Here is a 71,881-nt window from a genome sequence, read left to right on the forward strand (position 1 = left end):
TTTACTCTATGACGTGACGCGACCTCGAAATTTTACTCTCAACGAGCCCAAATCGAATGAGTGATCGATTTTTTTATATTTTAAAAATATTTAAATATCATTAAGATCATTTATAATCCTGTATTAAGTGTGCAATAAAGTATTTTTCATTTCATTCATTTCTTCATTCAAAGGAATCTTGCCAAAGAAGTTCCACTTCTGACACGTGTGCTCGGCACACACGTTTCATTTTATACACGTTTCGTTTTCATTTTATCAATATTTAAAGCATATATAAAGCTTATATGAGCTATAAAACTAAATTAAATCACATTTTCAAATTATAATACATAGGTTTGTCAATAATAGAGTTTATTTCTGATAATTTCGGATCACACGGCGCCCATATTGCTTGACTTGGGTCCATTTCGCTTGGCATTGCTTGATTCTGTAGTGGACCCTGAAATTGGAATAATTTTATTTATTTATTTATGATTAAATTCAAACTCAAACTTAATTTTATTAAACTCAAACTCAAACATTTATTTATTAAATTAGACTTCTTCGCCCGTGGTACATATTTCGCAATAAAAGGTAGCCTATGTTCTTTCTCAGGGTCTAAAGATTGTCTGTGCCAAATTTCATCAAAAACGGTTGGGAAAGCGTAACAGACAGACAGAGTTACTTTTACATTATAATATTAGTAGGGACAGCATTTATAATATTAGTAGGGATATGAATTAAATTAGAATTACAATATACATGTCGGAGACGGTCAATAGCGCGGATGTAAAACGACTCGAAGCACGAGTTCAGGGAGGTGGCAGCACAGTGAAGTTGGCGGCTTACTTCATGCTTGTACCGGGTCGAGCCGGTGAAGGCTCGCCCTCGGGACGGCACTTCACATTCGAACATCGAAGAGTTCGGACCTTCCACTACTAGGAACTGTTAACCTTTTCTTTGCTAGTGTTTAATTTAAATGTGTAACGTAACGGTTATTAAAAGTGATTGTATTTAAAGTGATTGTATTAAAAATGACTGTATTGTAAAACTGACATGATTAAAAAGAGCAACTATGGAGTTTCTTGCCGGTTCTTCTCTGTAGATACTGCTTTCCGAATCGGTGGTAAATAAAGAAATGATTGAGTTTGAGGTGTTTCTTTGCTCGATTACCCAACGCAACGCCCACAGCTTGAAAATAGATTCACAATCTACACCTTTCTACGACATACATATATCATTTAACAACCATGAACACATTTTCAAACCATATACAGAAATATTTATTAACTACTCATGTAAAAAATATGTTATGACATATTCAAAAGTGTATAAGAAGTCTAATTGAATAAATATTTGAGTTTGAGTTTTCCAAAGAAGTTTCACTTCTGAAACGTGTGTTTGAGTTTTTTTATCGTAAGTCGTTCGTGTTTTTTTATCTCTAAACGTTAAAATTAATTTAATTAACATATTGTATAAATCATTCCTTACTAAATACTGTTTCAAATCTTAAATTCAATAAACATATAAATATTCGTATGCCAATTTGTTGTCTAATTGTGCTGTCGTCACATCCTACTATTATTATAAATGCGAAAGTTTGTGAGGATGTGTGTGTGTGTTTGTTACTCTTTCACGCAAACACTACTGAACCGATTACAATGAAATTTAGCACACATATAGAGGGTAACTTGGATTAACACATATGTTAGGTTTTATCCCGGAAATCCCACAACTATGCGGGTTTTTCTTTGAAAACGCGGGCGAAGTCGCGGGTGGAAAGCTAGTAAATTATATATAGTATAAAAACTTTGTAACCACAATTCTGACAAATAAATTTTCATTAAAAATCCTCACCTTATCCCTCCTTTTCCCCCTACTCCGTTTCGGCCACGGTTTCTTGAGATGCACATAAGTAATATGCGCTCGTTTCTCGCTCGCATGTTTGAAGGATTTTCCGCACATTTCGCATTTGTACGGGCGAAGGCCTGTGTGTATCTGTTGTATAGAAATAGTCTATATTATTAACAAAACCTTTGTAACCTTTTTCATAATATTATTATACTAATCACTGCATAGTATAAAACAAAGTCGCTTTCTATGTCCCTATGTCCCTATGTATGCTTAAATCTTTATAACTACGCAACGGATTTTGATGCGGTTTTATTAATAGATAGAGTGATTCAAGAGGAAGGTTTTAGTATATAATTTATTAGGTTTTAGACAAAGCGGGCGAAGCCGCGGGCGGTAAGCGGTTTATATCTATAACTAACTGCACTTCGCGGTTTCACCCGCGTGGCTCCGCTCCTGTTGGTCTTAGCGTGATGATATATAGCCTATAGCCTTCCTAGATAAATGGGCTATCTTACACCGAAATAATTTTTCAAATCAGACCAGTAGTTCCCGAGATTGACTACAGGCCCATGTTGAAAAAATTATGGGTCATTTGACCCACCACCTGACCTATCTAGTATGATATAAGAGCATAAAATAATAAGATTCAGCACTATGACGTCACTTGTAAGCTGTCCACCTGAGTGCAGATGAGAATTCGAAGGTTCAGGTAGAGATTTTCTCCCCTTGTCTCCATGATTTTTGTACGGCGTTGCGGAATAATTGATTAAAAGTAGTATAGAAATCTCGGAGCAATTAACAAGCCTGGAGAAGTAACAATTAATTGAACGTTTCTTATATAGTGGCTCTCTTTTATTCAATACCCTAATTAATGCGATAGAAAGAGACAACACACTGTTATCGGCTTGGCATTCAAATCCACATGTAGCCACTTTTTGTTCTAAAAAGGTAGTGCTTGCCACTTTATCGAATACTAAAATATCGATAATTAAAAAAATTAAGTTATAAAATTGCTTGAAGATAATTTAAGATTCTTTTAATTTTGAATTATGGATAGGTAATTCCAAATTTTCAGATTCGTTTAATTTGGAATTATTCATTTACGATGCGTATTGCATTGTATGGTAGTGGTATTTATAAAAAAATATTATTAGGTATTTCGGTTTAGGTTGTTTTTTATGGTTTCGTAAAAAGGTACGTATTTTTTCCTGTTTTCATAGATTCATTCATAGAATTATACGGAACCCTTCGTGCGCGAATCTGACTTCCACCTGGTTGATCTTTTTACAAATCAATAATCGTATCCTACTAATATTATAAAAGCAAAAATATATAAGAATGGACATTTGATATTCTTTCACGTAAAAACTACTGAATGAGTTTTTATGGAACTTTACAATCATACATATTATATATTATAGATTAAACATCAGAATAACATATAGGCTACAATTTACCGCGGGAAAATAACTCATTCCCACAGGAAAAAATTGGTAAAAGTTTAAAATAAATTGTTTCAAATAAAACAAATAAAATTTAAAAATTTTTTTACAACATTTTATTTCGATACTTAATTAACAAATTACAATATTTATTATTTAAAATAGATGCCACCTTAAACTTGTGGCACAGCATCTCTGCAAAGCACTTTACGTTTCTTCCCGTCTGATTCGAAATGATTTGAACAAGGCCGAGAATGTTTTGAAGGCTTCCAATTTTCCCTGTGCTATAGCTTTAACCCAAACATCTTTTAATTTTTCTCAAGCCAGAAACCTGCAAATAACAATAAAATCCATACTTAAATACCTTTTTTTTCTCGTAACCTAAAGCAGTCATTATCAATGAAGTAGTTCGTACCTACTCAAGTATCGATAATTGCACAACACTATGGAAGTTATATTTTGCATTTTTTCTAAATACTAAGCTGATTATGATTTCATTTCAATGATTACGGTTAGATAAAACATAGATGATTATGAAAATAATGTAAATTAACTTATTTATAATACAATTAACAAAAAAATTGATCAAAACACTAACCTGTGAAAAGACAAATTCCAATCTTCATCCGATTTCCCAGTACTACGGCTTTTACAGCCGTGAACAACACAAGCCATGACGTAATCTTTAGTAAATTATCTTTTCAGAAAATAACATAAGAAACTAGAAAACATGTTTTTCACTTCAAAAACATTAATTAAAATCACCATGCGTTAGTGACCAGACTGGTCACTGAAACAAATTTCAATGGCTACATGTCATTTCAAACTGTCGAACTGACATATATCTGTCCTCTTTTTTCGCATGACATTTTGCCATAAGCCAAAAAGGCCAAACTAGTGCTTTATTGTTCAATTAATTGTTACTTCTCCAGGCTTGATAATTGCTCCGAGATAGAAATAGTTTGACACAGATGCCGTACAAAATCAAATGACCAAATTTACCCCGGCAACTGTCGAAAAATAAAAATAAATTCCGACTTTGTGGACCACCATTTTTGTACGGCATCTGTGTCATACTATTTCTATACTGCTTTTAATCAATTATTCCGCAACGCCGTACAAAAATCATGGAGACAAGGGGAGAAAATCTCTACCTGAACCTTCGAATTCTCATCTGCACTCAGGTGGACAGCTTACAAGTGACGTCATAGTGCTGAATCTTATTATTTTATGCTCTTATATCATTCTAGATAGGTCAGGTGGTGGGTCAAATGACCCATAATTTTTTCAACATGGGCCTGTAGTCTACATTTTGTATGAAAGAATTTTGGACAGGCGTCGAGACGGCACGCCACGGTTGTGCCAAGGTTGCGTCGCCTTTCCAAAATTATTTCATACGAAATGCCAATAGCGCACCCGATGCCCGCCGGCAGCGCGCCGCTTGTATATGTCCCGCGCCTAAGGCCGGCTAAGGCCGGTTGCAGAGCTTCACCGACCATCAGTGCGTACGTCAGTCGCGCTTGTCATATGTATGGAAATTCGCGTGCGTATGGTCGATCTAGCTATGAACGGTTTTATGAATTTCCATACATATGACAAGCGCGACTGACGTACGCACTGATGGTCAGTTGCAACCGGCCTATATATCATCACGCCAAGACCAACAGGAGCGGAGCAATGCGGGTGAAACCGCGTGGCACAGCCAGTATAATAAATAAATAAATAAATAAATATTATAGGACATTATTACACAAATCGACCTAGTCCCACAGTAAGCTCAATTAAGGCTTGTGTTGTGGGTACTAGGCGACGATAAATATAATATTTAATAAATACATATATAGATAATAACACCCAGACCCAAGAACAAATAATTGAGTTCATCACACAAATATTTGCCCTGACCGGGGATCGAACCCGGGACCGTCGGCTCAGTAGGCAGTTACTTGACCACTGCGCCAACCGCGTCGTCAATAATGAATAATGAATAAATGTAGCCGTGTATAGTGTATATACTCACAAACATATGCCGCTGACAGTTGCTATGCGTGCTGAAGCTCTTGCCGCACAGTGCGCAAGTGTACGCAGATCTCTCCGCACTATGCACACGGCCATGTGCGACCAAACGTTGTCGCATACGGAACGATTTGCCGCACAGTGTGCAGGAAAACGGACGTTCGCCGGTGTGCACCCAGCGGTGGTCTTTGAGGAGGGCGTGGCTCTGGTAACGAAAAAAAACTCAAACTCAAACATTTATTTATTCAATTGGACTTCTTCTAGAAGCACTTTTGAAACGTCATTACATATTTTTAACATTTACCACCGATTCGGCAAGCAGTATCTACGGAGAAGAATTGGCAAGAAACTCCATAGTTGCTCTTTTTAATCATATCAGTTTTACAATTTTACAAATTACATATGTAACATCATAATATATTATCATAATATGCCAAAGAACCCTGCCCCCCTAGTCAAGTGGCTTTCTGTTAGCGTAGCGTTCAATAGAATAGACTACGAATGTATGAGATTGACGTAACCTGTAGATACGTTTATCTACAGCCTACGTCAATCTCATACATTCGTAGTCTATTCTATTGAACGCTACGCTAACAGAAAGCCACTTGACTAGGAGGGCTGTGGTTTTTATGCGACAACCCTCCATAGGTTTTTATCGTCCATATATTCCTTAATACTGTAAAATACGCTAATGTTGTTATCCACTCAAAACACCTACCTAAACTAGGTACCTAGGGTATCTAGATACTAGGGCTAAACAAAACTGTGTAACTTTAAAAAATTATTCTTTAATTTTGTAATTGTTAACATAGTTATGAATGTAATTTTAAGGTTTACATGTGGATGATATAATAGGATTAAAATCGATACTAATATTATAAAGAGGAAAAGTTTGTAATTATGTATGTAGGTATGTATTGTTTTCACGCATAAACCTCTTAACCGATTTTGATGAAATTTGGCACAGACAATCTTTAGACCCTGAGAAAGAACATAGGCTACCTTTTATTGCGAAACATGTACCACGGGCGAAGCCGGGGCGGACCGCTAGTAAATAATAAAAACATAACGTGGCGCAAAACTTACTTTCTCAATTTAAAAACTTGTACTTGTGTTAACTAAAACTCTAAAGGATATATAGTACATATAAAATATAACCATTTATTTAATACTAGCTGTGCTCTGCGGTTTTACCCGCATTGCTCCGCTCCTGTTGGTCTTAGCGTGATGATATTATAGCCTTCCTCTATCCAAAACCGAAAGAATTTTTCAAATCGGATCAGTAGTTCCTGAGATTAGCGCGTTCGAACAAACAAACTCTTCAGCTTTATAATATTAGTTTCTATTTGAGTTTGTGTATACCTGAAACATCCGGCCACAAACTTCGCACATACAAGGCGACTTCATGGACGGGTAGTTGGTTCGATTCTTGTCCGGGTGCATTCGTCTGAAGTGACTGTGGTATGCTCTTGAGTCTTCAAGTTGGAGGCCACACTGGGAATAAATTAATAAATGCATAATTTATAAAGCTGAATGAATGAACGAAGGAATGAATGAATGACTTATGTCACATTGGAAATAAATAAATATGAAAAAATATTAACAAAGTAAAAAATATTCAATGAGAGAGAACATAACTGATTGAATAAGTATTTATTTATTTTATTTATTTAACACTTTATAACACATAATATTATTTTTGTAAAATTTAAAATTAAATAATCTCATAGTTACAGCTTTAATAGATGCAACGTGGCGGCCTTATCACTTCAGAGTGATCTCTACCAGGCGACCCCTTAGGCAAAGGACAAGTGTTTGCTGTATAAAGAGAGGCATCAAAATCTTATTTAAATTATAAAATAAAATGAAATAAATAATTACTAAACAATATTTTATAAACATACTTATCACTATCACTACATAGTATAAAACAAAGTCGCTTTCTCTGTCCCTATGTCCCTTTGTATGCTTAAATCTTTAGAACTACGCAACGGATTTTGATGCAGATTTTTTAACAGATAGAGTGATTCAAGAGGAAGGTTTAAGTATATAATTTATTAGGTTTTAGACAAAGCGGGCGAAGCCGCGGGCGGTAAGCTAGTTACTTAATAATAATCAATATATACTACTAGTGTCTTGTTATTTAGATTTCTATGGTATTCACCTATAGACAAAATTATTATCCCTCATTATACTTACTTAAAAAACTAAAGGAAACAAAATTTAACAGAAAATGATTAAAAATAAATATTTTATAAGTACCTGTTCGCACGGTATAGGACCCTCAGCCTTCCTAAGCTGGCTCGGATAGGATTTTTTCTTTTCATCACCGTCGCTACCGTCGTCTTTCTTGTCTTTTATATTATTCGTTCTTCTGCCTTTCCTGCGTCTGTCGTCTTTCGAAATGCTGTTTGAATGAAGGAATGAATGAATGATTTGGGAATGATTTTTAGATTCTGCCCGGTAGAAATGTGTTTTTGAAAAATAAATTATACTATATGTAATCGATTTGATCTGTTTGGTAGCAGTGTATTTGTTTTATAGTGTTGTTTAAGAAATAAAAAATGTGTGCGTGTACTAGTGTACACACGTAAGAAGTGAAACTTCTTTATGACCTTATATTTCAAAAAAATAATTTACTTTATGCTACTTTACAGAAATACGTCGAATCACGCGTGGTAGGGATAAGAAAAAGATGGCGCGTAACGGAAAAATGTCACGCGTAACGAAAAAATGTTACACTCAATTTTTTTCCAACCCCGATAAAGAAGTTTCACTTCAATAATACCTTCGATTTTAACTATATGGATGTGTATGTAAGGCTCGAAGATAAACAACTGGGCAAAAATGACTTGCAATGCTTTTTATTCACAGCAAACAACACCCATACTTATAGATAGCTAATTTTAAACGTATAAAAAAGGTAAAACGACCATCCTTTATACATATAAAAAAGTTTTCATTTGTAAATAGCATTTTATTTCCAATGTTATATAATACAAACAAGACACGAACACGAAGCAACTACCAAATCACAACCAATTTCATTTCTTTTCTTTACAATTTATATTTATTTCCACATTATTGAAGTGAAACTTTTGAAGTGGAACTTCTTTATCGGGGTTGGAAAAAAAGTTTGTGTAACATTTTTTCGTTACGCGCCATCTTTTTCTTATCCCTACCACGCGTGATTCGACGTATTTCTGTAAAGTTGCATATAGTAATTTTTTTTTGAAAAATAAGGTCATAGAGAAGTTTCACTTCTTACGTGTGTACTCTAGTACACGCATACATTTTTTTATACTCACTCATTCTTATGCCTCGCTGACATACTCAAATGCTTCTTATAGGCGGCTTGATCCAAGAAACGAACATTACATAATTCACAGTGGGGACCGTCGTCCGGTATCTGTAAATTTTGAAGAAATTATAAAGAAAATCAACTTAAATTAAAATATGTACAAATAATAATAAAAAAAGACGGGTTGCACTGGGGGAGTGCCGGCAGAAGTGAAAACTTGATGATTATTAACGTTGAGCATGTTTGATATTTTGGAATGGTATCCGTCTTACGCTTTTTCGATCCATGATATCGATAAATGGGCTATCTAACACCGAAAGAATTTTTTTAAATCAGGCCAGTAGTTTTTGAGATTAGCACATTCAAACAAACAAACTCTTCAGCAATACAATTTGGGTCTATTTTATATAATACTAGCCTTCCCACCGCGGCTTCGCCCGCTTTGTCTTAAACCTAATAAATTATATACTAAAACCTTCCTCTTGAATCACTCTATCTATTAAAAAAAACCGCATCAAAATCCGTTGCGTAGTTTTAAAGATTTAAGCATACATAGGGACAGAGAAAGCGGCTTTGTTTTATACTATGTGTATTTACTACATTTTTTGATAGTACAATAAATAATTTAAACAAATAAATAAGTATCTAAATCTCACCTTGCCATCTTCCAACCGATGTTTCAACTTCTTATGCAATTCTATTCCTTTTTCGCTTACAAAAGAATACCCGCAGAGAGCACACACAAAATCCGATGGATGCTTTATACGTATGTGGCCCATGTATGTTGTGAATTTACTGAAAAATATAACATTTTTATATTAATAATCCATACTAATATTATCAATGCGAAAGTAACTCTGTCTGTCTGTCTGTTACTCAATCACGCCTATACTACTGAACCAATTTGCATGAAATTTGGTATGGAGATATTTTGATACCCGAGAAAGGACATAGGCTACTTTTTATCCCGGGAAAATGTCGCAATCCCGGAAATCCCACGGGAACGGGAACTATGCGGGTTTTTCTTTGACTGCGCGGGCGAAGCCGCGGGCGGAAACCTAGTTATAAATATATTAAAGAAAGTCATGCACATGGTGTGCGAATTTTATTATAATCGGTTAAGTGGTTTAGGAGTCCATTGAGGACAAACATTGTGACACGAGATTTATATATATTAGATAGAGCGTGTGTGCCGAGCACACGCATCAGAAGTGAAACTTCTTTGGCATAAGATACCAAAATCGTCACCTTACTCCATTACAGTATTGCCATGACCTTGAAATTTTACTCTCAACGCGCCTAAACATGTTTCACTTCAAAAACGTCACGTTGAAACAAGTTAAAATCCTAATTTAAATATTTTTTTTTCAAATGCGGATACTCACACAAATTCGTCTTGACAATGCGGACATTTGTATTTCGTCCCTTTGTGCCATCTCTCGTGTAGCCTAGCTGTTTGTCTGTAATATAATTGTTTTTTTTATCTATATTTGATTGCTTTGGAGTGATGAATTGCGAGTCAATGAATGAACATGAAAATGTATTTGTAATTTTCCAAAAACTTTACGCGATAAATCGTAAAATCTAACGAAATAATGAATGAATGAAATAAAGGTAGCGAGCAAACTAATGAATAATTAAAAAAAAATCACCTATGTTGTAGTAACATACGGACATAACATGCAACTATATCGTGTTTGGTTTGGCGTTATGTGTGTTTCAATTAATATTTCAATAAATGAATGAGTGAATGAATGAACGAACAAATGAAAGAACGAATGAATGAATGAACGAACCAACGAATTAATGAATGAATAATCACCTATGCGTAGTGACGTACGGACACCGGTTGCAGCTGTACCGCTGTGTGTGGTGCGCGGTTATGTGTTTGCGCAACGCGTGCGGGTGTTTGAAGTATGTTTTACATATACTGCATTGATGGTCGCCGCATTGCTGTGAAACAGTATTAAAATGTTAATATTTTTTAATTATCATGAAAAATTCCTATTTATCCCTACTAGTACTACATATGAATATATGAATACTGAAAAAGTACTCTGTCTGTCCGTATCTTCTACACGCCTAAGCCGCTGAACAGATTTAGAATGAAATTTGGTACAAACATAGTTTGAGCTGGGAAAGAAATCCGCGGGCAAAAATCTAGTTTGTTATTTTTAGTTGATCAAAATTTGAGACAAAGTTGCAGCTAGTATATATTTACTGTAATTGTTACTACCGTCAAATAGTCAGAACTATACCAGAATAAAATGGGACCACACAGAAGGCAACAACATTCAAATAAAAAATAAATCATCAAAATCAGTTCGTCCTGTCCAAAGTTAGGAGGTAACAAAACCAAAAAACACAATCTAATTGAGGACCTTCTTTTTTTAATGTCGGTTAATTTAAATATACTCACATTAGTATGCCTCAAAACGTGACAATTATACGCATCTTCGTCCAGAAACCCTTTGAAACACGCCGTACACTTGTACACTGAATTTTTATAATTACTCGACTCTTGTCTCTTTTGTATTTCTGCTACTTGTTCTTCAACCGTCAAATCCGTTATCGTAAATAGTGTTTCATTCAAATCATTGTTTAGGAACGGCTTCCTGCGCCTATCTATCTTTGGCTCTTCTTTCTTCCTTACTTTCTTCACTGACTTCACTTTATCTTTCTTTCTTTTCTTTCTTTGTAACTCGAGAGGTAAGCTGTCATCTGATGAATATCCATCATTTATTATATTATCACCAGATCCATCATCTATGATATTATCATCACCAGCCAGATTAATCTCATCATTATTTAAATGATTTTCATTAAAATCGTCCACTAAGAATATATTTGTTTCGTCAATTGAATCATCTTCAGTTTTTAATATATTCTCATTTTCGGTATATTCTATGCATATAATATTATCTGGATTTAGTATTTTTGTGGACAAATTTGATGTAAGTTGATTCGCTTGACGATCTATACTTTTTACATTGTCTAATGTTACCTGTAACAATAACAACAGTTATTTGAGGCAGCTCAATAGTATAATAATTAATGTCTCACAAATTTTTAAACACGCATCACTAACACATTTTTGTAATGGTTGTAATATAGAAATATTCAACAAATTCAAAAAGGTTTTTACCAAGATTTTTTTTTCACAATTTTCACACACGGCACAATGTGATCCCATACTAAGCTTTCGCTTGTGTTATGGAAACCAGATGGCTGATAAACATACATTTATAATTTTAAATAAATACTTATAGATAATTAACACCCACACACAGAGCAAACATCTACATATGTTCATCACACAAATATTTGCCCCGGGTGGGAATCGAACCCACAACCACTGGCTTGGAAGGGGCCACTACCAACCAAGCCAACCAGTCTATAATACAATCACACAACAGAAGCGGAACGCGGCGTGTAAAACCGCGGAGCACAGCTAGTTATAAAATACTTAATACATATACTCACATTAATATTATTCCTAAAAAGATCATCCAAAAGGCTTCTAGCACGCAGGCACTTATTTTTAAAACTCCAACAGTTTTTCAAACGGCACGCGCACTCCATACAAATGTATTGAGGTAGATTGTTCTCTAGAAACTGTAATAAAAAAAATATATTACTTTACAAAAAAAAATTGGTTGTAAAGTCGGTTTACTGACGATAGTTGAACGTGACAACGTCCGATTGTGCTTCTTTGTCGCTCGTTCCGCGCTCTCGCTTGCACTTCAAGCCTTACATGGAACGCCTCAGAGCGAGGTAACGCCGCATGAGTCATGTTTATTCGTGCGTGCAGCCGGCTCTATCGAATTATAAGACGTTGTCACGTTAAAATAAGATTGTTTGTGCAAAGTAAGCTCGAAAATTTGTGCAAATTTACATGCAGTGGAAAGCGTCATATTCTGTGGCATTATAAAATAATTTTTTTCATTTTAAAACAATATCAAAAGTATTGTATTTAGAATATATTTAAAATAGAGTAAAGTTCACTTATCATGCAGGTACTAAATTTAAATTAAATATACCCGCCGAATTGAGAACCTCCTTCTCAAACTCAAACTCAAACTCAAACTCAAACATTTATTCATTCAATTAGACTTCTTATAGAAGCACTTTTGAAACGTCATTACATATTTTAAAATTTACCACTTTCTTTTTTTCACTTTCTTTCTTTTTTTGAAATCGGTTAAAAATACTAAAAAAAAGCATTACATTCACGCTATAACAGTAATAAAGAACAAATATACTCACATCACATCCCGTTACACTATCATACGCCTGGTTCAAGCTGTACCGTGCTATAGGTATCAACTGTAAATCCATGCCAAGACATACCCTACATACCTGCAAATATAAAAAAATTGGTCAAAAATTGGTAAAAAAAAGCGCGAGTCGGACGCGCGACAGTCAGGCTCTGTAGAATTAGAGCAAGTGCGAAAACAGTCTCAGTTTAATACATTCTTCTCCATTGTGTGAGACAATAAAAAGTCCCATGTCCTCTAGTGGGGTAAGGGGCAGATGCATTATACATCTGTATCACTGATCGATTTTCTTTAGGGACAAGTAGGTGATCAGCGCGAATCGAACCCAGGACCTCTCGGTTCTACGCTCACGCGTCAACCACGGTACCAAGGAGGCAGTCTTGAAGTACGAGGATTGTTCTTATGTAGAGAAAACTTAAACATGTGCCATGGGCGAAGCGAGGGCGCACCACTAGTTAATTATATTTGTTTCTAGGTATGTCGCATGTGCCTTGACATTGACTTAAAGATGTGTGTGAGACATTGGATAAGTACATCAAAATTAAAAAATTGGCACCAACCATTATTTAATAGTCAAATTTGCAGTCAGGTTTTGGCCTTTATAATAAAAAAAAAACTCTAAAGCATCTGTCTGTTTGTGTCAAAAACTACACATCTATTCTAATATAATAAAGCTGAAGAATTTGTTTGTTTGTTTGCACGCACTAATCTCAGGATCCACTGGTCCGATTTGAAAAATTCTTTCGGTTTTAGATAGCCTATTTTCGTCAAAGGCCATGGGCTATATATCATCACGCTAAGAACAACAGGGGCGGAGCAATACTGGTAAAGGTATGGGGAACACCTTGTTTTTATATAAGAAGATAATACGTACCATCAGTTTCACATCTTCACTAAACTCATTGTTATCAATCTGAAAAGTGCAACAAAATATTTAGTAACATATATTAAGGGCTGATTTTCAATCCTTGCTTAAAACTTATTCGTCAAATAATGTATAAAACTACCATTTTAAAAAACATATTCTAATTAGAGATAAACTACGATAACATGGCGCGCCCCTCCAAATTACTGTTCCAATGTGTGTAGTGACATCCTTACGAAGGAGTTTGTATGTAGTTGTACGTATTCGTCTTTAGTACTTTACGTCCAGATTTGTTGGTCAACTAATCATAAGTTGCCGAGCGCCCAAGACAACGCACGTGTCGTTTTCATAGAATACGTCAGTGCAGCGCCATTACTAATAATAATGAGCGATTAGAGCGTGACTAGTCGAGCAACAAATCCGTGGATTTGTTTTTGTTTGACGGCCGTCTCATTACGCACACATGCGTTGTGAATCTTGGTGGTGCATTGTAAATACTTTCACAAATACTTTCAAACGTTTAGAATTTTGGAGGGGCGCGCCATGTTATCGTAGTTTATCTCTACCCGTATTTGACAGTTTACATGACATTTTAATATTATCGTGTAATACTTTATTGGACGGATAAGTTTTATCCAAGCATTGAAAAATCAGCCCAAAGTAACATAATAATGGTTTTATTCCACAAAATATTTACAGATTAAAGCTTAAAGTTTCATCATATTCTGTAAAATCATTTTTCTATGAATGATCCATGCAAAAGTGATTGCATTTGCAATGCAAAAATATTCTTGTCGTTGGATTTTTAATTCCATTACAGTTTGTTTTATGTTTACTTCCATACCTATTATTTTAGTGTACAATAAATTATTTTTGCTTGTTTGTTCTATCTTTTAAATCTTATATATAAAAATGAATCGCAAAATGTGTTGGTAAGCGCATAACTCGAGAACGGCTGAACCGATTTAGATAATTCTTTTTTTATTATATTCCTTGAAGTACGAGGATGGTTTTTATGTAGAGAAAACGTAAATATGTACCACGGGCGAAGCCGGGGCGGACCGCTAGTTAATCATAAACTTACATTCAATGGTATGGCTCCACTTCTCAACCGCCTTAAACCACTTGAAGTTACATACACATCCTCCATTTTAAAATGTTCTGAACATATGAAATTACGATCTTTTGGTGAACTGTTCTCTATATTTAAGGCCTTCAACCAGGCGTCTCGTAATATGGGTTCTGTAGGAAACCTGTAATGTTAAAAATACTATAGAAAATACTAATCACTACATAGTATAAAACAAAGTCGCTTTCTCTGTCCCTATTTCCCTTTGTATGCTTAAATCTTTAAAAGTACGCAATGGATTTTGATGGGGTTTTTGTAATAGAAAGAGTGATTCAAGAGGAAGGTTTTAGTATATAATTTATTAGGTTTTAGACAAAGGGGGCGAAGCCGCGGGCGGTAAGCTAGTACATAATATAATAGGTCATTTCAAAGCTCTCTTAAAACGGACAGTTATCCTATTCTATCCTATCCTTCCTACTAATATTAGAAAGTTTGTGAGGATGTGTATTTTTGTTTTTTACTATATCAGCAAATACTACGGAACAATTACAATGAAATTTAGCCCACATATAGAGGGTAACTTGGATTAACACATAGGATGGGTTTTATCCCGTAAATCGCACGGGAACGGGAACTATGCGGGTTTTTCTTTGAAAACACAGGCGAATAAAGCATACATAAAAAAATTTGGACTATAAAATTGGTGTAAATATATTCTAATATGAAAATTTTTATCTAGTATAATATCTAGTACTAGGGTACATATATTCACGTTTTCTGGAATAAAATATAGCCTATACGGATTCGGGAGAATCCCTCTAAGCAATGGTAAAAGAAATTTTGAAATCGGTCCAGTAGTTTTTGACCCTATTCAATACAAACATACAAAGGTTTCAAATTACAAATATTAGATATGCTGTATATTTTTTCGTGGGTACGTTCTTTTTTTAAACTTAATAAATACATATTTATCTTTACTACATAGATTTTTAAAATAATAAAGTACCTATACACGTTACATTTCATTGCGTTACAGAATAGCTGAAATAAATTACAAATGATGAAACAAACTTCATGTTTTGTGATGTAAACAAAAAAATATATTTTGTTTTTTAGGTATTTCTTTAGAAATTTGCGGCACGAATTAAGGGGGGGGAGGGGAGGGAAAGGGAGGGGGGAGGTAAGAGGAGACCCCCTATAAAGTGGGGGGGTGAGGAAACCCCCCCTTCTATTTTTTTTTTAATTTTTTTTGAGATTATATTTATACTAGCTTACCGCCCGCGGCTTCGCCCGCTTTGACTTAAACCTAATAAATTATATACTAAAACCTTCCTCTTGAATCACTCTATTTATTAAAAAAAACCGCATCAAAATCCGTTGCGTAGTTTGAAAGATTTAAGCATACAAAGGGACATAGGGATAGAGAAAGTGACTTTGTTTTATACTATGTAGTGATGTAGTTAGAAATATAACGAAGATTATGGGCTTTCTTGACTGCTCCGGCGCTGCAGAACGTGGCGCTTGCCCCCGTGTACCTCGTTGCAGGCAGGAGTCTTCACTCGCCTTCGTAGCTTCGGCTTTTTGGTCGCCTTTGGCGACCAGCCTCAGCCACTCCGGCTCGCTTGACTCTGCCTGCTTCTCAGCACACGCGGGCGCCACGTTCCTCCGCGCCTCCGACTTTTTAAATACACTCTAGTGTATGACAGACAAGTACCACGTGGAATCGGGGTGGACAGATTCGGTTCTGTGATTAACAATTTGTGTGCAATATACTTACATACAATAAAAACATTTTTTTTTAAATAATTATTTTTCAAATCTTGTATACATGTTTGATACAATTTACAATGGCAATGAATGGATCCATTTTATTTATTTCCACCCATCGTCTCCACATATTCTATAATATTATCACCGAAGTTTGCTGGGTGGTTATAGTTATCTTTTTTAAAAAATCTTTTTACAACATGCCACTGGGACTCAAATGGGTCAGAGGCAACAAATGGGTTGTCTGGGTCTGAGTGATTAACTTTTTTATGAACATACCCATATTGCCCCAAACAATCATATGCTATGCTCGCCAATAACCCGTATGAATTGTTGAGTCCCCTCAGCAACATGCTTTTGAATGAACCACAGATTAAGTATTAGTTACTACGTAACAGATGCGACAGTGATATTTTCCATAGTTTCAGTTGGCCAGTTGTGGCGCTGCTGTAGCCTTATCAATTTTGACAGTAAAAAGTAGTGTTGCCTACCAGTTCGATATCTATATCTGACTATCGATACTTTAGTGAGGTGCCCATTGTATCGATAAAAATACTACGTACTAGCACAGACTAAGTACTAGATATTAAGTAAGCTCCAAGCGTTATTATTGCGAATAGGTATTAAAAATAAAACAGATTTCGTTTTCAATGTTTATTTATTTAATGCTCTTTTTCTTAATTTATTTGTTTTATATTTCATTAAAGCAATTTTATGGATTCCTGCCATTTTTTGCACATATCTCTCCTCTATAGCTCCCTTTAAAATTTTATTTATAATATTGCTCCAGTTATGGACATGAAGCCTAACAATATATGTTAAAAACATTTTTTTTAAACACATATTGTGTGTTTTCTGACACCCTAACCAGGAAAACTCCAAATCTTGAATTTTTTCTCTTGTATTTGCCCCAATTTTGTTTTGGATACAGTTATCGTTTAAATAATTATGTAAGTATTATACAACTTGCTTCCCTGTACAACACTAGAAGTTTGGAACTTGGATAAACTAAATTACTATTTTTTAAAATAGTAATTTAGTTACAATACTTCATTATTTCCATAGGCAGCAGCCTGTTTAAGATTTTGTGTGGTTGTTTTACCCAAACTATCAGCAGTTATTTTGGTTATTTGCTTCATAAATTTTCTTTTCTTTGGGCAATTTTTTTTCATAAAATCTGAAAACAAAATTTATGTTACAATTTTGATGATTCATTGTGGTGGTGTGGTTAATAATAATAATTTTATCACTGAAAGAGATGTGAAAAGCACTTGTAATGTACATTATATTACTAATAATAAATTACCTTTACGCTTTTGTATGATACTCTTATTTTCATGAGTAGTTTTTTCTTCTACTGTGGGTTCAGTTATATTTCCTGAAAATAAAAGTTATTTTAGTATTTGTAGTGAGCCCATCCATACAAAGACAATTCCACAGTTCCTATTCAAATGTTGTAAGCCCCAGATTTAAACAATGGCAGTTTAACTGTGAGATTGATAAGTCACATACAATAAACATATCTAAGTAACCACAAACTTAAAGATAGTGCAAGTGCACACTATACATATTGTGTGATCCTACATGTGTTAGTATATAATTTATGAACACCACATTTTTTAGCATCTGTCAACCTTAAAAAAAACCTTTTTCTAAATCCCATGTCTCTTGCAATCTGCACTAATAAAATCAAAGTTAACCAGTAAATAAAACCAAATACTAACCTGCATCTTCACAAAGAGTATGAAATTCTATTTCTTTGCTTAAGGAACATGAAGTTTGGTCTGCCATATCTGTAAATCGGTAACAAAACAATTACTTTTAAATATAAAGTACCTACAAACATTACATACATATGAAACTTTGAATCTAATAACAGCTAATGGAATTCTCTTAAAAGCAGCTCTAAAGTTAAATCTGAGAACATGAATAAAAACCTTACTAAAATTTACAAACATGGATTTATCAACCTATAAACTATCATAAATCACATACCTGTAGGTCTTTTCATAACAACTGGAATAGCTGGAATGCATGATGGATGTTCATGATAATCATCACCTAAAACCAAAGAACTTATATAAATCTATACTATATATTATACTAATATTATAAAGCTAAAGAGTTTGTTTGTTTGTTTGAACACGCTAATCTCAGGAACTACTGGTCTAATTTGAAAAATTCTTTCGGTGTTAGATAGCCCATTCATCGAGGAAGATATAGGCTATATATCACCACGCTAAGACCAAAAGGAGTGGAGCCACGCGGGTGAAACCGTGGAGCACAGCTCGTAACTTATAAAATCCTATCCTGATTACTATATTATAATTTATGTTAAATATAATACCATATTATAGGATAGCTTAAATAAAAATTTGAGTGCATAATACATACCTGCCCTTCCAATGACCAACATATGATCTGTAATATTTTCATTCTCATCTGATTCCACTTTGTGATAATTGTGATCACTCAGAGCATTTTGTACTGTAACAAGTAAATACATATATGTAACATTTAAAAATATAATTCAAACACAAATAGAAGGTATGTAAAGTATGTCAAAGTATTTGTTTGGAGCCATGAAACCTGTCTTACCAAATATCAGCTATTTACATAATTTTTAATCATGTTATTTATAGCTCCAGGTAGAACTCACCAGTTTCACTGGAAGACAGGGGCACGCCGTGCGCTATTTCGTCATCCGTAAATAGGCATGGGTATGAATGCCTAAGCCTCTTGCCTTCTTCATCGAACTGATATCTATCGAAGTGTTTCTCACAAACGCGTCTGTGTCGAAGTTGATCTTTCGACAATCCGATGAGGGAGGAATTAGTGGGCACCAGAAAGGACATCCACAGGTTCCTCAAATAATCATTCTGCGGAAAACAAAAAAGCCGATTCGTCGCATTGGTTGCGGTGCAACCACCGACACAGCACTTTAATAGTCCCATGGCAAATTTAGCACTTCTTTACAGTAGAACACTATAAAGACTAGTAGAAGGTATCGTATCAAAAAACTAAGGAGTAATTGGATATTTTGGATCTCATCTCAAGCAAAAAGCGAGGAAATAAGTACACAAAACACCAGTACACTCAACTCAGTTATTCGACTGATAATAAACCTGTCCACTTATTAGTTTTATTTCGCGCGTTATTAATAAAACGTAATACATAAGCAGCTGCGCGTTTAAGTCTATTATATTGTGAAAATCGAGAAAAAATAATTAAATTATAGACACAATGGTCGTTTCATTCAAATAAATGTCAATTGTCATAACATGGCTTCTCAAAATGGCGCCGTAGCCGGAAACAAGTAGAAAAAAAAAGTACAGGAAGTAATGCAGCGCCACAACTAGCCATTTTGAAACTAGGCTGTCAGGGCCCTGGAATGAACTATGGTTTTTAATATGTACATTAAGACATTTGTTATCTCTTTCAAACACAATTACCATTATATTAATTTTTTCCACTTTGTCATTGTTATAATTAATGTAAAACTACTGTCACATTAATTGTCTTATTATTGGTATTCCTTTTTATTGGCGTATTGTTTAGTTAAAGTTAATTATAAATATTGTAATACAAATAGCTGTAAGGAATCTATGTATGTAAAAAATAAAAAAATAAAATAAAATAACAATTCTTGTAGTTTTGTCAATGTAACTCAAACAATTTTGAACATAATCTCAAAAATTAAAAAAAAGATTTCTCTGTAATTACACGTTTCCGCACGAAAAGCCGCTAATGTATGTTTCGGGGCATCATTATCGATCGATAAAAATTAAAATCGCGCCGAAATTCGTGCCGCACGTTTCTAAAGTCAACCCGTTTTTTACGTTCCAAGATATTTAATATTACTTACATGTGAAATGTTATCCCTTGGGATTTGGAAAGCTTATGCCTGGAGTCATTATAACACGACGGAACGAAACACCGCATTTTATTTATTAAAATATTATCGTTTTTCTCAAAAACATGTTTAAAAACAACTCGGTCGCTAGCTTTTCACAACCATATTTGTAATTTTATGTATTATTTTAGATTCTAGATACTACTGAATATTAGACATGGGTAGGTAATGCGTGTAATAGTACAAAAGTAATATCACTTTGACACGTAATGCAACATCACGCATTACGCATCAGTTACAAACATCACTCGCATCACTCATCACTTCGGCAATTATTAACAAACAACATAAAGTACGTGGCCAAGTATGAGGGAAAATCAACTACATTTTTTAAATATTTACTTAAATTGTAATTTTACGATATGTAATAAGTATTGCAGTTATTATTGCTATTTTTCAATATGATCTGTAATACTTCACATATCACCTTAAACATTACTCGGTCATCATTTCAGTAAAAAAATAAAAATCGATCGGGTAATGTGTGATGTTACGGAGTAATATCACTTCCGTGGAAGTGATGCCTGATGTTGCATTACTATTTGACGTACTGTTTTGCGCATGTCTACTGAATATATTGAAATGGTAAACTTAATAGATATTACATCCTATTACATAAATTAAAACTATTTATTTAAAAAGAGAACTATTTCCACAATTTTAATATCCATTTTTAATATTTTAGCATTGACCCATTTGATTGGGACAGGGGACTGCTAAAAAACCACAGAATAAAACAATTTTCTGTCTCTTTTTAGCAGACTGAAAAGCCTACGAGAAAAGCTATTGCCGAGAGCTCAGAGGCCGAGAGCTATTGGTTGAAAAATGATTTTTTTCCTTTCGCTGTCATTGTCAAATATAAGCGTTTACACTTATGCTAGGCGTCCATTAGAGGCGGATCGGGCCGGGCCGCATCGCAACGGGCCGTCTCTAATGGACGCGCTGTTTGCTCCTGCGTCCACCTGTACGGGGCGCGGCGGACCGCCTAGGCGGATTTTATCTAACAGACGCTCGCCGCTCACATCCGCCTGCCTGCGTCCACTAGACGGGTCGGGGCGGGCCGGGCCGCAGCGCACCGCCGGCAGAAATCCGCCTGCGAAGCGATATCCGCCAATGCGTTGCGGCCCGCCCCGGCCCGATCCGTCGCTAATGGACGATGTTTCATACAAAACATAGGCCGGCGTATTTTTGCGTTGCGATGCGGCCCGGCCCGATCCGCCTAGTGGACGCCTAGCATTATTGCTCTGAGGTTTACACAGAGTAATTATTGTTGTAAGAATGCCTTAATTTTTCCATAAGGCCCTGCGCAGACGACAGACTATCCGTGACGCACTTTTTAGTCTGTGAAAATAGAACCTATGAAATTATATGCAGTAACGCACACGACGCGCAAAAAGTCCGGCACACAAAAAATCCGTGTAATTCGGGCAGACCGCACCGCGCCGCGGCGCGCCGCTCCGCACAAAAAGTGTGTGAAAGAATTGAACGTTTGCTTCAACGCGCGCTAACGCAGACTACGGTGCACACTTTAGTCGGCAATCTGCATTTGCTAGGGGTGGACGTAACGACGAAGATGTGCGTCGTGTGCGTTGAGTCTGTGAAAAATCCGCGACCGACTTTTTGCGCGCCATGCAGACTTTTTGTGCGCCGCAGACTCGATCGCACAAAAAGTGTGCCGTCTGCGCAGGGCCTAATCTATATTATGATGCTCGAAGTAATGCTTGACCGTAGAGCGAGAATTTACTATTCTCGCTCTATGTCCTTGACCCTTGCTTGACCAAGAAGCTTATAATATCGTGATCTAATACACTGGTGATTGCAATATGAACATTAACGTAGCAAGAAAATATGACCTTGAATGACGTCAGTTATGTTTTTTGTCTCTTTCTGTGGGGTGACCACGCTGGTTTGTAAATTCAGGATTTTTCGAAATAGAAAAAACTAAAAATCATGGTCTATAAATAATAACGATTTATATTTTTAATAGTACATATTTATATTATAATAATTATTACTGGTCAACTTACAAGAATTATCACATTTATAAGTACATAAAATTTTAATTGGTAGAGAATGATAGTTTTAAAAAACGCTTGATAACTTTTAGCTACAAAGTTTGGATATGAACCGATATGCAGCAGTAACATCCTTTGTAAATAGAGGATAGTTGTGTTTTGTATCAGATGCTGTTAACCAAATTGTAAGCTACTCAGATCTTCTTTTTAAACGCGTTGCTTCGACGGGTCAACTTCAAGCCAAAAACATCAAAGAAAAACTGTTTATTAAAAAATGTTGTGTGGTTTTATGAAACCACGGTAAAAGTGAAACTGTTCGAACGGTTCCGAACACTGCTTTGTGTAGCGCATGTCGCGTGACGGTCACGGCGATACACGCGACATGCGCTACACAGACCAAAAAGTTTGAGACGATGTAATTAAAGTTTCACTTTAATAAAAAAAATCCTATCGTTAATAATTTAAATCAAGTGTTCCACATAGAATGAGTTTTATAAATTTTATGCATTAATAATTACATAACTTCCAATCACACTTCCAATAATTACCTGTATAGTTGTATAATGTATTTACCTACTTTAGGATGTCATTAAATTTTTAAATGCATTAACTAGGGCAAAAATGAGTAATGGGTATCATAAATAATCGCAGTTTCTAACAGCTATTAAACATTAAACAACTCGTATCGTATCGTATCAAAGAATAAGAATTTACAGGAAATGATCACAGAAAATAGCAATATTAGTATTATAAATTTCATGGATTATCGATATAGATTGTCGGTAGAATCTTAGGGTAGAATCAATCGAAGATGCAACAAATAGCTTCAGCTTGAGCTCCAAACTAGCTACCTATTATTATATATAAATTAAAAATTATTATTGTAATGAAAATAAAAATGTAAAATTTGCGCAAGCAAAAAAGGTTGTCTATGAATGGCATAAATATTAAATACATAATGGCGGCTGCGTCAGATTTGCACTTGTCAATAATAAATTGTTGTCAGAATGCTCAAAACAAATAAATAATTTAATTTATTTTATTGATTATGTATCTTGTAAATAATTGTTACACTAAAAAAATTATAATTTGATAGATTTTTCCCCTTTATACAGCGATAACGGGGAATTTTATGCAAGTTTCCTATATTTATGCGTGCCTATAAAATTCGACATATATTATATTATTTTATGTGATTATTGCATTCAAATCGTTTAAACCCGGTGTTATATTCGGAACTACGTTGCTGCACACAAAACATCAAACAGAAGTTACGAGATATTCAAATTTGTAAGTAAAATTTATTATATTTGATACGCAAAAATCGATTTTTCACACGCAAGATAATGTAAAAAAAATCCTATTTCAATAATAAATACTCACTTGATTAGCCATAATTTGACTTATTTAACGTTTTAAATGCAAAAAGCGAGGTGCGAAGGTATTCTTACATCTGTTGCACTTATTGATTATTTGATAAATTATTTACGATGAAACACTTCGTTCTTTACCGAACATTTAACAGCTGTGTCTTTAAAAAGCGCTCTAACTGAACGGTCTTGTGTACGTATATACGGCTTTTTATTTTTAAATATTATGAAATATGTACCTTTTTTTATTTTACTATGGAGAAATAAGCATAGGTCCCTAAATGTGTACTTCTCATATTCATTTCAATAATTCTAAGGAATATCCTGCTTTGTTTTGTTTTCTTTACATTTATACTTCTTTTCACATTTAAAACATTCAACAATATAGGTATTGCCACAGTAGAAAATACATTATTTTCATTAACTTCATCTCTCCATATGCAAAATTTTATCATATGGGAACAGTACAATGGTTTCAGCTTTCAAAGTATTGCAATTTAAAAAATATATTATATATTACACTGGCCTGCCATGCCTTACTAATTATTGTTTAAAAAAATAAAATTAATTATAATTTTCTGCATCTCAATTCTCAACATCATATTTTATTTATAGCATATATTTTTTACTAGTTGTGCCCCACAGTTTTACCTGCATTGCTCTGCTCCTATTAGTATTAGCGTGATGATATATAGCCTATAGCCTTCCTCGATAAATGGACTATCTAACAGTGAAATAATTTTTCAAATCAGACCTCTGGTTCTTGAGATAAGCAAGTTCAAGCAAACAACCTCTTCAGCTTTGTGATATTACTATAGATTTCTAATTGTTATAATTTTATCACAACGACTCGACTGACCGGTTGGCTTGGTTGGTTGTGACTCTGCCTTCCAAGCCAGAGGTTGTGGGTTTGATTATATTGCTCTGTGTTTGGATGTTAATAATTATCTATATAAGTATTTATTTAAAATTATATATGTATGTTAATCAGTCATCTGGTTTCCATACAACAAGCGAAAGCTTAGTATGGGATCAGATTGTGCCGTGTGTGAGAATTGTCCTGAAATATTTATTTATTTATTATTTATTTTCAGGTAAATCTCAAAATGGACGATCCAGCTTTGACTCGGGTATGTATCTATATTATTTATTCAATATATTAATATTGCATTGCAGTAGTTACAAATGTATTTCTAACATCTTATTTCAATGGTTATTGCTTAAATATTTATTATATGTGCTGCATTATGCGAATTAAACTATGTGACCTTTAACCCATTGAGCCCCAAGCGGCCCGATTGGTCACAAGACACAATAGATTTTCTATTGTGTCTGTGTTTCCGGAGCCTGAGTTATTAATTAAATGTATTATAGTGAAGTCCCATGTCCCCAAGTGGGGTAAGGGGCAGATGCATTATGCATACATTTGTTTCACTGATCGATTTTCTTTAGGGACAAGTAGGTGATCGACCTTCTGTGTCCTGCAAGATCGAGACATTTTTTTTTCTTTGTCTCCACCGGGAATCAAACCCAGGACCTCTCGGTTCTACGCTCACGCGTCAACCACTGTACCAAGGAGGCGGTCTTGAAGTACGAGGATGGTTCTTATGGAGAGAAAACTTAAACATGTGCCATGGGCGAAGCGAGGGCGCACCACTAGTTAATTATATTTGTTTCTAGGTATGTCGCATGTGCCTTGACATCGACGTAAAGATGTACGACCTCACTGGGCACAAATTGCATCAAATATTCAACGAGGTGACGGGAATACCGGTAAGTGACTATACTATACGTAATACTAAGTTGTAACTTAGTATTTTTATGTTACGCGAGTATTATAGGCTAGATGTGCCTAAGTTTTATGCACTAGATATTTCTATAACTTATATGTTATATAAGTATCATCCAAATGCGTTCAGTGGATTTCACATGAAAGAGTAACAGATATATTCTTAAAAAAGAAATTTTTAATATATTACTAGCTGTAGTCTGCGGTATTGTCCGCAGTGTTCCGCTTCTGTTGGTCTTAGCGTGATGATATATGTATTGAAAAATAACAATTTTTTATCCACTTGAATACAGACGATTTCAACACTACAAAGTGTTGAAATCTATGTATCTATCTATCTTACTAGCTTCGCCCCGCGGTTTTACCCGCAGTGATCCGCTCCTGTTGGTCTTAACGTGATGATATATAGCCTATAGCCTGCCACGATAAAAGAGCTATCTAACACCGAAAGAATTTATCAAATCGGTCCAGTAGTTTCTAAGATTAGCGCGTTCAAACAAACAAACTCTACAGCTTTATAATATTTGTATTGTACCTCGTGTGTTCATAAGTTTTGAGACGAACTTTGTAGTTAAAAAATAAGATAAAATATCACTGGCTGATATTTATTTCTTTTTCCAATTTTGAATTTGGAATGTTTAATTTTAATTCCTTTGATTTTCAAATTAATTTCTTTCAATTTTCTCGTGATGGAGGGAACTAAAGAATTACGTGCGACCGTGATTTCGCTGTTTAGGCGGGGAAAAAACCAATGGAGATTTTCCGTGAGGTGAAAATTTTTGGTGTGAGCCATAACTTCGTGTATTACACTATCAAACGATACAAGGAGACTAATTCTTTGCAAGATCGCCAAAGAAGTGGCCGGCCACGCTCTGTGAGGACGCCTGCGAACATCAAAATCATCAGAGAGCGACTTCGCCGAAATCCATGTCGCACTCGGAAAAAACTCGCACTGCAGACTGATATTTCGCGCGTATCAATCAATAGAATACTGAAATATGATCTTAAGGTAAAGGCGTACAGCCGTAGGAAAATTCACTTTTTAAACGACCGCCTTCGTAAATTGCGACGCGAACGTTGTCCAATACTGCTTAGGAGACACGATGCGAGGAAGATACTCTTTACTGATGAGAAAATCTTTACTGTCGAAGAAAAGTTCAACCGACAAAACAATAAAGTGTATGCCAAAAGTAGCAAGGACGTCCCACCTTCAGCACGGAATGTCTTGCGTACTCATCATCCGGCTAGTGTGATGGTATGGTGGGGAGTTTCGTATGAAGGTCACTCAGCTGCATTTCTGCCAACAAGGTGTCAAGGTGAAAGCCAAGAATTATCAAAGTGATATTTTAGAGGCTGTTTTGAAACCCCTGTCTTATACTTTATTTTACAACAAGGATTGGATTTTCCAGCAAGACTCAGCGCCATCTCATAAGGCAAAAAACTACCCAAGCTTGGTTGAAGGAGAATGTGCCGGCCTTCATTGCGGCTAACGAATGGCCCTCCTCCAGCCCCGACCTCAACCCGCTGGATTATTCTTTATGGACTGAATTAGAGCTCAGGGCCTGCCGAAAGTCCCACCGAAACTTGGAGTCACTGAAGCGAGCTCTTGTCAGAGAGGCAAAGCGAATTCCATTGGAAAAGATTCGTGCCGCTATAGATGACTGGCCTAATCGTCTGAGGGTCTGTATAAAAAATAAGGGTGGACATTTTGAGTGATAATGAAAGTTTATTGTTTGTTATTACTCGCTTAATATGTTGTATAAATTTTAGAATTATAAGTTAAATATTATAAAAGATATGCAACTTTTATTTCGTCTCAAAACTTATGAACACACGAGGTATAGATGTATCTATACATTTAGCGGAGTATTATTGCTGTTTTTCTTTTCTCGTCCCATAAAGTGAATAAATATTCTATCCAACATAATATGATTATTACGCTTTTAAAATCGAACCAATTATTATTTTCGATCCTAAAATTAAAAATTAGATAATTTTTAACATATTTTAACGAATAATACCAACCCTATACGTTTTTCTAAAAAATCAAAATACTAATAGACCGGGAGATACTGACACAAAATTTCGAGTCATTTGTAACAGGATGGCGGTTCTACAGGGTTCTTAGTACGCAATGACAAAAAGAAAAATGATGGTGTGAACGCTGGTACCGGCGGCTTAGTCGCGTGGGCGTTAGTCGAACTCGTCGGAAAATAGCGAAAGTCAAACGATTTGTAACAGTATGGCACTTATTTTTTCTGTAAGTTTGAGGATCAACGAATATAAATACAAAATTTCAAAGATCTAGGTGTTGGAAATCTTCACTTATATAAATTAATAATAAATTTATTTTTCAAGTATGACAGCACTTTTTCCCCCTACTAGAAGTATGGCAAATATAATAATGGTCACATTTTATCAAATACTCTCCAAAAAGCCAAATGCAATACTGGTACAAAAAGATAGGCGAAATAAAAAAATTTTGCAGATTTTCGGCGGTATGGCGACCATTTGGAATCGTCCGAAAAGTATGGCATGGCGATTTTCGTAAATGGCTGCACGACGATGGTTACCTGTGCAAAAGTTAGCTTGGTACAAATGGTTGAATAATTGTTTTTTTTAAATCAACACATTCGCGTCGGTATGGCGGGCTGTAAGTCATACCGGAAAAGTATGGCATGACACTACCGCCTACTTCTTTTTTATGGGCTATCGGTAAATTCTAAAATTTTTGTGTTACAAATCGTTTGACTTTCGCTATTTTTCCGACGAGTTCGACTAACGCCCACGCGACTAACCCACCGGTACCAGCGTTCACACCATCATTTTTCTTTTTGTCATTGCGTACTAAGACCCCTGTAGAACCGCCATCCTGTTACAAATGACTCGAAATTTTGTGTCAGTATCTCCCGGTCTATAACATAAAGTGGAGGTAGCACGAAAATAAAAATGTATGTATTTCTTTTTAAAATTCGCTATCTCTGCAAAATGTTCTAATTGTCAGGAGTATGATATCTATAATAATATTATAAAGTTGAAGAATTTGTTTGTTTGAACGGAATTATTTCGGTCTTAGTTAGCCCCTTTATCAAGAAAGGCTATAGGCTATATTATATCATCACGCTAAGACCAACAGGAGAGGAGCCACGCGGATATAACTACGAAGCGCAGCTAGCAATTAATAAATCATGTTTAAAATCAATTAAAAGCCTTTAATTTTTCAAGTGTAGTCAGCTGTCAGGTGTACCATTGTTAGGTATAGGTCAGATGCATTATAAATTCTGTTTCACTGATCGATTTCCTACGACTAATGGAAAAGAATACATAATCATATTTCACTATAATGGGTAGGTTCGACGTCTGAGTGTGAATTTTTTATTATAAAATTGCCTCGCCGTCGCCGAAACCGATTATTGAATTATTAGTGTATAGACTATAGAGTCGTGAGTGAATATGTTATACTTGATTAATATGTACAATTCAGGTGTTTTTTAATATTTTGCGTGTCCATTTTCTCCCTCAGCCAACTTAAAAAATCTGAATTTAATGTAATTTTTTTTGTTAGTTACTGAACTTAGTTGGTTACTGAACTTTCGATTGGGTGAACCGATTTTGATGATTTTTTTTATTTGTAAGGAACTAGGCCATTAAAATTACATTTGTCCACTTCTGACCATTAGAAAATTGTTAAGTTATTTATTAAAAACAATGACTTATTGAAGTGAAACTTCTTTGGGCGCGTTGTGAGTAAAATGTCTAGGTCGCTTCATAGCAATACCATAGAAGTTTCACTTCTGACACGTGTGCTCGGCACACATGATCTTTTTTTATTAATTTTAAAGATACATATTCATGAGATAGAGCCCGGTGACAGACAGACGCACAGAGAAGTCTCAGCACATTGGTGCCGTTTTACCCTTTAAGTATGAAACTCTTATTAATAACTAGAGGTCCGCCCCGGCTTCGCCCGTGGTACATATTTCGCAATAAAAGGTAGCCTAACTCAAACTCAAACTCAAACATTTATTCAATTAGACTTCTTCGAGAAGCACTTTTGAAACGTCAATACATATTTTTTAAATTTACCACCGATTCGGAAAGCAGTATCTATGGAGAAGAATCGGCAAAAATCATTTCAGTATTACAATTTTAATTTTACAAAATATGTAAGTAACTGTACGTATATACAGTGTGTCCGGACATGACATACCGATATTTGAAGGGGCTATTCTCCAGGTATTTTTATCGACAATTCAACCCCTCTACAGTCCCCTACCTCACCCCCCTCAAAATGGTTTTCGAATTTTTTAAAGTATGTTTCATCACTCTTATCAATTAAATTTGTTTAGTGGTCCCTAGAATAACTTGTTATTGTTCAAATAAAACCAAATTTAGTATTTTGTGACACTAACTTTCGAAGTTATTACAATTTTCATAAATTCACTATCCGAATTGATAGGTTTGCCATTTTGAGGGGGGTGAGGTAGGGGACTGTAGAGGGGTTGAATTGTCGATAAAAATACCTGGAGAATAGCCCCTTCAAATATCGGTATGTCATGTCCGGACACACTGTATATTATCATAATATGCCAAAGAACTGTCCTGTGGTTTTTACGCGACAACTCTCCATGGGTTTTTATCTTCCATATACTCCTTAATGCTGTAATAGGCTCTCTGAACTAATACGTTTTTTACATAATTTTTAAATTTAGCACTACTAAACTCTTTAATACTATGAGGAATTCTGTTGTAAAAAAGTATACCTTGGCCCATAAATGAATTTTTAACTTTAGCCTATGTCCTTTCTCGGGTATCAAAATATCTCCATACCAAATTTCATGCAAATTGGTTTAGTAGTTTAGGCGTGATTGAGTAACAGACAGACAGACAGAGTTACTTTCGCATTTATAATATTAGTATGGATTTAAATATTCGCAATACATGCAAAAAAATATATGTCGTTTTCAGATATCTGCTTCTGACAAGCTGCCACAAAAGCTATGTTGGGAGTGCACGCAACGCCTGGTGTCCGCGCACAGCTTGCGGCGCAAGGCTCTCAGGGCCCATAGCCTATTGTTGGACATGCTGAATTCTGACAAATTTGTGAGTATTATCTTCATTAAGAGCATGAATGAATGAATGAATGAAAATTCTTTATTGCTCAAAAATAAATAAATACAAATACAAAAGCACACAACACATAAAACAAGCAAAAGGCGGCCTTATCGCTAGGTAGCGATCTCTACCAGGCATCATTATCATCTACAGCTATAAGAACAAATATTTCAGGACAGGACAATTTTCACACACGGCACGATCTGATCCCATACTAAGCTTTCGCTTGTGTTATGGAGATGGCTGATAAACATACATGTATAATTTTAAATAAATAAAAAATAAATAAATAAAAAACACTTTATTGTACAATGCACAGATATACAATACAAATACTTATATAGATAACTAGAGGTCCGCCCCGGCTTCGCCCGTGGTACATATTTCGCAATAAAAGGTATCCTATGTCCTTTCTCGGGTATCAAAATATCTCCGTACCAAATTTCATGCAAATTGGTTCAGTAGTTTAGGCGTGATTGAGTAACAGACAGACAGACAAGAGTTACTTTAGCATTTATAATATTAGTATGGATAAACACTCAGACACAGAGCAAACATCTATGTTCATCACACAATATTTGCTGGATGGGAATCGAACCCACGACCTCTGGCTTGGAAGTCAGGGCCACTACCAACCAAGCCAACCGGTCAGTCAAGAACAAATCAATCATCATCATCAACAGCAAAAATAATTATGAACATTGTCGATATTTCTAAGACATTTTTATACAATATTGTTCTTTCTGGGTTTTAGTAATTTTCCTATTACTTTTCTTAAGCAGTTAAACAAGTATGATAGACTTTTAGTTCGGCTATAATAAAAGGTGTGAAAGCTTTTTTCTTATTTCTTTAGACAGTGCGCGCACGAGCAACTTTGTCTCCGCAACTTTTTTGTCTCCGCAACTATTTTGTCTCTCCACCCATGGGCTAGTATGAAAGTGCGCGCACGTAGCGACGCAACTCCCCATACAAATTGATGGGAGAGACAAAATAGTTGCGGAGACAAAGTTGCTCGTGCGCGCTGGCTCTTAAACAAAACATATTGTTAGACGTAACTTTTGATTTAATATTTTTGTGAATGAATAGTTGTCAATATTTCCTGTCAGAACATGCTTAGCTGTCGAATACTATAAAATACCGCCTTCCTTTGAATCGTGGCGCATTCGTACGGATCGTGCTAGGGTGTTTATATGACGTTTACCCAACTACCCTCACTTTTGTTAATAGTCTTTGACTTGTTGTGATTTGTTATCAACTGCCTACATCAATTATTAGGCAGTTGTGTAGAATTGCAGTACATTCTCATTACATCCAAAAATATAATATAATGAAGTAAAATTCGATTTCATTGTGACTCTAGAATTTATCCGACTTCCTGCAATATTAACGTAGGTTTCGCATTTTCAGATAACCGTACGCCACGTGAAATCAATAGATAGATGCAACCATCGTCTAGAGTCCAATTTATCTAGCCATTTTTTAAACGCAGACACACCTAACTCTAATAACACGTCATATAATAATAACAATACACCAAATGCAGAACCGAAAGTCGATAATTTCGACCAAAAAGTCGAAAATGACGACTTTGAAACTAACAATGACGATTATGAAGAGAATGAGGAAGACAAACCAGAAGAAACTGTTGAAGTTAAAGTTGAAAGTAACGAGATTTTTTTTGAGGAATGCGGCTTCGTAAGCGAAGATGATAGGACATTGAGTGAAGTGTGCAAAGTCAAGAAAGTTAAGAACAAAGTTAAAGTCAAAAAGAAAGTTAAAGTCAAAGAGTATTTGGCAAAGATAAAACAAATGGAGGGAAAAGATGAAAAGGAAAAGATTAAGATAGAAGATAGCGCTACGGCGACGGTTGATAAGTAAGTATTGAAAGGTGGGGAAAGATCTCAATAAATGGGGATGTATTTTGAACTTATTAGTGTGTTATTTCAAATTATACGAGTAATTACTACTTAATAAAATTTAATTTTAATTGCATGATTTGTGAATTAATTAGTGTGTTATTTCAAATTATACGAGTAATTATTACTTTATAATAATAATATAATATAGCCTTTTATTCCTAAACATAGGGTTACAAGAGGTCCCTAAGTTCGGTGTGCCTTTTGGCATAGGCCTCCTCCAATTCTTTCCAATGTAACCTGTCCCTTGCTACGCTCATCCAAAATTATTACTTAATAAAATTTAATTTTAATTGTATGATTTGTGAATTTGAATAAAAATTGTCATTTGTATGGACAATGGTATTGTGTATGATTCACATTCAGTGTTCAAAATTGTAACTAGAGTGATTTTTAATGCAATACATAGTTACAATTCAGCTCTATCTATCGTTACTCGCTAATATTTTTAGATTACATTTTTGGTCTTGCTAAAATTTAAATTGATAAGTATTTTTACAAGTATTTACAAGTACTCTTAAGCTATTGCATAGCTTCTATCGCGGGCCTTGAGCGTGGAGATCTAATCCAGAAATTCCGTAACGAAAATAACCTAACACCCCCAACTCCGACCGGCAAAGCGGTGATACTTTTTATGCAATAGCTTTACCGACAGTCTCCGAGTGCCGCACGTCTTTATTTTATTTAATTAATTTCACAGATTCAAAACCTCCGACGTGAAACGCCGTCGCACCAACGAGAACATAGACGAAAACCTATTCACAATCACCAGTCTATCGTACGAGGAACAAATCGAACAGATAAACAAACGCAGCCAGTCGGAACTATATCTAGGCGCGACGTATAAATGCGAGGTGTGCTTCAGGGGCTTCCACGTGCGGGCGCGGTACGACGCGCACGCCGTGCGGCACAGTGCGGTGAGCGACACGACACACGACACACGACACGATCACACGACACACGACACGTGACATACGACACAAGACACAAGACACACTTAAATCACTTAAAAACACACTTAACACACCAAAACTGCTTCAAAAGAACTGACACTTAACCTAGCCCACTCCATGATAAATACACTTGAAAAAATAACATTGGAAAGGCACATTCAAGAATTAAATCATATAAAAACACTATAAAACAACACAAAAACTACGTCACAATCCATTTAAGACACTTAAAGTAGCCAACTTCATGATAAACTTGAAAAAATAACATTGGAAAGGCACTTAAATCATATAAAAACACTAAAAAACACAAAAACTGCGTCAAAAGCGTATTAATACATTTAACCTAGCCAACTTCATGATAAATACACTTGTCAAAAGCCATTGAAGACACTTAACCTACAATACAAGAAACAAACACACAAACAGAGAAGACACAGACGCAGCCAGTCGGAGCTGTAACTTCAGAAATTTTGTAAAGAAAACGGCAAAACTTAAAATGGACGACTAATACAATACTTACGAAAACCATAAAAAATATAAAGATGGATATTTCTAGAAGTCTAATTGAATAAATAGATGTGAAAAAAAGAGTGGAGGGAGAAATAATTATGTATACGATGCCTTAAAAAAATATATACTTTCTAGCGGTTCGCCCCGTCTTCGCCCGTGGTACCTACATGTTTACGTTTTTTTTCATAAAAACTATCCTATCTTTCAAGTTGGATCGAGCTGCACATGGTGTGCGAATTTTATTATAATCGGTTAAGTGGTTTAGGAGTCCATTGAGGACAAACATTGTGACACGAGATTTATATATATTAAGATTATTTTCATCAAATTTCAGGAATCCGGAGCATTCGAATGCTTCATTTGCAAGACTAGGCTGAAAACCGGGCGCGCCCTGCGCAAGCACATCACATCGCAACACACAGAGCAATTCAGTTGTAGGGGATGTCCGTTTGTCACGAGAAATAGGTATTTATTATCTTTTATTCAAGTGAAACTTCTTTAGGCGCGTTGAGAGTAAATTTGAAGGTCGCGTCATGGCAATACCGTCACGTCATGGTCTTTAAAAATAAATATAATTAACAAAATGAGCGTGAGTGCCGAGCCCACGTGTCAGAAGTGAAACTTCTTTGGCAAGATCCATACCATAAAATTTTACTCTCAACATACCTGAAAAAGTTTTACTTCAATAATAAAGTTAGACAGAACAGTCTTTTTTATTTAGGTCTGATTTTTCAATCCTTGGTTAAAACTTATTCGTCGAATAATGTATAAAACTACCATTTTAAAAACGTATTCTAATTGTAAATAGAATTGAAATGCCATTTTTCCGATTAGCTAAAGTTAAAAATTCATTTATGGGTCAAGGTATACGCTTTTACAATAGAATTCCTCATAATATTAAAGAGTTTGGTAGTGCTAAATTTAAAACTTATGTAAAAAATATATTAGTTCAGAGAGCCTATTATAGCATTAAGGAATATATGGAAGATGAAAATCCATGGAGGGTTGTCGCGTAAGAACCACAGGACAGTTCTTTGGCATATTATGATATATTATGTAGTTAGATTTAAGTTACAGATTATGTAATATTGACAATATGATTTTAAAAGAGCAACTATGGAGTTTCTTGCCGGTTCTTCTCCATAGATACTGCTTTCCGAATCGGTGGTAAATGTTAAAAATACTTATGTAATGACGATTCGAAAGTGCTACTAAAAGTAGTCTAATTGAATAAATAAATGTTTGAGTTTGAGTTTGAGTTTGAGTTTGCCCGTATTTGACAGTTTACGTGACATTTTAATTTTATCGTGTAATACTTTATTGGACGTATAAGTTTTAACCAAGCATTGAAAAATCGGCCCTAAATTTCGATACGAAATATAATTGTTTTTTTTTCTTACAGGGGTGTTGCAAGGGAACACGAAAAATGGCACGCAGGCACTAAATATCAGTGTCCACATTGCCCTAGTCAGTTTGAGTGAGTATTTATCACTACATAGTATAAAACAAAGTCGCTCTCTCTGTCCCTATGTATGCTTAAATCTTTAAAACTGCGCAACGGATTTTGACGCGGTTTTTTTTTAATACATAGAGTGATTCAAGAGGAAGATTTTAGTATACAATTTATTAGGTTTTAGACAAAACGGGCGAAGCCGCAGGCGGTAAGCTAGTTTATTTATATCTATAACTAACTGCGCTTCGCGGTTTTACCCGCGTGGCTCCGTTCCTGTTGGTCTTAGCGTGATGATATATAGCCTATAGCCTTCCTCGATAAATGGGCTATCTAATACCGTAAGAATTTTTCAAATCGGACCAGTAGTTGCCGAGATTAGCGCGTTCAAACAAACTCTTCAGTTTTATAATATTAGTAAAGAATATATGTAGATGATTTAAATTTTGAACCTAGTTTTCGCCCCCTAATTTGTTCGTAGTAGATAAAAAAAATTACGAAGCAAAGGCCGAAAGGATGCCTACATTTTAAAATACACCATAACAATATATGGGTATTGTTTTTTAGGGTTTTCATTATTTTTATAGAAGCAAAATTAATTTTAAAATAATTATGAAAAATCTTAGAATATAATCTGAGATGAACGCTGGTTCGAATCCCACCGAGAGCATCATAGTTTTTCAATTTCCTAATTTTAAATTGCATGTAACTACATATTTGTATTGTCAAGCTACATCTAACCCAAAATCCCATCATTTTCAGCAAAGTAACTACCTACCTAGGCCACGTGAGGATCAAACATGTATCCGACTTTGTTTGTGAGCTCTGCGGCTATACATTCCTAAGCAGAAAGGGTATAGACGTTCACAAGAAAAAGAAACACCGATTGGCCGCTGAAACGGTGAGTTTTAACGGCTTTAAACCCGTTTTTTATGGTAGTAATTGAGGTACTTTCTACCTAAGCCAGTGGTATAAATTTCTTCAGGATTTTTTTAGCAACCATTTTAAGATGTGATTTAACCATTTTTATTTATGATCTCTGCGACTATACATTCCTAAGCAGGAACACTGTTTGGCCGCTGAAACGGTGAGTTCTGACCGGTTTAATTGCAATTTTTACGGTTTTAAAGTTGGATTTATTGGCAGGGTGGTACCCAGAAGTGTTTTTTATCAGAAGAATTTTTGGCATTATTTGACGGTAGTAATTAGGGATATTTTCTACTTGAGCTCGGTTTTTTGCAGTATTTAAAATTTTTTGAAGATATTTTACCATTTGAGAACTCTGCGGCTATACATTCTTAAACAGGAAAGGTTCACGAGAAAAAGAAACACCGAGTGACTGCTGAAACGGTACATAACGGTCTATATAAGTACATATTTGTTAGCGCGTTTAATTTAACGGTAAAATTATATTTTAAAAGAAAATCAATTGATGAACTTATTTAATTTACTTTAATAGTAAGTCGAGTAAAGATGTCTAAGAAATATTATATCAGTATTTAATTACGTAATACAATCACGCTTTAACATATTTATTTAAATTTATATATGTATGTTTATCAGCCATCTGGTTTCCATAAATTAAGCCAAAGCTCAGTATGGAATCAGATCATGCCGTGTGTGAAAATTGTTCTGAAATATTTATTTATTTAAGACATTTAAACATTTTCGCAGCTACAAACAACTCTACAAGGGCCATACTGTGAAATCTGCGACGTGAAGTTCGTATCAGACGAGGCTCATTCAAGGCACTTGAAGTTATCGTCGAAACACAGCAGCGATAACGATCCGTGAGTGGTATTTGTGTGAACGTTGCTATATTACTATTCATTTTTTTTATTTTTTCATTTCAATTAACATTTTTTGTTTAAAAAACCAAGTAATCTTAAGTTTTGCGGAGAATGGCGATTTCGCAAGTCTATTTGAATAAGACCTGCGCTGGAAAATAGTCTCTCAGATGCAACAGAACTCATTTGGAAACTAAAGTACTTCTGCTCAATTTTTTTTCAATTTTGGGTATAAAACGTCATTGCGCAACCGAGCATAGTTCATGCCTCGTTTGCAACGGAATAGACGAGACAACACGCTCGTTTATACTACATTTTCAAATTAAAAAGTATCGTTGAATCGGTCATAAAAATATCGTCGATACCGATATATCGGCTTACCTGAAGTATCGCCGATATATCGGTATCGGATGCATCCCTACTATTTATCAATATAAATTTATAAAGAATAGAAAAAATTCGATCACTCAGCGGGCCTCGAACCCGTATCCTTTCACGCCATTCCGGGGCAGATGCCTGACCAACTCAATGAAATGAAATAAAATGAAATGAAATGATTTATTTTGCAAGAAATGTGGAAGATTTAAAGATGTTACATAATTCATTGTTCAGCACAAATCGCCAATTGATTGGCATGCAAAAATTAACAATAGAATGTCAATGTACTACATACATTTCATTTTATACAATACAATTATATAATATATATGTCAAATCGTGACCCGCCAGAGCGATCGAATTTATTCTATTCTTTCAGTTTTATGTGTCTAAGTGTTATGTAGCATGTTTTGATAGGAAATAGTGACAACTATTCATCCACAAAAATATTAAATCAAAAGTACACAAACATATATTTAATTCGCACAGGAATCGAATCCGCAACGATTCGCAAAGCATGGGTTCGCTAGAAAAGGGCGTGGCGGTTAGACGCGGTGATCGACGGATGATGATGCATCGACAGGATGATGAAAACCCCGCTGAGGTGATCACTTGTGAACAGGTAATAATTATTATCTATATAAGTATTTTATTTGAAACTAGCTTTCCGCCCGCTGCTTCGCCCGCGCAGTCAAAGAAAAACCCGCATAGTTCCCGTTCCCGTGGGATTTCCGGGATAAAACCTATCCTATGTCCTTTCTCGGGTATCAAAATATCTCTTTACCAAATTTCATGCAAATTGGTTCAGTAGTTAAGGCGTGATTGAGTAACAGACAGACAGACAGAGTTACTTTCGCATTTATAATATTAGTATGGATTCCATATTCCATAACACAAGCGAAAGCTTAGTATGGGATCAGATTGTGCCGTGTGTGGAAATTGTCCTGAAATATTTATTTATTATTTCGTATTTATTATTCAAGGGCATTTAATATCAGTTTAAAAATTTTCGATATCTGCAATAGTTACGGAATAAGCGCCTGTGCACACTTAACGATTACACCCTGTATAGATAGAATAGAATCACCGAACCACACGCCACAAGCTCAAATTTCACCCACATCATCTTGATACTTGGCGTTCTTCCACCGTGCGTTTTAGGAGGAACTTCCTACCGCGCACTACTCCTCTGTGGAACGACCTTCCAAATTCGGCTTTTCCCAAGGACTACAATTTGGATTACTTTAAGAAGAGAGCGTACTCCTCCCTCAAAGGCCGGCAACGCAACCACAGTACTCCAGAGTCTGTGGTTGTTCATGGGCGGCGCCAATCATCTCAGCTTTCTGTACGATGACGCGCAAGCTCGTTTGCCGACCTATACTAAAAAATAAATAAAATAAATAGAAGATTATTGTCTGAAACACATTTTAATATATTTTCCTATACATTTACAGTGCGGTGTACAATTAAACGGCTTGCGTCTATACGCTCAGCACTTCCGCAGAGTGCATCCGGACAAGAATCGAACCAAGTACCCGGCCATGAAAACACCGGCCATGTGCGAACAGTGCGGACGTATATTTCAGGTTCGTATTAAATTGTACAAAAAGACATATGTGCCGGGCACACGTGTCAGAAGTGAAACTTCTTTGGCAAGATTCAAAGGTATCAAATTCGTCGCCTTATGACGTGACGGTATTGCCATGACGCAACATTGAAATTTTACTCTTAACGCGCCTAAAGATGTTTCACTTCAAAAAATTTGAGCCGTCACGTTATTTCTGGCAGATGTGAAACATCGACATTATTTTGTACGACGAATTTACTGAAAATACTAGTGCATGAATATATAGCATCATTTTGGTATCTTTAAATCGTGCCAAACAAGTTTCACTTGTGACACGTGTGCTCGGCATGCACGCTCTTTTTTTTATTTTACAACTATTCCAATTAATGTGTATGAACATATCTTTTTTCTATCTTTCAGAGCATATTGTAGATTGGGATTCCTTTTATCTATCTATCTTTATCTATCTTTTTTTTAATCTTTCAGAGCAATGCGCTGCTAAAAGATCACATGTGGGTGCACACAGGCGAGAAACGTTTTAAATGCGATCGCTGCGACAAAAGTTTTACGCAAAAAACGAACCTCGTGTTTCACATGCGTGTACATAGCGCTACGAGACCGTCTTACGAGTGTCCAGTTTGCGGGAAACACTTTGCGTTCTATAATAATCGGCGGCGGCACATGTTTGTGAGTATTTTACGGTTTGAGGATGGAAAATATGGGTTGAGGATAGCAGGGATATGATGAGGATGACGAGGATGGGTTGAGGATGACGAATATATGTTGAAGATGGGTTGAGGATGATGAGGATGGGTTGAGGATGACAAGGATACGTTGAGGATAGCTAGGAGGGCTTGAGGATAGAAGTTATAAGAATAGATTGATTAGCTGATTAATTAATGAATCTGATTAATTGTTCGATTAATCAGATCCATTAATTTATTCGTTCAATTTATTGATTGATTGTTTATTCGTTCGATTGATTGATTGTTTCATTGTTTATTCATTCGTTCAAACAGATCCACACCGGTCTCAAGCCGTTCAAATGCGACACTTGCGGCAAAGCGTTCACAACATCTGGCGAACTGCGTGCGCATGTTGAACATGTTCACTTGAAGAAACCGTGGCCCAAACGGTCGAGACGTGCTAATGAGGACGCCTGGCGTTGCTTGCAGAGTGTCGAGGATTAGCGGGGGGTGAGTATATGGGTGGGAAAAGGGGGGAGGAATAATAGGAGGGGTTGGTAGTGAAGAAAAAGGGGGGTTAATCGGCTATAGGTAAGATATAGTGCACTTCTACGGTCTAAATGGTCGAGACGTGCTAATGAGGACGCCTGGCGTTGCTTGCAGAGTGTCGAGGATTAACGGGGGGTGAGTATTTCGGTGGGAAAAGGGGGGAGGAATAATAGGAGGGGTTGGTAGTGAAGAAAAAGGGGGGTTAATCGGCAATAGGTAAGATAAAGTGCACTTTAAGAAACTATGGTCTAAATGGTCGAGACGTGCTAATGAGGACGCCTGGCGTTGCTTGCAGAGTGTCGAGGATTAGTGGGGGGTGAGTATATAGGTGGTAAAGGGGGAGGGGGGTTAGTTGTGAAGAAACGATTTTATTTTTATTTTTTACGACCTAACTTGAACTGATTTGTATTTTGTTAACGTATTTACTATTTACACATAATATTATTATACATATACATATTAAAATTATTGATTTTTTTCAGGTAAAATAATGAAGGATCTTGATGAAGAAATGCATTTTAATACAAAACATTCGTATATATAAAAAAAAATAAAGAAAATTTTCTAAAAAAATTGTGGGATGATTTTTTTGTGTTAAATATGTACGTATAAAATATGCTGGCAAAGTTTACAAAATTGTATTTTACAATATTGTTTTTAACACGCTGTTATTGGCTTAACCTGTATGTCTGTATGTAACCGACTTAGAGGTCCGCGCCGCAGTCCAAAAGCCCAGCGGCGGCGCGCTGGGTGCGGCACCCGGCGTGGCGCGGCGTCGCCGGCGTGGGCTAGTTATTTTTAAAGTTATTAGGGGGTGGGCGGGCAGTAGAAAAATCTCTCTTTAAGTTTAATAAAAAAAATATTTTTATTAAAATCAAGTAGCTTAACTATTTAGTGATGAACATGATAATTATTATAAACATTGCCAATAATTTTATTGGCAATGTTATGTCAGAACAAGCAAAGGAGCAGGTGGGCCACCTGATGTTAAGTGGTCACCACCGCCCATAAACACCTGTAACACTTAGAAGTGTTACAGGTGCTTTGCCGGCCTTTTATGGACAAATAAGCTCTTTTCTTGAAGGCCCCAATGTCGTAGTTGTTCGGGAACACCGCAGGTGGCAAATCGTTCCATAGTTTCACCGTACGCGGAAGGAAGTTGCGGGTGAAGCGGACAGTGGTGGAGCGCCAACCGTCCAGATGGTGCGGATGGAACTGGTTTTTACGGCGTGTGGTCCAGTGGTGGAACTGTGCGGCTGGTAAAAGGTGGAACAATTCCTCAGAGCACTCCCCATAGTAGATTCTGTACAGTATACAGAGAGACGCAACGTCTCTTCGCACTGACAGTGGATCGAGCCTATCGGAAAGCCTACGGTCATCGACAATCCGAGCTGCTCGACGTTGGATGCGGTCAAGAGGAAGGAGTTGATACTGTGGGGCTCCGGCCCAGAGATGAGAACAGTACTCCATATGCGGTCGCACCTGAGCCTTGTACAGCTGAAGTCGGTGGGCCGGCTTGAAGTACTGTCTCGATCTACTGAGCACACCAAGTTTTTTCGAGGCTAATTTAGCCTTCGCTTCCAAATGACCGCGGAATTGAACGTCACCCGAGATTTCAACTCCGAGGATTCCGATATACTAAGGGGAGTACTTTTAAACCGATGTTCTACGACAAATGGGGTCTTTTTAGTGGTGAACGCGAAAACCTGTGTCTTTAGGGGATTGAACTCGACAAGATTAAGTTCGCCCCAATCCGAGACTTATTGGAAAGAAGACTCGACTTCAGACACAAGTTTGTTTCGACTCTCATTGAGGCTTTCCTTTGAGGTGGGATAATCGATATATCGATATAGTACATCGATATAGTAGACATTGTCTACTATATCGATGCGACGTTGCCGTGTTGTAGACAACAACGCGTGCGTGACACATGGTTCGCGCGCAAAATTTGAACTCGGCGCCAATTTTTCTGTGACCCGGCGGCGGCGGCGGCGCGCCGGGGTCTCTCGGCGGCGGCACGCCGGCGTGGCGCGGACCTCTAGTAACCGACTCCTTTACACTCGATTTTGTTAAACGGACAGATTTAATTCAAACTTTGTACACTTATCAAGGATCGGTGACAATACAATAATTTCATGAGTTTATACGTGTTTTAGTTTTTAAAATCTATTTGTGTGTATATTGTTTATGGTATTTATTAAAAAATGTAATACGTTTAAAACAGTATTTATTAAGTAATTTTTAAGGCGATTTTTTGTCACTAATTTCATTGTATTTATATTATTTATTTATTTGTAGTTATATGCTTAATACACTGTCAAAATTCTAAGTCGGATATTTGTTGAAGTGAAACTTCTTTATCGGGGTTGGAAAAAAATTTTGTGTAACATTTTTTCGTTACGCGTGACATTTTTCCGTTACGCGCCATCCTTTTCTTATCTAGGAATAAGAAAAGGATGGCGCGTGATTCGACGTATTTCTGTAAAGTATTATTTTATGAAAAATAAGGTCATAAAGAAGTTTCACTTCTTACGTGTGTACACTAGTACACGTACAATTTCTTTTATTATATACTTTTTATGTATTAAAAAAAAAATGTACCTACTTAGGATGCTAAAGGCACATTCTTAAGGGACCTTAGTAGGTGAAAACGGCAAAATGGACTATTATCTATGAGCTATAATTGAAAATATTGAAGTTTTTTCGCACTGAAATTTCTAATATGTATATATTACAGAACGTATGTGTGATGGGATGACTGTTTCCAAAACACGATTGGAAAAATTTTGCTCGATAAAAAAAATCCTAAAGTTACCTCTAAAATATCATTCGTATAATAATTCGTATAAAATCACAAATAGGTACATAGGTATTTACCTTCTCGATTTCGTGACTGTTTTTGATTTAGAAAATACTAAATATTTTCATTCACTTTTTGATAAAAATGTGAATGGCGCTTACGCGCTTTTTAGTTTAGAGCACGTTGATTCCATACTAAAAGCGGACCCCTCATCCCTCACCTAAGGCGCGAATAGCTGAATTTTCGCTAACCGGCTCCAATTTAAAATTTTCAACACCAATTAGAAAGAAAGAAAATACGTTTGTAATAAATAAATATTATTACCTATTCGAAATTAGATAATGTGTATAAAGAAAGCTATAGTTTATGTGCATCGAAATCGTTCCAATCGTTTTTACCGTAAAGAGCGTCAAAAATCTCATTTCACATACTTATATTTAGTGAATTTACATTAAATGATTATTTAAGAAAAAAAAAACTGTTTTAAAATTGTTTTTAAGCCTCTTTTAGTATTAAAATTGATTGTTAGTTTTATGTTCTATGTGGAATACAAAAAAGAGAGCGTGTGTGCCGAGAACACGTGTCAGAAGTGAAACTTCTTTGATTCAAAGATATCAAAATCGTCGCCTTACTCCATGACGTGACGGTATTGCCCTGACACGACCCTGAAATTTTACTCTCAACGTGCCTAAAGAAGTTTCACTTCAAAAAAGCTTGGCAAAGATGTTAAAAATTATCAAATGTATCTATTTTATCAAATTCTTTTATCCACCATTAAACTACATCTATTTCTGTATATGTTACAATTTGATCAGTCACTTTATTAAGTGCCTAGGCTCTTTATTAAACGGCACTGATTAATTAACTGCCTGAATGATAACCAGTCAATAGCCATTTAACGATTTGACTTTCATTGAATAGAGTAATAAAACAAAAAAATGAAATGAAATAATGTATTTTTTTTGACTTTGTAAATATAATTCTCAGAAACGGCTTGACCGATTTTGATGAAGTTTTCTGTGTTAAGTAGATCTGAGAATAGGTAAGTTAGTTAAATGATAAAAGTAATCTATGTATATTTTTTTAGTAAATGTTTAAATGTTTGTCTGCTTCAGCATTATTATTAAATAATTATAATATGTATAATAATAATTTTAAATCCATATAATATTACTAATATTATATTAGGTAGAAATTTGTTTCGCATTTTTAAAGATTAGGTATATGACGTCAAATAATATTATTTTCCATATATTTATTCAAAATCTATACTAATGTTATATGGCTGAAGAATTTGTTTGTTTGAACGAGCTAATCTCAGGAACTACGGGTACGATTTGAAAAATAATTTCACTGTTTTCTATATTTTATTAATTTATGCATTTTTAACCGATTTGAAAATAAGGTTTTGATTTTGATAATTCTTTTTGTATTTAAATTTCTTTAAGTTCTGACAATTTTAAAGCGGTTTTTAGGCTGCCTTTCCATCTGCAAGAAAACTTCCGCAAGAAATGTCCGACAGTCTGTCTGACAGCAGCTTGCAAGTCTACTTGCAGGTGGAAACGCGGAATTAGACTTGCAAGCTGCTGACAGATAGACTGTCGGACCTTTCTTGCGGAAGTTTTCTTACAGATGGATAGGTGGCCTTAGTTTTTTGTAAAAAAAAATATTGATCTGAATATATTTAACTAGCTGTTCCGCGCGGTTTCACCCCCGTGGCTCCACTCCTGTTGGTCGTAGCGTGATGATTAACCTTCCTCGATAAATGAGCGTTCTAACACCGAAAGAATTTTTTAAATCGGACCAGTAGGTCCGATTTAATCAGCGCGGGAACAGTAGTTCCCGAGATTAGCGCGTTCAAACAAACAAACAAACTCTTCAGCTTTATAATATTAGTATAGATGCTATTTAAATAATTTGCCTATTCGATATATTTAGATACTAGATTTCCGCTCGCGGCTTCGCCCGCGTTTTCAAAGGAAAAACCGCATAGTTCCCGTGGGATTTCCGGGATAAAACCTATCCTATGTGTTAATCCAAGTTACCCTCTATATGTGTGCTAAATTTCATTGTAATCGGTTGAGTAGTTTTTACGTGAAAGAGTAACAAACATCCATACAAACTTTCGCCTTTATAATAGTATTAAGATTAATAAATAAAAAATACGTGTGTCACTCTCGACTGCCGCGGTTGCGCTATTGCATAGCATCGCATCGCTGTGCCCACTGGAGTGGGGGGCGTTAGGTTTTCTCGTTACGGAATTTTTACATTCGGTCACCGCGCTCAGTCTGAGATGAAAGCTATGCAATAGCTTAAAAAATATGTACAGTATTAAATTTTAGAGCTAGCGCGCACGAGCAACTTTGTCTCCGCAACTATTTTGTCTCTCCACCCATGGGCTAGTATGAAAGTGCGCGCACGTAGCGACGCAACTCCCCATACAATTGATGGGAGAGACAAAATAGTTGCCGAGACAAAGTTGCTCGTGCGCGCTAGCTCTTAGTTTTAATATTTATAACAATGTGTGTATAATATTTAATAATTTATATTTGTATAGGATAATTTGTGTTGTATTTATAAGGATTTCTTTAGTTTTAAATGTTTAAAGTAGCATAAAAAATGATTTTTATTAGAAATGTACATTTTTATTTATTTCTTAGTTGTCTGTTGATAAGGTAAGCTTTCCTAATTATTTATATTAAGGTATTGCAGTTTTAATTATTTTTAAAATATCAAATGAAACACAATAGTAATTTTTTTTCCGATCGGAATAGTTATAATTTGCGCGGAAATTCCAACATTCCGCTTACAAATAGATTGATACATAATCCACCAATGATATACAGGGTGTCCCACTATACTAAGAGCGAAGGTTCTTGTAGACTTGCACACACTGATCAAGTACATAAACAACAAAATGACGCCAAAAAAATTTTTTGCTAATTTTTCCTTAAAAATCATGTTTTCTTCTCTAGCTTCGCGCAGCCGGCATATACCGCTTCGCTTATGTGAGCATTTTGTCTAAAAAAACGATAAGATTAAACGATACGATTAAACGATAGCTCACGTGCGGGTGGCAAAGTTGGGCGGGTTGCTTGTTATGGGTGTACACATAGAGTTTTAAGAATTCATCTATTTGAAAAAAAATGCATCTGGAATTTCATAAGAATTTTTTACGTACAGCGTGTGCAAAACTATAACCTCCATTGAGCTTAGCATACAAACGGTGGGACACCCTGTATATCGGCAATGATGTAGGTCGGTATTAGAGCGAGCGCGCACGAGCAACTTTGTCTCCGCAACAATTTTGTCTCTCCCATCAATTTGTATGGGGAGTTGCGTCGCTACGTGCGCGCACTTTCATACTAGCCCATGGGTGGAGAGACAAAATAGTTGCGGAGACAAAGTTGCTCGTGCGCGCACTGTCTTATTATTTTCCAATTGGAATATGAATTGCTATTATTATTATTTATTAAGAAGAAAATATGAGTATTTTTTTAATATTTGTCTATACTTTATGTAGCAAGCAGGTTTATTTACAAGACAATTCCAATGTAAAAAAAATATTAAATCTAATTTTGTTCTCGCGTACATGTTTAGATTTAAACTATGTTATAATAAACATTGAGATATTATTACTACGTATAGAGAGGACACCACGAACAAAATCTGATGACGGCGCGGGGCGGCTAGTGAGTCATACACTTTGTAGATATTCTGCCTCTTTTTACTTATAAATTAAAACTAATCAATGTAATAAAAAAAAATTTGTTGGAGACGATTGACGACTCTAACTCGTGTTAAAAATAGTGTAGTAGCGATGTCCTCTCTAGTACGTAGTACATAGTAACTCAATGATAATAAAATAATGTGTTAACATAGATAATTTGGAGTGCAATCTTCATTTAAATGTTTTGGCATAATAGAATGGCTTAATTTTAAACAATGATATTATAAGTAGAAAGGATAGGCACGTCATAATGTGGCCAATTAGCCAGTATTTACCGTCTCTTTCGCTCGCGATAGTTGAATCATGCCATCTCACTTTGACGTCTAATCGTGTGTGCGTTAGTGTGTTTATTTATTTATTTCATTGTGTTTTTGAAGATCTACTGTGTTACCACAAAAAACTTTAGACAGGGTTTATCTTTATGCGTGGGTTCTCTTTAATCTGGTTATGTCGTATTTCACATAGACAACTGTTAAAGTGACAGATCCCTGGTTTAAAGTTAGACTGTGTTTAAATTGTTTTGTGGCAATACCAAGAATGTTTAGTTGATCACCTATGTACTCCTTTTTACTTAAAATATTGTTGGTTTTAAATTATAATTAGGTAATATAGAAAATGAGTGTAATAGATTACTATTTATAATTTTGTATATTTATTAATTTGATTATTGCAATTAAATATATAGTAATTAGAAGTGTTTTTTATTTATAAATAATAAACCCAATTCCCTAGTTTTTACTTTACATAAGTATTTTACCGATAAGCTATATTTAATACTAGCTGCTCCCCGCGGTTTCACCCCCGCGGCTCCGCTCCTGTTGGTCGTAGCGTGATGATATATAGCCTATAACCTTCCTCGATAAATGAGCTTTCTAACACTGAAAGAATTTTTTAAATCGGACCAGTAGGTCCCGAGATTAGCGCGTTTAAACAAACAAACAAACTCTTCAGCTTTATAATATTAGTATAGATGTAAAATAATTTAAAAAGTTCTCGCTTAAATGGAAATAGTTGATGATGTGCCATAGATACTTGTAATTTATTAGAACCTGAGGGGTGATTTTTTTCATAAAAGACTAGCTTTCCGCCCGCGGCTTCGCCCAATAAATTATATACTAAAACCTTCCTCTTTAAGCACTATCTATTAAAAAAAACCGCATCAAAATTCCTTGCATAGTTCTAAAGATTTAAGCATACATAGGTCATAGGGACAGAGAAAGTGAAGGTTTATACTATGTAGTGATCAGGAAGGCATATGCCTGTTTGAGAGAAACCTATTCACTCTCGCTTTGAAACGTTCAGGGTTATATGTTTTTTGGAAAAATTATATTTTGAGTTTATAGTAAAAGTAGCGACGACAAGCCAATTACGAGTTATCGAATTTCAAGTGTAGTACCTACTAAGAAAGTTCACACCACAGGTTCACACGGTAAGTCGTATACCTATAAACAGTTTGTGCGCTATGCATGGACAGTTACGGGCTTGTCGGGACGCGGGTTGGTCGCATAGGTTGAATATTAATTACATACGAATAAATATATGTAGTTAACGAAATATAACCTTTGCGTAGTTATTAGTCTTTTATTACACCCGCACATAACAAGCCCCTACACAATTTATTATGACTACTAGAAATGCACACCATCGCTACAATACTATCAATGAAGCAGACAGTTTGCAGCAGTGGTTTACATACCAGCAGGCGAACCGACACGCTATACAGCGCATGATTACATTGCGCACATGACGCACAAGGGATGTGCATCTGCATCATAAAAATAGTTGTCAAGATATTCATTTCTTCTGTGATCCCTACTTTAATATTATAAATGCGAAAGTAATTCTGTCTGTCTGTCTGTTACGCTTTCTCGCTTAAACCTCTCAACCGATTTTGATGAAATTTGGCACAGACATTCTTTAGACCCTGAGAAAGAACATAGGCTACCTTTTATTGCGAAATTTGTACCACGGGAGAAGCCTGGGCGGTTCGCTAGTATTTCTATAAATAAGATTTGTATTCGGGTAGTATGCCGTATAAAGGTCATATAGAGGTAGATTATAGATCGAGGTAGAAAGAGATGGTAAGTATTAAAAGTTAAAACCTTGATCAAAACTTTTTAAAAGAACTAATCTATAATGTCATAGAAAAAACATAGAAACAATAACGTCAAAAATGATCCAATAGTTCAAAAAAATATTTTCCAAAAAAATCGTAACTAAAATTAAAAAAAAATGGAAAGAAAATCAAGAAAACCAAGGACTATGTGAGTACATATTATATCTTTGTTAATATATCACATTAATATATAAATGTCTGTAAAATCATGTAAGTATTTCTACAGCTCATGTTTTTTCTCATGCATAACTTATATTACCTATAGATGCCTATAGTAAACTTTCATTCAAAGCGGTTGGTTAGTTTTTAATGAAAGAGCAACAAACATACATCCAGTTATCATCACACACCTTCGCATTTATAATATTACTAGCTGTGTTCTGCGGTTTTACTCGCAGTGCACCGCTCCTGTTGTCTTAGCGATATGATATATAGCCTATAGCCTTCCTCGATGAATGGGCTATCTAACACCGAAAAAATTTTTCAAATCGGACCTTCCCCGTTCCCGAGATTAGCGAGTTCAAACAAACAAACAAACTCTTCAGCTTTATAATATTAGTATAGATTGGTACTAGTAGGACTACTAATCTATTAAAAGGCCGCAGCTTCGCCCGCGTAGTCAAAGGAAAACCAGCCCTTCCTGTTCCGTGGGATTTCCGGATAAAAACTAGGTATCCTATGTAATTTGTATTAACATGTAATCCAAGATGAGGGCATCTTATTATATATTAAATAATATAAGTGTGAAAAATTTTGTGAAAATCAGTTCAGCAGTTTTTGCGTGAAAAAGAAACAAATATACAAACTTTGACATTTATAATGAACAAGCTTTCCGACTACGCCCGCTAATTATATTATTAACTAGCGGTCCGCCCCGGCTTCGCCCGTGGTACATATTTACGTTTTCTCAACATAAAAACCATCCTCGTACTTCAAGGAATATAATAATAAAAGAATTATCGAAATCGGTTCAGCCGTTCTCGAGTTATGCGCTTACCAACACATTTTGCGATTCATTTTTATATATAAGAAGATTATACTTACCCCTTCCTCGAAAACCACTCTATCTATTAAAAAAACCGCATCAAAATTTGTTGCGTAGTTTTAAGCATAATGATATTATAGGGACAGCAGAAAGCGACTTTGTTTTGTACTATGTAGTTAGTGATTACAATATTTTCTTATTTTTCTAGTCAAATGAGATACCCTGGCCCTTATTCATGGTCCTTTGATGAAGCATACGACCGTCGTTTAATGAAAACTAAAAAAGCAGTTCCTTCTCTTGAAAATAAGTAAGTAGATATTTATTTCTTACTAGCGGTCCGCCCCGGCTTCGTCCGTGGTACATGTTTACGTTTTCTCTCCATAAGAACCATCCTCGTACTTCAAGGAATATAATAAAAAAAGAATTATTGAAATCGGTTCAGCCGTTCTCGAGTTATGCGCTTACCAACACATTTTGTGATTCATTTTTATATTATAGAAGATTAACTATGTTCACCATATTTTACTTCTCTATATACAGGGTGTACCAAAAAGTAGTGATGAACGGAAGCTGAGAGGTAGAGGACCTAGAGGGCTATCCGAATCACCCCCATGTATGTTATGCGATTTTTCGTATTTTCGGAGTTATGACGTTTTTTTCAATTTTTCACCTATCGCCGAGTACGATGATATTTTCACTCATGCTGACGTCAATGATTGCGGAAGATGCTTGATTTTTTTTGTGTGCTAAGCTGAAAGATAGGCCAATTCAGTATGGTAACATTTACTATCGTTAGATCTTTGAATGGAATAAAAAAAAGAATTAAATGGCAAGAAAGATAAAATTACCCAGTATGTTCACCACTTCAAGGGCCCGTAAAAAAATAAAATCACATAAAAAAAGTTTTCCGTTTGACTTTTAAAAACTTGCTCTATCTATCAGATAGCTACCCTGAAAATTTCATTTACTTATTCAGAAGGCTTCAATAGAAAAATTTAAATCTAAATGTGGTAAGTGCAAAAATTGAATTAACATGATGATCATTAAAACCAATAAATAGGTGTTTATTTACCAGAAATTTTTAAAATAACCCCGCTGTTGCTCAATGCAAGTGCGACATCACCGTAAAAAGTTGTCTTTTAAATGTCTGAATGCCCTTTTATCATTTTTAATGGTTTCTTCTGCTACTATGAATTTCCGGGTTATTTCGTCCAAATTGTGGCAGTCTCTCGTCTTTGTAGTATCCCCACGGAAAAAAATCAATAGGGTTTATGTCCGGAGACCGAGCAGGCCAAGCTAAAGGGCAAAGATACCCTGAAAGATGGATTGGTCGTTGCAGCCTGCGCATGCGCCGGTGACGCCTGCCTTAAAGCCTGGCCTCTACGGTCCCTCGACCTAAACCCCATTGATTTGTTTCAATGGGAATACTAAAAAGTCCTCGGCTACTTGAGAGAATGCCACGATTTGGACGAAATAACCCGGAAATTCATAGTAGCAGAAGAAACCATTAAAAATGATAAAAGGGCATTCAGACATTTAAAAGACAACATTTTACGGTGATGTCGCACTTGCATTGAGCAACAGCGGGGTTATTTTAAAAATTTCTGGTAATTAAACACCTATTTATTGGTTTTAATGATCATCATGTTAATTCAATTTTTGCACTTACCACATTTAGATTTAAATTTTTCTATTGAAGCCTTCTGAATAAGTAAATGAAATTTTCAGGGTAGCTATCTGATAGATAGAGCAAGTTTTTAAAAGTCAAACGGAAAACTTTTTTTATGTGATTTTATTTTTTTACGGGCCCTTGAAGTGGTGAACATACTGGGTAATTTTATCTTTCTTGCCATTTAATTCTTTTTTTTATTCCATTCAAAGATCTAACGATAGTAAATGTTACCATACTGAATTGGCCTATCTTTCAGCTTAGCACACAAAAAAAATCAAGCATCTTCCGCAATCATTGACGTCAGCATGAGTGAAAATATCATCGTACTCGGCGATAGGTGAAAAATTGAAAAAAACGTCATAACTCCGAAAATACGAAAAATCGCATAACATACATGGGGGTGATTCGGATAGCCCTCTAGGTCCTCTACCTCTCAGCTTCCGTTCATCACTACTTTTTGGTACACCCTGTATACCTACATATTATACATAACTAAACATATTTTCCGCCCGCTGCTTCGTCCGCGTTTAGAAGATAAACCCACATAGTTCCCGTTCCTGTGGGATTTCCGGGATAAAATGTAGTCTGTCTTATTCTGAAAGATTAACAAACATCCATACTTCCTCACAAACTTTCGCATTTATAATATTAGTAACTAACTAGGATACTACAACCATCTTGGTCGAAATAATATATCCGTACTTTAATACTTTCGTATTTTAGTATATAAAAAGGACTAGTAACATTCCCCCCGCGTTTTTAAAGAAAAACCCGCGAAGTAGCGTTTTTCGGGATAAAACCTATTCTATGTGTTAATCCAAGTTACCCTCTATATGTATGGTAAATTTCATTGTTATCGGTTCAGTAGTATTTGCGTGAAAGAGTAACAAACATACACATCCATCTTCACAAATTTCGCATTTATAATACCTATTACCTACTAGCTTCCGCCCGCGTGGTGTTTTGATAAAAATTAGCCTATGTTCTTTCTCAGGGTCTAAAGGTAGTCTGTGCCAAATTTCATCAAAATCGGTAGAGAGATTTAAGCGGGGAAGCGTAACAGACAGACAGACAGAGTTACTTTCGCTGCATTTATAATATTAGTAGGGATAGTAGGATAGGATAAGATATTTCATTAAAACAAGTGTGGTTACATTAAGCAATATATTTTGTTTTATTACATTTCAGTGAAAAAAACAAATGGGTGAAAGCACATCCAACATCAGGGTGTGATCCCTACGCGCCGCATTTGAAATATGGCATTTTTCGACAAAAAAGTTCTAATAAGTAAGAATCCTTTCTCCCTTTTAAACGTCCTTTTTTAGTAGTTTTGCCTAGCACACGTGTCAAAAGTGAAACTTCTTTGGCAAGATTCAAAGCTATATCAAAATTGCGAACTTGAAATTTTATTCTCAACGCGCTTAAAGAAGTTTCACTTCAAAATATAACACGTTAGCTTTTTAATTTTTATTTGAAAGTGATCGAAGAAGTAGGTACCTAGAACGTAGGTACTTGACGTAGCTGGCCTGGCTTGTGGCCTGTGTTGATGATATAGCGTTGGAGCGTAGTAACCTCAGATTAAATACTATACTAGGTATTATCACGTATTATGGTATTAACCAAGTATTAACCATAGACTACTAGTCAATGTACTTTGTAGTAACTAGCTTGGTAACTACGTAGTAGGTAGAGATAAACTACGATAACATGGCGCGCCCTTCCAAATTACTGTTTCAATGTGTGTAGTGACATCCTTACGAAGGAGTTTGTATGTAGTTGTACGTATTCGTCTTTAGTACTTTACGTCCAGATTTGTTGGTCAACTAATCATAAGTTGCCGAGCGCCCAAGACAACGCACGTGTCGTTTTCATAGAATACGTCAGTGCAGCGCCATTACTAATAATAATGAGCGATTAGAGCGTGACTAGTCGAGCAACAAATCCGTGGATTTGTTTTTGTTTGACGGCCGTCTCATTACGCACACATGCGTTGTGACTTGTGAATCTTGGTGGTGCATTGTAAATACTTTCACAAATACCTTCAAACGTTTTGAATTTTGGAGGGGCGCGCCATGTTATCGTAGTTTCTCTCTACCTAACTATTTAGTGATCTGTGATCCGACAGCTGTTCTAACGTATCAGTTTGATTGGCAATAATATTTTTAATTAATGACATTTAATATTTTTAAACCTTTATCCCTAGTAGGTATTAGATCATTAAGTGTATTATGTGATTTCAATTTCATGATCATAAGTCATAACTTTTCTGCTATTTAGTAACGAAAAAAATTCGTTCTAAAAAACCACTCGATTGTCGCTTTTAATGGAGAAAAAAAGCAAAAAAATCATTGTAGGCTTTCATATCACTATCACTATCACTACATAGTATAAAACAAAGTCGCTTTCCCTGTCCCTATGTCCCTATGTCCCTTTGTACGCTTAAATCTTTGAAACTACGCAATGGATTTTGATGCGGTTTTTTTTAATAGATAGAGTGATTCAAAAGGAAGGTTTTTATGTATAATAAGATCCATTAAGTAGTGGAGAAGTACTGCTATTTTTGAGGTTTCTAATGTGATGTCGTAAAAAATTACATTTATTCCGCTTACATTGCAAACGCAGGCTGAACCCTACGAGTTTTATCAAAATAATGTACTAAGTATTATACACATTGAAAAGGTCTACAGAAAAGTCCGCGATGGTATATGTCTATCTCTTATGGATAACCCACAATAACTTTTTTTTGTCATTTACTTTTTACGACAAATAATGGCTAATTTTCGAAGCGATTTTAACCAATACAGCATTAATCCTTAACCAATTAAATACCATGGATACATTGTTCATTTAATATAGATCCATATGGCCCTTTACACCGTATGATTTAAGTGAATATTTTCGAAGATATTACAGATTTAAAAATTGCGGGACGTAGCGTTTGCGGCCGCCCGGCTATGTAGGTATTTTATACCCGTGCGATGCCGGAGCGGGCCGTTATATTTTTATACCTATACAACGTTCACAATTATTTTTCTGTAGTGTATTTAGTATCAGCATTGGACCCGTGCGAAGCCGGGGCGGGTCGCTAGTTTTGGAATAAAAAAAATATTTGCATATTTTGGAATGTTTTCAGAGACAATTTGTCCAAAATAAATTTACACAGATCGGCGTCAGATCACCAGAGGAAAAAGGAAAATAGAAAAGCTCTGAAAAAAGGTTTGTTTTTAATTGTCCTCTAAATCTTAGAAATTAGAATACCTACATAATATTATGTAGAGTGTAGACTGAAGTAGAAAAGTTACACACACACACAAACATAGTTACCTACACATTCACGTACTCCGTAGTGAGACAAATATAAAATACTAGCTGCTCCGCGCGGTTTCACCCCCGTGGCTCCACTCCTGTTGGTCGTAGCGTGATGATATAGCCTTTAACCTTCCTCTATAAATAAGCGTTCTAACACCGAAAGAATTTTTTAAATCGGACCTACTGGTCCGATTTAATCAGCGCGGGAACTGCAGTTCCCGAGATTAGCGCGTTCAAACAAACAAACTTTTCAGCTTTCTAATATTAGTATAGATAGGTACGTTTAAACTATAAGCCGAAGAGTAAGCAAATAACCGACTAAATGCCGACAACTAGACGAATCTATTGCCTTGGCACTTATAAATACGACAAGCCGTTTAGGGCGTGTTAAAGCCTAAAGTAATATACATACACTATATTATGTGCCCCGCGGTTTTACCCGTATTGCTCCGCTTCTATTGGTCATAGCGTGATGATATTATATAAAATCCTTACTAATATTATAAATGCGAAAGTAACTCTGTCTATCTGTCTGTTACTCAATCACGCCTAAACTGCTGAACCAATTTGCATGAAATTTGGTATGGAGATATTTTGATACCCGAGAAAGGACATAGGCTACCTTTTATTGCGAAATATGTACCACGGGCGAAGCCGGGGCGGACCACTAGTTGCCTATATACATATTTAACTTCCCTCGACAAATGGACTATCTAACAGTGAAATAATTTTTCAAATCGGAACCGTGATTCCTAGATTAGCGCGTTCAAACAAACTCTTCAGCTTTATAATCTTCTATAATATAAAAATGAATCCCAAAATGTGTTGGTAAGCGCATAACTTGAGAACGGCTGAACCGATTTCGATAATTCTTTTTTTATTATATTCCTTGAAGTACGAGGATGGTTTTTATGTAGAGAAAACGTAAATATGTACCACGGGCGAAGCCGGGGCGGACCGCTAGTATTAGTATAGATTATTAGTCTATATTTTTTATAGTATAGACTATAGATTATCGAAAATTTAATAAAACTTATGATTTACAGGACCATCTGAGCAACCATACTTCAACATTCGACCGCTGCACTGCAAAAATTTGTCGGTATCTCAAGTACTTCATGTTGATATAAAACCGAGAAGTCGAGTTGTGTCTCCGATACATAATATTTATAGATTTAATAAACATATTTGATGGTCATACTGTTTTATTTTACTACTAGCTGTGCTCCGCTCCTGTTTGTCTTAGCGAGATGATATTATATACAGGGTGTCCCACTATTGGTATACTAAGCGCGAAGGGACTTGTAGTCTTGCATATATATTGATCACGTAAAAAATACATAAACAACAAAATTACGTCAAAAATTTTTTGCTTAATTTTTCCTGAAAATCCATGGTTTCTTCTCTAGCTTCGCTTCTCTAGACATAATATAAAATGTAATATCTAATGTAATCTAATCTAATCTAATGTAATGTATCTGATGAAAAATGTATTTGCATGCCGTTGAATAACGGGTAAACATGCTGAAATAATGTATCTTATTCTTAACACCTATGTATACCATGTTTACTTGCAAATAAATGATTTATTTATTTATTTTATTTATTTCGCGCAGCCGGCATATACCGCTTCTCTAATGTGAGCATTTTGTCTATGAAAATATATTATATAATCTTAAATGACAGCTCAAGTACTGGTATCAAAATTGGGCGGGTTGCTTGTTATGGGTGTACACATAGAGTTTTAAGAATTCATCTATCTGAAAAAGAAATACATCTGGAATTTTATAAGTATTTTTTACGTACTCAGCGTATGCAAAACTATAACCTCCTTTAAGCTTAGTATACCAACAGTGGGACACCCTGTATATAACTAGCTTTCCACCCGCGGCATCGCCCGCGCATTCAAAGAAAAACCCGCATAGTTTCCGTTCCCGTGGGATTTCCGGGATAAAACCTATCCTATGTCCTTTCTCGGGTATCAAAATATCTGCATACCAAATTTCATGAAAATTGGTTCAGTATTTTAGGCGTGATTGAGTAACAGACAGACAGACAGAGTTACTTTCGCATTTATAATATTAGTATGGATATATATATATATAACTAGCTTTCCGCCCGCGGCTTCGCCCGCGTTTTCAATAAAAACCCGTTCCCGTAGGATTTCCGGGATAAAACCTATCCTATGTCCTTTCTCGGATTTCAAAATATCTCCATACCAAATTTCATGCAAATTGGTTCAGTAGTTTAGGCGTGATTGAGTAACAGACAGACAGACAGAGTTACTTTCGCATTTATAATATTAAACTCAAACTCAAACTCAAACATTCATTTATTCAATTAGACTACTATTTAGTAGCACTTTCGAATCGTCATTACATAATATTTTTAACATTTACCACCGATTCGGAAAGCAGTATTTATGGAGAAGAATCGGCAAGAAACTCCATAGTTGCTCTTTTAAATAATGTCAATAAATTTACATAATATGTAACTTATATCTACCTAACTACATAATATGCCAAAGAACTGTCCTGTGGTTTTTACGCGACAACCCTCCATGGGTCTTTATCGTCCATATATTCCTGAATACTGTAGTACGCTCTCTGAACTAGTACATTTTTTATGTAGGTAAGTTTTAAATTTAGAACTACTAAACTCTTTAATATTGTGAGGAATTCTATTGTATAAGCGTATACCTTGACCCATAAATGAATTTTTAACTTTAGCTAATCGGAAAAATGGCATTTCAATTCTATTCTTGTTCCTTGTGCCATAATCGTGTCTATCTCCTACACTTGTGTGTAAGTCAGAGCTTTTGTGTACATGCAAAATATTATTAAATATATACTGTGATGGTACAGTAAGGATACCAGTATTCTTAAAATGATCTCTTAGTGAGTCCCGAGCACGTAAATTATATATAGAGCGAATGGCTCTTTTCTGTAAGATAAATATCTATAGTTTCTATATCTGCAGCCCTGCCCCACAGTAGAATTCCATAGGACATAATGCTATGAAAGTAGCTGAAATAAACCAATCTAGCCGTATCTTCATCGGTGAGATGCCTTATTTTTCGGACTGCATATGCAGCAGAACTGAGCTTACCTGCAGCGGTGTTGACATGGGCTCCCCACTGTAGTTTCTCGTCCAATGTTAACCCTAGAAATACAGTAGACTCAGTAGGATGCAATACCTCCCCGTTCAAGGTAATATCTCTGTTCAACTTTTTTACATTAGGAAGTAAAAATTCAATTTCAATTAGTATGTATTATACAACCTATAGCCTTCCTCGATGAATGGGCTATCTAACACCGAAAGAATTTTAGCGCGTACATATAAGCACATATTGTATTAGTTTTAACGGGGTGAAAATATAGCTCATAACGGCTCATAATATGGGGAAAAAAACATTACCTATTCGAAACTATTTAGTTTTTTATAATAATATTTTAGTTATTTATAATCTTAGTTTATAATTATTATAAATTTCAGAAATATTTGAAAGTAATAAAAAACTTTAAATGCATTTTTAATAGTCCGGGATCCATCGCTCATTAATTTTGCAAGTGATTACTATCAAGCTAATTTTTCGTGAGTAGCTTTATTTTGATGAGATGCCCAATAATTTCATGTACGAAACTCTCGATTGTGGTAGCTTACAGAGGTAACAAGGATAAAAAATTTTGATTTGACGGTTCTCAAATATTTATTACGCAATTTGTAGGACAATATGTCTGTTGAATTATATAAGTATTAAATAAGTGAAAATAAAAAAATCAGCTGGTTAGTAATCATTTATGATGACCTCGTTATCGATACACATTGGAAAGGGGGACTCTTTGATCAAACCATAGATTTTGTAGGACAAATATTTTTTTCGAATAATTTAGATAATTATCTTGAGATTGAACAAAAAAAAACATTCAGTTAGTAATTAATATTTGAGAACCATCAAATCAAAATATTTTATCCTTGTTTCCTCTGTTAGCTACCACAATCGAGAGTTTCGTACATGAAATTATTGGGCATCTCATCAAAATAAAGCTACTCACGAAAAATTAGCTTGATAGTAATCACTTGCAAAATTAATGAGCGATGGATCCCGGACTATAAATGATATCTTTAACTATGCTAAAATATATAAATCTTAATATACAGGGTGTAATCGTTAAGTGTGCACAGGCGATTATTCCGTAACCATTACAGATATCAAAAAACTTAAAACTGATATTGAAAGTACTTAACCTAATGAGTAAAATGGCCATAAAATTTTTTTAAAAATAAAACGAGAAATATCTAAAAAATTAACTTGAAACCCTCCCATACATTTAGTATGAGAAACGAATATCCCATGTACATGGGTTGATCCAAAAGTAATGATAATCAATATTAAACGAGGTCATTACAATTAAAATATGTAATTATGTATTTCACTAGATAGTCTTCTAACTAGATAATATACTTTGATATTTTTTTTCCTAAACTTAGAAAAAAAAACTTTGACTTCATCCACAAAAACCCCTCTACTACGGTCATCACTTCGCTGTCGTCATAAAATTTCTTGCCTAAGGTGTTTCTTGTGCCCAGGAAAGAGATAGAAATAACTAGGAGCTAGATCTTACAAACAGGGTGGGTGTTCAAGCATTTGGAATGCCGATTTTTGAATGACAGCCATTGCAACTGACGCTTTATGGTCTGGTGCGTTGTCTTGGTGAAACAACACTCAAGCCCGCAGTTTGCCGTGTCTCTTTTTTTTACTAACCTACTGCAATCTTTTAATTTGGTCTATGTAGTAAGAGCCCAATATAGTGGCTACCTTCTTAAAATATTCCACCATACTTATGCCTTCAGCGTCCCAAAAAACTACAGCTTTAATCTATCCCACTAATTTTCACTGTGAATTTCTTCATCGTCACTTTGGAAGCTCGCATCCAAGCCATTGATGGTTTCTTGGATTCAGCATTAACATGGTGAACCTGGGTAACGTCCATGGTCACAAATCGTGACAAAAAAATATTCTGATCTTATTAAAAATTTAGAAATTCACTCTTTAAATGTCGAATCGTTGTTTCTTCTTTTCGTCGGGAAACATTCTGGCACTCACGGTTCACATTCAAATTAATCTAAATACTTGGAGACGTGGCCTGTTTATATGATTTTTTTGTGATAACTTAGTGAGTAAATGAGCAAGCAAAAAACATTTATTTTATATTTTTATGTGCACAGGAAATACCCAATTATCATTACTTTTGAATCAGCCTAGTACATTTGATATGAAACATTTTAGCTTTTTCTTTATTTTTTTGGTTTTCTGCTTTAATAACTTCGCAAATTTGAAGGGAAGTTCATTTAGAAACTGTAAATAGAGCTCCTCATTGTATTGCACAATGAGGACATGACTTCTAAAATCTCCTATGAATACAAAATGTATGGGAAATAAAATGTATGGGAGCGTTTAATGTAACATTTTTAGATATTTCTCGTTTTATTTTTTAAAATTTTTTATGGCCATTTTACTCATTAGGTTAAGTACTTTCGATATCAGTTTAAAGTTTTTTGATATCTGCAATAGTTACGGAATAATCGCTTGTGCACACTTAACGATTACACCCTGTATATATAAATCTCGTGTCACAATGTTTGTCCTCAATGGACTCCTAATACCACTTAACCGATTATAATAAAATTCGCACACCATGTGTAGTTGGATCCAACTTGAGAGATAGGATAGTTTAAACATGTAGGTACCACGGGCGAAGCCGGGGCGGATCGCTAGTTTAATATATACCTATGTTACTTGGGGACGTATAAAAATAAGTTACCTCAAAAGCAGGACACTTTCCATGGTTTTAAAACTTTCCTCCAGAACCACTCTCTAATAAAAAGTACAGCATCAAAATCCTTTGCGTAATTTTAAAGATAAAGACTTAAATTATTATTATTAATAGTTTTTTTATTACATACTAGCGATCCGCCTCAGCTTCGCCCGTGGTACATGTTTATGTTTTCTTTTCATAAGAACCATCCTCGTACTTCAATGAATATTATAAACAAAAGAATTATCGCAATCGGTCCACCCGTTCACGCGTGATGCCGTGACCAAGGAAAACTGGTTTCATTTTTTTTTGCATAATATACTAGCGGTCCGCCCCGGCTTCACCCGTGGTACATGTTTACGTTTTCTCTACATAAGAACCATCCTCGTACTTCAAGGAATATAATAAAAAAAGAATTATCGAAATCGGTTCAGCCGTTCTCGAGTTATGCGCTTACCAACACATTTTGCGATTCATTTTTATATATAAGAGATATAAGATATAGATAGATACCATATACAGACGGCAAAGGAAAATAAAAACGATACACATTTTTTCAATTATATTTATTGAAATGCATTATACAATTAAATGCTTCAATTAAAATTAAGAATAAATTATGAAATCAAGTCAGGAAAAATAAGGAACAACAAAAATCTATAGTTAACGAAAGAAAATCAAATTAGAAAATATTAGATATAGTTAAAACAATCAGGTTAGTAAAAAAATATACAAAATGCAGTAGTAAAAGTACTCTAAGGAATATAACTTCATAAACATAACTACTTTTTATAAAAAAAAATTTTTTTTCATTTCACATGTGTGTTTTTAAATGTTTAATCAAAGAACTTTTAGCTGTACATTGATAAGAACATATATCACAAGAAAATGGCTTTTCACCTGTGTGTGTTCTTTTATGTATAACTAAATTACTTTTTGTGCTACATTTATACGAACATATATCGCAAGAAAATGGCTTTTCACCTGTGTGTGTTCTTTTATGTATAACTAAACTACTTTTTGTACTACATTTATACGAACATATATCGCAAGAAAATGGCTTTTCACCTGTGTGTGTTCTTTTATGTTTAACTAAACTAATTTTTTGACTACATTTATAAGGACAGATATCACAAGAAAATGGCTTTTCACCTGTGTGTGTTCTTTGATGTTTAACTAAACTAATTTTTTGACTACATTTATAAGGACAGATATCACAAGAAAATGGCTTTTCACCTGTGTGTGTTCTTATATGTCGAACTAAACAAATCTTATAATTACATTTATAAGAACAAATATTACAAGAAAAATTATTTTCTCCTGTGTGTGTTCTTTTATGTTTAACTAAATCACCTTTTCGATGAGATTTATAAGAACATATATCGCAAGAAAATGGCTTTTCACCTGTGTGTGTTCTTTTATGTATAACTAAATCACCTTCTTTTATACATTTATAAGAACATATATTACAGGAAAATGGCTTTTCACCTGTGTGTGTTCTTTTATGTATAACTAAACTACTTTTTTTACTACATTTATACGAACATATATCGCAAGAAAATGGCTTTTCACCTGTGTGTGTTCTTTTATGTATAACTAAATCACCTTTTTGATTACATTTATAAGAACATATATCGCAAGAAAATGGCTTTTCACCTGTGTGTGTTCTTTTATGTATAACTAAATCACCTTTTTGATTACATTTATAAGAACATATATCGCAAGAAAATGGCTTTTCACCTGTGTGTGTTCTTTTATGTATAACTAAACTTATTTTATGATTACATTTATACGAACATATATCGCAAGAAAATGGCTTTTCACCTGTGTGTGTTTTTAAATGTTTAACCAATTTGCTTCCACAAGAAAATTCCTTATCACAAATAGTACAAGTAACTTGATTTAGAGTTTCATGCTTGGAATCATTTTGAATTTTTTCAAACACAATTTTGATACAATCTTTGCATACAATCTTTTCATTTTTATCACATTGAATTTTTAATGTTTTCTTGCATAGTTTACAATTATTATTAAGAACTTCATTTTTGTTGATATCCATAGCCTTAATTGCAGGAATTTCATTTAAATTGTTTTTGGTGAATTTATTAAAATTAATAATATCTGTTTTATCAATAAATGGATTCGAATTATTTTCTTTTGTTCCGTTCTTACAGACATTATGAATATCTTTATCAGTATTGAAAGAGGAGGACTTCTTATTTTTGTCAATTACATTGCGTTTCATATTTTTATTACTTTTTAATTCGCGTTTAGATTCTTTTACTTGCATAACTTCTTTGTTTATAATTTTTGTAGATTTTTCTTTCGTAAGCTTCATTTTTTTAGTTGATCCACTTTCTTTGTCAGAAGTTAAATTATTATTATTTGTATCAACATTATCTTTGTATTTTTCATTAATATAGTTTATATTTTTTGAAAATGTATCGTTACATTTCGTAATTGGTTTTATAGGAGAAGCTGAAAGCAAAATGTGTTCTATGAATTTAAAATATTACTTATTCAATCGGTTTATCCTGTCTTATGCAACATACTTAATTATAATAATCTTACGTAGGTAACTACTTAAGTTTGTATGACACACAATCATTTTCAAAGTTAAATCGAAACTAAAAATGACATATTATTTCTTGTTTTTATTTAATCCAACGTTAAAAGAGCAAAAAGTGTGGCAGTTTTTAACGAAATTATAAGTAGAAGTCGATATACAGGGTGTCCCAAGAAGTATAGATATACTGAAGCCAGGAGGTAGAGGACCGGGCTATCCGAATCTTAATCCGAATCACCCCCATTTATGTTATGCGATTTTTATGATTTTTCGTATTTTCGGAGTTATGACTTTTTTTTTTAATTTAGTACACAAAAAAAAATCAAGCATCTACCGGAATAAGTCACGTCACCATAAATAAATATCTCAACGTACTCAGCAATAGGTGAAAATTTAAAAGAAAAACGTCATAACTCCGAAAATACGAAAAATCGCATAACATACATGAGGGTGATTCGGATAGACCACTAGCCCACTACCTTCTGGCTTCAGTATATCCATACTTCTTGGGACATCCTGTATATATATAAAATAATTTGGAAAATCCAAAAGTGCACGCCTCATAATTTTTTTTTAATAATTATTTATTAATTATTATTTTTGTTTATTTAATAACAATTAAACCACATCGAATCAGACCCTGAAAAATGAAAGGGTTCTATTCCTGAGCATACTCAAGCGTAAGAGAAAAAAAAAGACTCGATTAGTAAAGTATTTCGGTCGCTATCGTGTTAACAAGAAAATCCTCCGCACATACAGACACACGGACGTCCAAGACAGAACTTTTTTAAACTGTTTTTTAACTAGTTTAAATAACAAAAATGACATCAAAAATATCATGAATGTTAAAAAAAGTGTTGTTTCTTATATGTGTGTGTATGTATTATCTTACAAGTGCAATGTATGATACATAAGGACATTTTAAGTTTGAAAAATCAGATGTTTTGCGCGAAGTGACAGTAGTACCCACCTCAACGCTTCGCTTATGAGGCGTGCAAAAGTTTATATTTGACTATACAAATGCACAAATAAATATTAAACATACCCTCGTTGTGAATGTAGAATCTAGGTGGTTTATTATATAGTCTTATATCTATACCAAGTCTGTTTGCAAATTCGCTTCCATAAAATACCATCAATTCAGTAAATCGGGGTATAATTTTGGTTGTTCTGAAAATTTTTTATATCCTTTAGATTACATTTAAAAGTACATGATATTGATTAAGAAACATCTATATCATGAAAAAAAATTATTTGGATTTTGGTATTGTGAATTGTAAATAAATATATTAAAGTAATTTTAACACGTACATATTGGTTTTTAGTAAGTATGTTTATTACCTATAGTAAAGCTGTCCTTGATATTGATAAGCAACGAGATTTTGTTCGTACGAATATCTAGAACAATTAACATAACGCATCCAATTCGAATTATTCGCGTCTGATGCGTCCACCATGTGAGTTGGTTTATTGTTTTTATCGTAAATCTGAAATTGTATTTTAATTTTATTTTATAGTTTTAAATTTTTTTTTACTTAAGTACCTATTTATTATTATTAACCAGTTTTTTGTATTGTTAACTAATTATGTACCTACACATTACACACATCAAAAATTCTAGGGATATTTTGAACCTATCCTATGTGTTATTCTGATGCATCAAATATTTCAAAAAAATCTATAGTAATTCTGAGAAGCTGAAAATATCAATAGACTTTGTTGATGTATATCTATGATGATTTTTGTTGATGTATATAAATTATGATACACTTTTAAACTCTTTTAAATGTTGATAATCAAAAAATAATTCAATATCGCCAACTTAAATATGGTTTTATTTTACAACAAAAAAAAACTATTTTAAGTACCTATACATAAATCAAATACCTACGTAATAATATGCAGTTTATAATCATATAAAAAATTTAAGAATAAAACACTTTTTGTCTTCGTAGCCGACGCTTTGAAGAGGTGACTCTTTAATTTTTTCGATATAATATGTATCTATAATAATAAAAAATATTAATTTGAAATACTTTTTTAAAATGAATAGGTTTTTATCTACACCTACCTGCCAGCAATAGTCGGAATTCGCATTCTGCGTAATTAGTCCCTTATATGGTCCAAATTGCACATTGTTCGGTAGAGTGAGTGTTGTAAAAACACCTAAGCCTGCCCCTAAGGTAAAAATTATTTTTACTACTACAGTAAAAATGCTTTAAAATAGGCTAATATAGGACTACCAAGGCTTGGAATGTCCTTTTCTATATTGTAGTATTAAAACTGTTACATAAATTAGTACAAAAATATTATTATTGTGTGAAAAGCTCTTTACAATACATATTATAAAAAAAAATGTATGCGCGTACTAGAGTACACACGTAAGAAGTGAAACTTCTTTATGACCTTAAAAATGTCACGAGTATGGCGTAACGCAAAAATGTCACGCGTACGGCGTAACGCAAAAATGTCACGAGTATGGCGTAACGCAAAAATGTAATGCGTACGGCGTAACGCAAAAATGTCACGCGTACGGCGTAACGCAAAAATGTCACGCGTACGGCGTAACGCAAAAATGTCACGCGTACGGCGTAACGCAAAAATGTTACACTAAATTTTTGTCCAACCCCGATAAAGAAGTTTCACTTCAATAAGAGTATTCCTTTAGTAAAATTACATATTACAATTAGGTTGAATTTGGTAAATTTGGTACTTATGCACATTCTTTTTGTATTCGTTAATTTTTATTTAAAAAGATTTAGTTACCTTATGCAGGCTACGTACAAATAAATTCGGGTAAGATTCTTATGAGTTTTTTAGGAAGCGCATTCTACTGTAGTAGTAAAAAAAATTGTTTAAATAATAAAAAACACATTATAGAGAAACGGAGAAAAAATAAAAAGATATTCAATGTTGATTTTATTTTTATTTGCATTACCTATAACTAAATATGTATGTACGTACATATTTTTATACTTACCGAGTATAGTAGAAGGGGCCAAATGTAAAAACACATTTGGAATTGTGAGAGCGGCCCTTGGAACATACGAGGGAAAATTCGTTTTTGATGGTACCTTAAAATTTTGGAAGAATGGAAGGAAAAAGACAGATATATAGCATTTATTACATAATATTATATTATTACCAAAGGCAATATTCAATTGACTATTAAAATTTAATACATATAATATATGGTTATTGTGCAAAATATTTTACGCTACGTTAAAATTAGTTATACTAGTTCTCCGCCCGCGGCTTCGCCCTCGTTTTCAAAGTCAACCCGCATAGTTCCAGTTCCCGTGGATTTCCGGAAATTAACGTATCAGACGTGTTAATCCAAGTTACCCTCTATATATGTGTACTAAATTTTATTGTAATCGGTGCAGTGCCAGTAGTAGGTATTTGCGTGAAAGAGTAACAAATATGACATACCTAACTACATCCATCCTCACAAACTTTCGCATTTATAATATTATAAGTAGGGTAGGTAAGCAAGACTCTAATCACGAAGTGTAAAAATACAAGAATTACAATATACCTACATGGAAATTATTGTTATACCTATATACGATAAAATTTTATAAAACAACTAGCTGCTCCCCGCGTTTTCACCCGCTTTGCTCCACTCCTGTTGGTCTTAGCGTGATGATCTATAGGTAGCCTTCCTCGATAAATGGGCTTTCTAACACCGAAATAATATTTCAAATCGGACCAGTAGTTCCCGAGATTAGCGCAAACAAACAAACAAGCTCTTCAGCTTTATAATATTAGTAGGTATAGATATAGATAATAAAACAATATAAAATAAGTTGTTTTTTACCTTTGTGTCCGGTATGACGAGTAAAGGACCGTGAATTGAACAATACTCGTAGACATAGTCGCCGCAATCCGTACAATCTGTAATTTATTGTAGAATTATTTTTGACTAGCTTTACGCCCGCGGCTTCACCCGCATTTTCATAGAAAAACCTGCACAGTTTCCGTTTCCGCGGAATTTCCAGGATAAAACCTATCCTATGTATTAATCCAAGTAACCCTCTATATGTGTGCTAAATTTAATTTAAATCGGTTCAGTAGTATTTGCGTGAAAGAGTATCAAACATACATACAAACACATTACACAATACACATGCACATCCATCCTCACAAACTTTCGCATTTATAATATATGGAGGATTTTGACTCGATCTTGAAAAATATTTTTTTTGAAGATTGTATGTTGTGCTAGTAACCTTTTTACATAGGATAAAGGATTTTTACTCATAGGTTTTACTATCATTGAGTTAGAAGTAGTTTTAACAAAATACCTACATTTGAATAAAATGAATAAACGTTTAAAATTTAATATCAGTTATTGAAATGAGACTTGTATCTTTAAAATATTATCTACAGACCAATGATATTTTTCTATATATAATATCATTGCTACAAAATGAAATCGTAAATTGTGGTATACTTACCGTAAAAGACAATAATTATGTATCACACAGAAAATCCAGTAGCTACTTCATTGTAATAATTTCACGATATGGTTTACAATTTTATGCAGTAACGGGTACAACAACGACCTAAACTTAGGTACTAGGGTAACTAGGTACTAACTAGGTACATAGGTTTTCATAAAACACACACAACTTACAAATATATTCATCCGGGCCAGGTTCATCCGGTTCGTAATAACTTACTCGTTTCTTGTTCCTCAAATTGAATTTACTCATTGTGAAAACATATATCTGTTAAAGAATTAAAATTAATTAAACCTTAGAATTAAACAATGTTTGTTTGGTGCGTTAGTGATATGACAGAAACCTAATACTACTATTTAGTAATGTATGTACACTAATATAATTACCCTGAAATTATTATAAGTATTCTTCTAAGGCATAAACTTTGCCAAACAAGATTTAGCAATAAAATCAGATAGGTAACACAATTCACAAGCCACAATCCCGCCATAAAATATCTCCCGCCATTTCTCGAAACAAGACTGGATACGTTCACCACAGATAACAACTATGATGCGTTCATTGTAGCTAAATTCCAGATCTAGTATTTTTAAACTGTGTGTGATTTTTAACATATAATATATTACTTAAAATTTAAATTCACAATTTAAATTTAACTATATAGTTAAATAAAAAACCTACCTCAGTTTAATTTTATGACTTGTTTAAGAGTTTAGGCACCAAATTTTAGTTCAATAGTTGAAACGGTACATATACGTATGTATATAGATTATAATAAAGAGAAAAAATATTTATATGTACTAATATAATATTTAGACTTTATTTAATTACCTGAATTGAATTGAGCGCGAATCACACTAATATATATAATATTAACACCAGTGTGTCAGGACCAGGATAAGGGATAATTCATAGACCTATATTTTTATAATACGTAGTAATGCATTATACAGGGTGTACCAAAAAGTAGTGATGAACGGAAGCTGAGAGGTAGAGGACCTAGAGGGCTATCCGAATCATCCCCATGTATGTTATGCGATTTTTCGTATTTTCGGAGTTATGACGATTTTTTCAATTTTTCACCGATCGCCGAGTACGATGATATTTTCACTCATGCTGACGTCAATGATTGCGGAAGATGCTTGATTTTTTTTGTGTGCTAAGCTGAAAGATAGGCCAATTCAGTATGGTAACATTTACTATCGTTAGATCTTTGAATGGAATAAAAAAAATAATTAAATGGCAAGAAAGATAAAATTACCCAGTATGTTCACCACTTCAAGGGCCCGTAAAAAAATAAAATCACATAAAAAAAATTTTCCGTTTGACTTTTAAAAACTTGCTCTATCTATCAGATAGCTACCCTGAAAATTTCATTTTATTATTCAGAAGGCTTCAATCGAATAATTTAAATCTAAATGTGGTAAGTGCAAAAATTGAATTAACATGATGATCATTAAAACCAATAAATAGGTGTTTAATTACCAGAAATTTTTAAAATAACCCCGCTGTTGCTCAATGCAAGTGCGACATCACCGTAAAAAGTTGTCTTTTAAATGTCTGAATGCCCTTTTATCATTTTTAATGGTTTCTTCTGTTACTATGAATTTCCGGGTTATTTCGTCTAAATTGTGGCATTCTCTCAAGTAGCCGAAGTCTTTTTAATATTCCCATTGAAACAAATCAATGGGGTTTAGGTCGAGGGACCGTGGAGGCCAGGCTTTAAGGCAGGCTTCACCGGCGCATGCGCAGGCTGCAACGACCAATCCATCTTTCAGGGTATCTTGGCCCTTTAGCCTGGCCTGCACGGTCCCCGGACATAAACCCTATTGATTATTTTCCGTGGGGATACTACAAAGACGAGAGACTGCCACAATTTGGACGAAATAACCCGGAAATTCATAGTAGCAGAAGAAACCATTAAAAATGATAAAAGGGCATTCAGACATTTAAAAGACTACTTTTTACGGTGATGTCGCACTTGCATTGAGCAACAGCGGGGTTATTTAAAAAATTTCTGGTAATTAAACACCTATTTATTGGTTTTAATGATCATCATGTTAATTCAATTTTTGCACTTACCACATTTAGATTCAAATTTTTCGATTGAAGCCTTCTGAATAATAAAATGAAATTTTCAGGGTAGCTATCTGATAGATAGATTAAGTTTTTAAAAGTCAAACGGAAAACTTTTTTTATGTGATTTTATTTTTTTACGGGCCCTTGAAGTGGTGAACATACTGGGTAATTTTATCTTTCTTGCCATTTCATTCTTTTTTTATTCCATTCAAAGATCTAACGATAGTAAATGTTACCATACTGAATTGGCCTATCTTTCAGCTTAGCACACAAAAAAAATCAAGCATCTTCCGCAATCATTGACGTCAGCATGAGTGAAAATATCATCGTACTCGGCGATAGGTGAAAAATTGAAAAAATCGTCATAACTCCGAAAATACGAAAAATCGCATTACATACATGGGGGTGATTCGGATAGCCCTCTAGGTCCTCTACCTCTCAGCTTCCGTTCATCACTACTTTTTGGTACACCCTGTATACAGCAAGTACATTAGGTAAAACGATTACGTCTTATTTTAGTTATAAACTTAAGTAACTAATTAAATACTTGAACCGATACACAATGGACTGCAGTGTGATGTTGTTATTAAAGCGCGTTTCAATAAAGCAACTTATCTTCAATGGCGGCCAAAGCTGACACTGACATATGGGTTTCTCTGTCTACGTATGGTAGGGTCAGCAAAAAAGAAAATAAAAATAACGTAAATGGATAATTATTTTATTAATTATTTCAAATTGTTTGTTGACAATCTTTTTTGTTATGGTATTTGTGTATTTATATGAATTATCATATGTATGTACGTATACAGAATGCAATAAAATTCCCATAATACGTAATGAGCCCATAAAACTGAACAAGTTTTCCCAAAGAACATATTTTGTCAAATTCCAATAAAACATTATTTAGTATCGCAAATACTTAATTGTCAATGTAAATTTATGGTAAAAACTATTATAGGGAAAATCAAATACATTTTAGTGATTTTACTTTTCCCTATTTTTTTGCACGCCGTACGACCGTGTGTAAGTGAGAGGGAATGATAAGCGCCGCCATTTAAGATTCGTTTCTTTAATGAAATGCGTTATACTTGTTGATTCAAATTTTTGAACGTATTAATATCTGTCATGTCAATTCAATTATACTGTCACTGTCAAGTGTCATAAATTATCAACAGGGCCCTGACAGCCTAGTTTCAAAATGGCTAGTTGTGGCGCTGCATTACTTCCTGTACTTTTTTTTTTGTTTCTACTTGTTTCCGGCTACGGCGCCATTTTGAGAAGCCATGTTATGACAATTGACATTTATTTGAATGAAACGACCATTGTGTCTATAATTTAATTATTTTTTTCTCGATTTTCACAATATAATAGACTAGTGTTCTACTGTAAAGAAGTGCTAAATTTGCTATGGGACTATTAAAGTGCTGTGTCGGTGGTGGCACCGCAACCAATGCGACGAATCGGCTTTTTTGTTTTCCGCAGAATGATTATTTGAGGAACCTGTGGATGTCCTTTCTGGTGCCCACTAATTCCTCCCTCATCGGATTGTCGAAAGATCAACTTCGACACAAACGCGTTTGTGAGAAACACTTCGATAGATATCAGTTCGATGAAGAAGGCAAGAGGCTTAGGCATTCATACCCATGCCTATTTACGGATGACGAAATACGCGCACGGCGTGCCCCTGTCTTCCAGTGAAACTGGTGAGTTCTACCTGGAGCTATAAATAACATGATTAAAAATTATGTAAATAGCTGATATTTGGTAAGAC

At 34.8% G+C, this 71,881-nt stretch overlaps 7 protein-coding genes and 1 pseudogene across 12 annotated transcripts in view; 4 read left to right on the forward strand and 4 right to left on the reverse strand.

The window, feature by feature from the left end:
* Positions 1–286: 286 nt before the first annotated feature.
* LOC149475154 (uncharacterized) lies at positions 287–21,281 on the reverse strand. Its single transcript, XM_089713578.1, has 16 exons — positions 21,049–21,281; positions 20,436–20,624; positions 14,819–14,987; positions 13,744–13,782; positions 12,859–12,951; positions 12,076–12,207; positions 11,012–11,596; positions 10,415–10,545; positions 9,978–10,052; positions 9,249–9,387; positions 8,600–8,700; positions 7,554–7,698; positions 6,654–6,785; positions 5,296–5,496; positions 1,837–1,977; positions 287–439 (listed from the first exon to the last, which is right to left on the reverse strand). Exons 2-16 carry the CDS (start codon positions 20,510–20,512, stop codon positions 308–310), a joined length of 2,292 nt encoding a protein of 763 aa, XP_089569704.1. The 5' UTR covers positions 20,513–20,624; positions 21,049–21,281; the 3' UTR covers positions 287–307.
* Positions 17,210–19,934, reverse strand: LOC149475155 (uncharacterized). Of its 3 annotated transcripts, XM_089713967.1 has the most exons (6): positions 19,230–19,925; positions 18,965–19,057; positions 18,566–18,631; positions 18,295–18,363; positions 17,877–17,948; positions 17,210–17,747 (listed from the first exon to the last, which is right to left on the reverse strand). In XM_089713967.1, the coding sequence occupies exons 1-6, from the start codon at positions 19,522–19,524 to the stop codon at positions 17,611–17,613; spliced, it is 732 nt and encodes a 243-aa protein (XP_089570093.1). In that variant the 5' UTR covers positions 19,525–19,925; the 3' UTR covers positions 17,210–17,610. The 3 variants fall into 3 exon arrangements, with proteins under 3 accessions (XP_089570093.1, XP_089570095.1, XP_089570094.1); XM_089713969.1 differs by lacking the exon at positions 17,877–17,948 and having other exon boundaries at positions 19,230–19,934; XM_089713968.1 differs by lacking the exon at positions 18,295–18,363 and having other exon boundaries at positions 19,230–19,926.
* Positions 21,282–23,473: 2,192 nt separating the features above from the next.
* On the forward strand, positions 23,474–41,159 carry LOC149475156 (uncharacterized). Of its 3 annotated transcripts, none has more exons than XM_089713585.1 (15): positions 23,474–23,788; positions 24,963–24,998; positions 25,549–25,641; positions 30,626–30,760; positions 32,165–32,646; positions 33,389–33,605; positions 34,486–34,616; positions 35,554–35,628; positions 36,364–36,502; positions 37,276–37,391; positions 38,256–38,388; positions 39,221–39,352; positions 39,820–40,020; positions 40,353–40,529; positions 41,051–41,159. In XM_089713585.1, the coding sequence occupies exons 2-14, from the start codon at positions 24,975–24,977 to the stop codon at positions 40,521–40,523; spliced, it is 2,049 nt and encodes a 682-aa protein (XP_089569711.1). In that variant the 5' UTR covers positions 23,474–23,788; positions 24,963–24,974; the 3' UTR covers positions 40,524–40,529; positions 41,051–41,159. The 3 variants fall into 3 exon arrangements, with proteins under 3 accessions (XP_089569711.1, XP_089569713.1, XP_089569712.1); XM_089713587.1 differs by having other exon boundaries at positions 32,180–32,646; XM_089713586.1 differs by lacking the exon at positions 41,051–41,159 and having other exon boundaries at positions 40,353–40,531.
* LOC149475157 (uncharacterized) lies at positions 26,177–27,147 on the forward strand (annotated as a pseudogene).
* Positions 41,160–49,330: 8,171 nt separating the features above from the next.
* On the forward strand, positions 49,331–56,372 carry LOC149475158 (uncharacterized). The gene is made up of 5 exons (XM_089713711.1): positions 49,331–49,362; positions 50,408–50,506; positions 53,060–53,158; positions 55,005–55,087; positions 56,227–56,372. The coding sequence occupies exons 1-5, from the start codon at positions 49,331–49,333 to the stop codon at positions 56,370–56,372; spliced, it is 459 nt and encodes a 152-aa protein (XP_089569837.1).
* Positions 56,373–60,301: 3,929 nt separating this feature from the next.
* LOC149475159 (uncharacterized) lies at positions 60,302–63,688 on the reverse strand. Its single transcript, XM_089713733.1, has 2 exons — positions 62,302–63,688; positions 60,302–60,327 (listed from the first exon to the last, which is right to left on the reverse strand). The coding sequence occupies exons 1-2, from the start codon at positions 63,335–63,337 to the stop codon at positions 60,302–60,304; spliced, it is 1,062 nt and encodes a 353-aa protein (XP_089569859.1). The 5' UTR covers positions 63,338–63,688.
* A 1,214-nt stretch (positions 63,689–64,902) lies between these two features.
* Positions 64,903–68,504, reverse strand: LOC149475160 (histone-lysine N-methyltransferase PRDM7-like). The gene is made up of 6 exons (XM_089713734.1): positions 68,418–68,504; positions 68,205–68,298; positions 67,386–67,462; positions 66,546–66,639; positions 65,637–65,737; positions 64,903–65,052 (listed from the first exon to the last, which is right to left on the reverse strand). The coding sequence occupies exons 2-6, from the start codon at positions 68,281–68,283 to the stop codon at positions 64,903–64,905; spliced, it is 501 nt and encodes a 166-aa protein (XP_089569860.1). The 5' UTR covers positions 68,284–68,298; positions 68,418–68,504.
* Positions 68,505–71,285: 2,781 nt separating this feature from the next.
* LOC149475161 (uncharacterized) overlaps positions 71,286–71,881 on the forward strand; it is a 2,527-nt gene continuing 1,931 nt past the window's right edge. For both annotated transcript variants that reach the window (XM_089713703.1, XM_089713704.1), the window contains exon 1: positions 71,286–71,813. In XM_089713703.1, the coding sequence (XP_089569829.1) occupies positions 71,720–71,813 (94 nt within the window). In that variant the 5' untranslated portion in view covers positions 71,286–71,719. The remainder of the gene's footprint in view (positions 71,814–71,881) is intronic.

Source organism: Colias philodice, chromosome 31 (assembly GCF_061535455.1).
Source record: "Colias philodice isolate Cphi_HAF_F1 chromosome 31, ilColPhil1 Martin Lab GWU primary, whole genome shotgun sequence".
Lineage (NCBI taxonomy): Eukaryota > Metazoa > Arthropoda > Insecta > Lepidoptera > Pieridae > Colias > Colias philodice.

Coding starts and splice junctions, on each gene's coding strand:
- LOC149475159 (XM_089713733.1), bottom strand. CDS start 63,337: ATGAAGCTTACGAAAGAAAAATCTACAAAAATTATAAACAAAGAAGTT. Junction 60,328..62,301: donor AGGAGAAAATAATTTTTCTT/GTAATATTTGTT, acceptor TCATATAAACAG/GCCACGTCTCCAAGTATTTA.
- LOC149475156 (XM_089713585.1), top strand. CDS start 24,975: ATGGACGATCCAGCTTTGACTCGG. Junction 30,761..32,164: donor TGCTGAATTCTGACAAATTT/GTGAGTATTATC, acceptor ATATTAACGTAG/GTTTCGCATTTTCAGATAAC. Junction 34,617..35,553: donor CCGTTTGTCACGAGAAATAG/GTATTTATTATC, acceptor TTTTTCTTACAG/GGGTGTTGCAAGGGAACACG.
- LOC149475155 (XM_089713967.1), bottom strand. CDS start 19,524: ATGGGACTATTAAAGTGCTGTGTCGGTGGTTGCACCGCAACCAATGCG. Junction 19,058..19,229: donor CCTGTCTTCCAGTGAAACTG/GTGAGTTCTACC, acceptor TACTTGTTACAG/TACAAAATGCTCTGAGTGAT. Junction 17,949..18,294: donor TACTCTTTGTGAAGATGCAG/GTTAGTATTTGG, acceptor TTTTATTTTCAG/GAAATATAACTGAACCCACA.
- LOC149475154 (XM_089713578.1), bottom strand. CDS start 20,512: ATGCGGTGTTTCGTTCCGTCGTGTTATAATGACTCCAGGCATAAGCTT. Junction 14,988..20,435: donor CAAGGGATAACATTTCACAT/GTAAGTAATATT, acceptor TTAACATTACAG/GTTTCCTACAGAACCCATAT. Junction 11,597..12,075: donor TTTTTAGGAATAATATTAAT/GTGAGTATATGT, acceptor TTATTGTTACAG/GTAACATTAGACAATGTAAA.
- LOC149475160 (XM_089713734.1), bottom strand. CDS start 68,283: ATGAGTAAATTCAATTTGAGGAACAAGAAACGAGTAAGTTATTACGAA. Junction 66,640..67,385: donor TCGTCATACCGGACACAAAG/GTAAAAAACAAC, acceptor CAAAATTTTAAG/GTACCATCAAAAACGAATTT. Junction 65,053..65,636: donor ATTCCGACTATTGCTGGCAG/GTAGGTGTAGAT, acceptor ATACAATTTCAG/ATTTACGATAAAAACAATAA.
- LOC149475158 (XM_089713711.1), top strand. CDS start 49,331: ATGGAAAGAAAATCAAGAAAACCAAGGACTAT. Junction 50,507..53,059: donor GTTCCTTCTCTTGAAAATAA/GTAAGTAGATAT, acceptor ATTACATTTCAG/TGAAAAAAACAAATGGGTGA. Junction 55,088..56,226: donor TAGAAAAGCTCTGAAAAAAG/GTTTGTTTTTAA, acceptor TATGATTTACAG/GACCATCTGAGCAACCATAC.